General features: G+C 39.9%; 2 protein-coding genes across 2 annotated transcripts; one reads left to right on the forward strand and one right to left on the reverse strand.

Annotated features, from left to right (window-relative positions):
- The first annotated feature begins 2,256 nt into the window (after window positions 1–2,256).
- Window positions 2,257–13,048, forward strand: LOC149300713 (single-strand DNA endonuclease ASTE1-like). Its single transcript, XM_089484766.1, has 5 exons — window positions 2,257–3,567; window positions 4,577–4,787; window positions 7,406–7,435; window positions 11,282–11,453; window positions 12,751–13,048. Exons 1-5 carry the CDS (start codon window positions 2,257–2,259, stop codon window positions 13,046–13,048), a joined length of 2,022 nt encoding a protein of 673 aa, XP_089340892.1.
- A 1,962-nt stretch (window positions 13,049–15,010) lies between these two features.
- LOC149300714 (calcium-transporting ATPase type 2C member 1-like) lies at window positions 15,011–46,200 on the reverse strand. The gene is made up of 26 exons (XM_089484930.1): window positions 46,090–46,200; window positions 44,371–44,487; window positions 43,474–43,563; window positions 42,199–42,234; window positions 41,489–41,550; window positions 40,918–41,026; window positions 36,009–36,164; window positions 33,448–33,516; window positions 33,071–33,146; window positions 32,636–32,702; window positions 29,724–29,848; window positions 27,028–27,125; window positions 26,260–26,355; window positions 23,816–23,905; window positions 22,321–22,425; window positions 21,243–21,399; window positions 20,429–20,599; window positions 19,575–19,672; window positions 19,024–19,074; window positions 18,571–18,737; window positions 17,393–17,461; window positions 17,176–17,292; window positions 16,942–17,089; window positions 16,215–16,310; window positions 15,761–15,902; window positions 15,011–15,138 (listed from the first exon to the last, which is right to left on the reverse strand). Exons 1-26 carry the CDS (start codon window positions 46,156–46,158, stop codon window positions 15,011–15,013), a joined length of 2,709 nt encoding a protein of 902 aa, XP_089341056.1. The 5' UTR covers window positions 46,159–46,200.
- Between the last annotated feature and the right edge of the window lie 25,889 nt (window positions 46,201–72,089).

Consider the following 72,089-nt stretch of genomic DNA (forward strand, 5'->3'; position numbering starts at 1 on the left):
AATTGATTGTAACACCAAGTGCCGGTTACCCGTCACATAAGGAATGCTGATCGCCCGATCAGACATTCTCTTTCAGGAGACATAACTGCTGACATCAACTAGAAGGTTAGCAGAGGACAGGATACCCCTGCAGGGCCTGAAGGAGTTAAAAGGCCAGGTCCTCGTACTACATCCTCCGGCGTCAACTGTATTTGACGTAAAACTACGTCCTTTGATGTGAAGGGGTAATATAAAGTAACAGGTTTATTTGCTTACCATACTACAGATGGCAATTAACATACCTCCCAAGTGTCTGTCTTTAAGAGGGACAGTTGTTCTTTTTTGGCCTCAAATCCCCCCAAATCCTGTTTTTTGTAAAATGCTTGGCAGGAATGAGAGTATCCCAGTGCTCTACTGGCCTAAAAGTTAAGGTACTGTGCATAGAAACAACAGAAAATGTGTGAATAGAATACACTATTCTTCATCTAACTGTCTCACTTGGTTTTATAACTAACTATAGCTACAGATCACAAAGATAAATAAATAGTCTGGTATAGCCCCGCCCTTAGCCACGCCTCCAAAACAAAGATGTCCTCCCTCTTCGGCTATTTAAAATGGTGTGAGGAATCAATTCATATCTTGTCTAAATTCAGCAGCACCTGTAATACCTGAGGTTAATGTCGGCTACTGCGGATCTAACGCTTCAGCTTCTGATGCTGGTGTCTGACCAAAATCCTCAACGTAGGCGCATGTCTCGGCTTTCACAGCTCATTGTTTACAGATCCGTTACCATAGCAACGGGACGTCACCACCAGGCTCCACCACCCCCCTGGCGCCCGGCCGAGCTTCGCTAAAGGCGATACGCCTCTTTGCCGGTGACGTCACTGTGCTTCCGCTTAGACCCTTTGTCCTGCAGCATCCGGATTACGGGTTTGTTTGTTTACGCATGTTTGGAAAACACGTGAGGCCGCTTCAATAATAATAATAATGAAGAAAATACTTGTGGCTCGCAAAATAAAACCTTTATCAAACCGGTTTAATTCTAGAGGGTTTCTCTTTCAACTGCTTGGAATTGTGGGCAGCATGTGTTGTGCAGTTCCTGTGTTGTCACAGCACAATAGTAATGGCAGGTGTTAACACTGGGACTTTCCTTTTGTATATTACGTCATGTCCCTTGGTTACTGCGTCATAGCCAGTTACCCGGAGACGAGTTTATCTGCCCTAGTCCGGAATTAAACTACTATTGCTTATGTATTAGCTGACTGGAGGAAGACATATGTGGACGACTGGCCGGTTCTAATGATGTCATGAATGCAAATATTATTAATAATCTGTCTTCCCATTCTCTACTATATAGAGATTTACAGATCAGCTGCAATATATTTTACTGTGAATTTTCTTTTAATTTATCATTTGCTGCCAAGAGGTTGAAATAGATTTGCATAGAAAAGCCACGTAAAATCTTACTCTTAGGTAAATGGTTTTAGTGACAGTTTTTGCATTCTATTGTAATTATGCAGTACCATGAAAGTTCTGGTTTTATTACCACTGTTTTTCTAGTTTCATACATTAATCTAATATATATATATATATATATATATATATATATATATATATATATATGAAAACACAGATTTATTTTCTGTCTTTTAATCACAGATTGTCAGTGCTTGCTTGTTTACTTTTTGCTGCCTTACTACAATGATGGTGTCTTTAATGTTGGCTACTGCTTAGACGACTGTTGATGTGAGATTGATTATCAGATCTAATCAGAAGTGTTCTGTCTGGTAAGTAATTCTTGTGATACCTGTAAGGGATATTCATGTTTTCATTTATCCTGAGAAATCTTAAGTTTTGGCTTCAGACAGCTACAGGAGGAGGTGATATCGTTGCAGGAAAGTGATACATTATGCAACCGTTTCAACCAAACCACAAACCTTACGCTGTACATAACTTCTAAAATGTATCTAAGGATGCTTCTCTGTTTTAACTTATTTTTTTTTCATAATGGAGCAGGGAGTTGAATGTAATAATGCAATGCCCCGTGTGCCACATCTACTTCTCAGTTGTCTATGTACCTTTTTATTAACATAGTTCGCATCTATTTTAGTGATATATACATTCACTCTAGCTACCCCCAGCTTCCATGCCATTGGCAAGGCTACCTCCTGAACTGTAGGTTATGTTATTGTCTTCTGCAGTAGTGTTTTTTTTTTTTTTTTTTACAACTGTATTTTGTCCATTTCTTTTGTAGATATTTTGACACTAATCCACAGTATGGGAATCCAGGGGTTAATGAGCTACGTGGGATCCAATCACTGTTTCTTGAACGATTTGCAGCTGAGAAACACAAAAATAATCATAGATGGCAACAACCTTTACCACAAATTGTATTTAGATTCAGGCTTGGAACAAGTACACGGCGGGAGTTATGATACATTCGCAGAACTCGTACATAAATTCTTTGAAAGTCTGACGCTGTGTAACATCCATGCTTACGTCGTCTTAGATGGTGGATGTGACATCTCCGATAAAAAGCTTGCGACCCAAAAGCAACGTGCCAGGGACAAAATCAAAATGGCTCAGAGTCTTTCTATAGGAGAAGGGGGCAGTTTACTTCCTCTCATGGTGAGAGATGTATTTTTGCAGGTCTTGAAAAAGTTGCAGATACCCTTCGTTCAATGCTTTGCTGAAGCTGACCAGGAAATCGTAGAGTTGGCCAATGTGTGGAATTGCCCCATTCTGACTTTCGACAGTGACTTCTGCATCTTTGACATTAAAGCTGGATACTGTCCCCTCAGTTATTTTCAGTGGAAAAATATTGTCCCTTCAAAGGATAACAAAGAATGTTATGTTCCAGCAAGATGTTTCTCGGCCCGACAGTTTTGCAGCTACTTTAACAACATGAACATTTCCTTACTCCCATTTTTTGCCGTACTTACTGGGAATGACTACATCAATCTCCCTGCTTTAGAGACCTTTTTTAGCAGAGTTACTTTGCCTATAGGCTGTTCGTTCCATGGTGGGAGAAAACACACGCGAATCCATGGTCTGTTAAACTGGTTGTCTACTTTTGCAACAGTAGAAGAGGCCATGGAGAATGTAGTGAAATACCTCCGAGCGCAGGATAGGCATAGTATCAGAGAGCTTCTTTGTTCTGCCATGGAAGAATACAACTTATCTGGTGTCTCCAACCTTGAGTATTTTTTTCGGGACAGTTCTTACATCTCTTTAACAGCAGTCCAACTAAATTTGCCAGATTGGGTGCGAAGTGCCTTAGCAAGAGGTCAAATAGCACCTCTGCTTAGTGATGCCCTGGTACTGAAGAGGACATTTCTTCATGTCCAAGTTGAGGATGTAAAGAGGCCTTCTGCTCACTTGATCTCACAGCCAATCCGCCAAGTTCTTTATGGACTGCTTTTGAACATGTACCATAATTCCCAACACAAAAATCAAACTGAGCGTACCAACAAAATGTTTGTGGTTGAATTTGATCGTCTGGAAACGTCTCTTCGAAAAAATTATGTTGAAGCAGTTATTAGTTCAAGTAACTTTAGTGAAGATCTTTCTCTGCAGAGCCTACCAGAGGTAGGTTTACAATATTAATGTTAAAATGGAGCAAGGTACGTATAGACACATCTTAAAGGTAGACAAAATGGAGAGCTCCTCTAGCCAAGTATTATACAGGCGCCCACAGCTGCCGTCTCTTTTTATTTCTGCTTTACCACAGGTACTTAAGCCAGGTTCATGGTAATGCTAAGATGGACATGGTCCCGTGCTCTTGCACCAAGAACATGCTGAACATTTACCTATAATATATAATACATTTGAGAGAAGCAACACCTTTAGGTACATTGGGGAATTGTATCAAAGTATAGAGAAGAAGAAAAGAGAGATTTTAATGAATGTTCTTGTGATTTACTTGGGGCACCCAAGCAATGGCTTGCTCAGGGATTCTTTGGTCCAGTATGTAAGATTGAATGGTAAGATGCATTCGTATACTTGCACTTCTTTAGGATATTGCAGGGTATAGTCCGTAATAGTAATTTTATAATAATAGTGTTGCTGGGGTGGTCTACTATGGTATAAGCAGGATAAAGGAGAATAATTGAAGTTGAAATATTTTATCTGTCTTCTTACTTAATGATGATGTGGAGGTATAGAAAAAAGGGTTTTGTCTACACTAATTTACTGTATTTTTCCATGTATGTTTTATTTTTATCTTCCTGCAGCACATTACACATTTTTCTGATCTGTAACTCCATGGTGAACTTCCACAGTAGTGCAGGCAAAAAAATAGCATCACGTGCAACATAACATCCAATAGTTCATTTCCACTTTTAGAAGAGGTGAGCTATAACACATTTAATCTAATTTAAAACAATTGAAGTTAAACAAGTGTAGGCTATACCTATCTTAACATAAGGCAGAAATTGACACACAATGAGAGCCTTACCTCCTAATAAAGGTTGGCTTCTAAAGGTGTACAATTCATGTGTTCTCAGTATTTCATTAGTGATGATAAATGCACCACCATGTTTGGATTTATGCAGAACAACAACAACAACAATCAAAATGAAAAACCATTTGTTTCTAGGTCTCTTTAGGAACACGTGTGAAACTGCTCTTAGACACGTTAGGAGGGAGGTTAAGCTTTCTGGAATCTGTGCCTCCAGCCCATCGTCTCACGGTTGCTGTGACCTGTTTCTGGGTGAGAAATGCTAACCCAAAAGTGAGGCTGCATCACTTGAGAGCACTTGTGATGGGAATCATTTGTGGGGAAGCAGGCAAAATGCTGAATACACCAGGTAGGTATCCACACATGAAAATAGTATGTGATGTCATAGAGTCCAAAGAAAAAAGGGAAGCGTAGAGGATGACACTCCTAGTTTGGGCCAAGTTTAAAGGGGCAATGATATTTTTATGGTAACAGTGAAGCAAACCTTTTCCTAGAGGCTGTGTCATCCAGCAGGTACAACCATCTGCTCTACTAGGAATCTGGATCAGTGTTGACTAGTGATGTGACTTAATTATGATGTCTTCTTACATAGGAATGGACCAAGGGAAAAAAAGCAGTTGGGTCAAAAAAACTTCTTGTATTGACACGACTCTGCTGCATGTGTGCAAGCTACAAGAAGATTTTGATTCTGACTATATTACAATTTTTCCTCATCTAACAAGATTTCTTTTAATCGCCATAATTAGCAAGGCAATGTTTATAATGGTCAGAACTGTTAACTGGCCAGTTAACAGCTGTCCCTGACAGCTCCTTCAAAATATCCTAGTCTCACACACCTAACGGAATCCTGAAAATCCTGACATGTTACACAGGCTCTTTCTAAGTGGCCTGGTGGTACGTTAGAACTAGTAACCTTTGGGGGGCGGGGTTTGGATGTCGACCGACTAGGACGCATGTAGCGGGAGCTCCTCCACCTCTTGGCCTACATTTACCAATATAACTATTTATTTTTTGTTGTTTTCGGTCCTTTTTTTAACTATTTTGTCGCCGGGATGTCGGCACACAAACCGAAACAAATTACCTCCGCTGCACCTACCTTCTTTGAGCCGAAGTCTCGGAGGAAAGCGCCTTCCCGCGCTTTACAGGCCGTCAGTGATGAGGGGGAATGCCCGGATGCCCTACTAGGCCTTGCACCACTCTCTCCCTCTCCTCCACTTCCGAGCCCTGGGGATGACAACATCACTGTTGCCTCCATGAAGCGACTATTGGAGGAGATGCGGCAACACTTCAAATCTGATATGTCGGACGCACTTTCTAAAATTCATACGGATCTCCAGGAGCTGGGCACCCGTACATCCCATCTGGAAGATAAGATGGATGAATTTACTTCGGCTCACAACTCGGTGGCGGATGCCTGCTCGTCTTTGCAAGCAGAAGTGGAGAGTCTTCGTTTTAAACTTAGCGACTTGGAGGATCGCTCACGAAGAAATAACCTCCGTATTCGGGGCATTAGCGAAGATGTCACTCCGGACAAGCTTCGTACTTACGTTTCCGACATGATACGGTCCCTCCTGGATATGCTGCCATCGGACGATGTCCACATTGATAGGATCCATCGACTGCCTCGCCCGTCAACATTGCAAGGTTCTCCTCCACGCGATGTCATTCTCCGAATTCACTTCTATGACCTGAAAGAAAAATTGTTGCAAAAGGTGCGTCGCAAACGGGATCTTCCTGACCAATTTGCCCATCTACAATTTTTTCAAGACCTCTCGCAATTTACACTTCGCCAACGCAGATCCTTCCTGCCGGTCACCTCCGCTCTACGCTCGCACAACATTCTCTACAGATGGGGCTTTCCCACGCGCTTATTGCTGACCAAAGATGGCGCAGCCTACACCATCAAGTCTCCGTCGGAAGGCCTGCGGCTCTTAGCGGAATGGGGCTTCTCTGTCACAACAGATGCGTCCGCGACGCCACACCTCGCTCCGGTCAGCTCCCCATCACGACGCTCCCCACCAAAACACCTGCAGCGCGAGTGGGCCACCGTTCCCCCCAGCCGATCGGCTTCCCGACCATGAATCCGGTAGCTGCTATACTTACGTACTTCCTTCTATGCTTTAGGTCCGTTTACCTATTTTTGGTTCACCTTGTAATTGTATTGACCCCCCCTTTTTTTTTTATTGTTCTGATGGCCATTGAGAGTTGGAGCCCTCCCTGCTTTTGTGTGGGTATTCTCCCCTACCTCCCTGTGTCCACGGTTCGTTGGTGTACACAGTCGGGGTCCCCCCCCAAGAAGCGTCCCTTCGCAACATGGGTCGCATTTTGTTTCCCCACTACATTCACCGTTGTTGGTTCTCGGTTTCTGTGTATTTTTTTGTTAATATTATTTTTTTCCGGCATATCTCTCTCTGGGGTATTCCTTTTTGGAGTGACTTCCCTCTGGGGCAACATCGACACCTGTATTTCTTGCCTTATTCCTTGTTTTGTGTCATGGTTCTGCCGCAGCGTGCAGCTTATCTACACATTTTTTATTTACTTTTTTCCGCAAAGATTCTATATATTTTTGTTTTGGACGCGGTTCTCCTTCACATTATCTATTGTGTTTCCTCTTCTGGGGGTCTGCTTTGTTTTTGCACCACACGACATTTGCCTGTTTTCGTTAGCATGGCCCTACTCCTCCGCACTTACCTTTCCCTGATGTGATGTCGTCTCTTAACATGCTATCGGTCAATGTCAATGGCCTTAATACTCCACACAAACGGAGAATGTTGTACTCTGAGGCCAAGAAAGCTCATGCCCAAATTTTGTGCGTACAAGAGACTCATTTTAAACGTTCCAAACCGAATACTTTTTTTGCGTGGGATTTCCCTTGGCATTTCCACTCCATGGCTAACACATGCAAGGCAGGGGTCTCCATTTTTATTTCAAGCCGCCTTTCTTTCCAATTACTTAACATGTTTGCAGACCCCCAGGGGAGGTATCTGATTTTGAATTGTGTTATTAATTCTGTTACTTACACGCTGGTCTCGTTCTATGCCCCTAACACCTCGCAACTTCGTTTTGCTAAGAAATTGCTAGCTAAGGTTGATTCCTTTAAAAAGGGCTATCTTGTCCTCTGTGGCGACCTTAACGCTGTTCTTGACCCTATTCTTGACACGTCCGCTGTTCCCTCGGGTAGATATGGTTCTCAAGTGCGGTCTTTAGCCACGTCCCTTACTTCAGTTTTTCATTCTTACCAGCTTTATGACCTTTGGCGCCTCCGCCACCCCTCTGAGAGGGATTATTCCTTTTTTTCTGCAGTTCATAAGTCATATACAAGAATTGATTTTATTTTTGTTGATAAGTTTTTACTACAATCGATTAGAGACTGCTCCATCGACGTTATTAATTGGTCCGACCATGCACCTATCCATGTCTCATTCAATTCTCCGTACCCTTTTACGGGCAAAGGCTCCTGGCGCCTTAACAACTCCTTACTTACCAATTCCTCCATCACTGCCGACATTCAATCGCATTTAGACATGTACTTCCAAGAAAACATAGACTCAGTCACGGCCATCGCCACACTCTGGAATGCCCATAAGGCGGTGGTGCGCGGTAAATTTATTAGTATCGCCTCTCATTTAAAACGTGAACGTGAAAAGGAAGGCAATACAGAGGCTCTCCTTCTTCGTTTATACGACCTGGAAAGGCTTAATAAACAAGCCCCTTCCCCCTCCCTTATCTCTGATATTCAGGTTGTTAAGACTAAATTAGCTACTATACAGGCACACCGCACCGCGCACATGCTCTTACGCCTCCGCCAGCGTTTCTATTCCAAAGGCAATAAGGCCGACACTATGTTGGCGAACAAACTCCGCCATATGTCAGCCCGGTCGCGTCCCCAATTTATCCACTCTGCTGGGGGCTCGCCTCTTCGGAATCCTTCCCAGATAGCGGATGAGTTCGCTTCCTACTACACCTCTCTATACAACCTCTCTAGTGACAAGGACACTCCGCAACCTTCTGTTGATGCTATCAACACTTACCTTGACTCGGTTGCTCTCCCTAAACTCACTGACGACATGTTACGTAGTTTAGATGCCCCTTTGGAACTAGACGAACTGCGGGTCACTGTATCCCAACTGAAGAAGAACTCTGCCCCTGGGCCGGATGGTCTACCCTCTTATTATTACAAGACCTTTTTTGCAACTTTAGGTCCGCACCTGTTGACTCTTTTCCGATCTTTTATGTCTGTTGGTCGTATCCCTCAAGAGAATCTCCATGCTCATATCGTAACGATCCCTAAACAGGGCAAAACCCCTGACCGCTGCGCCCACTTTAGACCCATTTCACTTCTTAACACTGACGTTAAATTGTATGCGAAGATTCTTGCCAATAGACTCTCTCTCTTTCTCCCCTCTCTTCTGCACTTAGACCAGGTGGGCTTTGTTCGCCATAGGCAATCCGTCGACAACACTCGTCGGTTTATTTCTCTGTCTTGGGAGGCCTCTTGTAATCGGACCCCTGGCCTCCTAATTTCCTTCGATGCAGAAAAAGCCTTTGACGGCTACACTGGCATTTTCTCTCGGCGGTGCTTCGGAAATTTGCTTTCTCTCCTTCTTTGATTTGCGCCGTTATGGCACTCTACTCTTCTCCTTCAGCTTCTGTCAGTTTCTCCGGGTTTCTTTCTTCTCCCTTCCTTATTTCAAATGGGACGCGACAGGGCTGCCCCCTCTCTCCATTGCTTTATACGCTGGCTCTGGAGCCCTTAGCCCAAAGCATACGCTCCGACCCGCTTATTACCGGCTTCCCCTCTCGCACTAAAGAGGCTTCGATTCTTGGTTTGTTTGCGGACGATGTCTTAGCAGCAATCACGAATCCAGCCGTTTCCCTGCCGGCCTTGCTGACGCAATTTGATTTATATGCCCAGATCTCTTATCATAAACTGAATCTCAGTAAAACCCAGGCGCTACCACTACACTTACCCTCTGCCCTTCTTGCCGATCTCAGGTCTACTTTTCTCTTTGACTGGAGGAGAGACTATATCTCCTACTTGGGGATTAAACTGCCCAAAAATTTGGCTAAATTAAATGACTACAACATTATATCCCTCTGGAAACAGATTCTACCTAAATTGCATACTTGGCGCTCCTTTGACCTTTCGTGGTTGGGGAGAATTGCTTCGATTAAAATGATGGTTGTCCCAAAACTACTATATGTTTTTAGGGCAGTCCCTATCACCATTCCCCGCCGTTTTTTAAGCCAAATTCAATCTGCTCTCTCCGATTACATTAATGTCGGAGGTAGGTCCAGGATCTCTAGACAGGCGTTTGTCTCTCCTCGCTTTCGGGGGGGCTTGGGGGCGCCTGATATTGAGTCTTATTATCGTGCAACTATTTTGTCCCACGCTGCTTATTTTCATTTTCAGGAGGAACTTCCTCGCTGGGTTCCCTTGGAAAATTCTTTTGTTCACCCATATTCTGTGGCTCAGTTGTTGTGGTTACCCCCACGCCTCCGCCCTCCCCTGCCCCCCTTGCCTCCCACTACGATGTGCACCTTTCAGGTTTGGTCCCAGGTAGCGAAGGCCGCACCTGCGCTGTCTCGAGTCACGAAAGCCACCCCACTCAGTTCACTCGAACTTCTGATCCCAGACCTCAAGATTCCAACATGGGTCTTCCCTCATCCTCTCCGAGTGGGCGATCTATTTCATAGAACTACTGTACGCCCTTTTATTGATTTACAAGCCCAATTTTCGCTCCCCCTCGAGGGACTTCTATAAATTCCTTCAAATTCGCCATCTGTTACAGTCTCACCCTTCACCGCCTTTGGTTGACATGGGCTCTCCCCACCCCTTGGTGGCCCTATGTTGTAGATCTACACCTTCCAGAGGTATGATCTCGCTATGCTACAACGCTCTCCTGTTGCGCCTCTGGGAGAATAAGCATCCCCATATGCTTGCTTGGGAGAGGGGTCACACATTGCGCGAACCACATTGAACTACAGAAAAAGCTGACCTGTAGGTGGTATCTCACCCCCCTCCGGTTATCACACATGTTTCCATCCAGCTCGCCCGACTGCTGGAAAGGCTGCCGGGCCATCGGCTCGCTGTTACATGTCTGGTGGTCGTGTCCTCATATTTCCACGTCTTGGACGGCTGTCTATGTTTTCATTTCTTCCGCTCTAGGAGTTCACCTCCCTTTTACACCAGAGGTTGCCCTTCTTCATATGTTTCCTGATTCTGTGATCCCCCCCACCAGGAAACTTATCATACATCTCTTCCTTGCATTGAAGTTGTTGATAGCTCGCCATTGGAAGTCTCCTTCTGTGCCTAGCCTGTCGGAGGTGTTCCAAACGGTAGACCGTGTTCACATCCTTGAGAAGCTATCATTTCAAAATGACCAACAGCTGCTTCAATATGAGAAAATCTGGTCGCCTTGGCTCCGTCACCGTTTGGATCCTGGTTGGTCTGCTCCTACATAATCGCTCACTCCTGTCTTGTTTTCATATGCGCGGGCTGTGTCCCGCTCTGTGTGTCCCACTTGCTGTACCCCCTCTTCGGCTCAGCCGATTGTTACTTGCTGCTTCCTTTTGCCGAGATTTGCTCTGGATTGTTTAGTTCATGCTTTTCAGTTGTTTGTTTTTTTTTTTTTTTTGTTTGTTTGTTTTTTTTTATGTTATATATGTATAGTACTCTTGGCACCACTTTTCGTGATTGTCTTCTTAATGTCCTGTATTGATCTATGTGTGTGCGCTATTGTTCCTGTTACAACTGATGTTTCAAAATAAAAAAATTTGAATTTAAAAAAAAAGAACTAGTAACCTTTCACTGTCTTCTTCACTCAGAGTTGGTTGAGGAAGGGATTGGATTGGTGTATGAGCAAGTGAGAAAGCTCAAGCAAGAACATGTGTATGGAAGAAAGCCCAATAAAGACGATCTGCACATATTCTGTCAGTGGCAGTGCTGCTTCCAGAGTGGCCTCTACTTCAATCAGCTTCTGAATTCACCTCTGCAAGAACCGGATGTAACCAGGTGTGGGGGCTGCAGAAGCTCTTAATGATCCGATTGCATTTGTCAGTCCTGTTGTATACATTAGTGGCTGCCAAGGAAGTGTGTAACGAGCAAAAAGCGATCAATATCCATAAATAAGCAGATACTCTAAAATCAAATCCGTACACTTCCATTTAGTTGTTTTAAAATATAATCAGAAACTTAAGTGACATCTTAGATGAATTCCCTGTTAACTTAAATATCTGAGAGGTCCAGGATTTATGGGCACACTACCTGTGCCTTGGCAAGACGCAACAATGAGAAGTGGAAAATTTCTTTTTTTCCAACCTTGAGGTCGCTCTTTTCTAGGAGCTGGTGTTTGCTAAGTTACAATGCATAAACGGCAAAAATGCTTTATAAATTAAATTGCATAAATATACTGTTTCTAAATGCCTTGGCTTCATAAATGACTATCCGTAGACAACATGAAAAGATTCATCGTAGCAAATACCGCCTTTAGCTACAGTCCCTAAAACAAATGCGCCCCTCTCTTGCCAATTGCAAGTTTAGGAGGTATGATGGCTACCTAGGTACTCATCAAGTACTCATGATTGAGACATGAATGACACATAAATAATGCCCAGAGAATCCTCCGGGGTTTCCCGCTGTGATAGAACCCAAAAGAAATGTCACCCAGCTTACTATGTGTCATATTTTGTGGAAACAAATACGGTGCACCAAAAACAGTTTACTAAGTGAACAAGCAGCTCAGATGTATGTCCTGTAAAAAAAAAAAGGCATTCAGATCGCAGGATTGCTGCTAGAACAATAAGCAACACGGCGATGTAAAATTAGATAGGCCTTGCTAAACTTTGACAGTGTTGGCTTAAGCAATAAATGGCCATATAGCGTGACAGAATCTCCTTGTGCCTTGTGTGTGGTTTTAATAGTATGTGGTGGGTATGTGCTGAATTCTTGCATTGTTAAGAGAAACCGTCACCTATATAGATTTAGCTCTATTATATTAGTTTGATAAAACTGGCTACGGTTTGCACTTTTCTATGGTTATATATTTAGATATGTTTGGGTAAAAAAACCTTGATCCTGTTGCAAGAGACGTGACACAAGTCAGTCCATCATGATTTCTGGTAACGTCTAGTTCTCGGATTTTGTTGCCCTTCTGCACATCAGATATTTCTCAAAATGATCGCTGTCTTACTTTGTTCTGTTAAACATGTTTCAGTGTGATACATGTAAAAGCCATCAAAGTGTGATTCTGTTGACTCAGAAATGATTAAATACTAACTACTGGATTTCCCCCCTCCCCCTTCCTGGACAGGATATATAATGGACCTCTTGTTCATCAGCTGACTCAGAATCTAAAGTCATCATCTTCTACAGAAGACCTCTTTAAGCCATCCCTTATACTGGAAACGTTGTATCAAGACTTCATACAAGCTGTGATATCTTCCTTACCACCGGACTGTTTCCAGAGTAGAACCAAGTCTGCATCTTCTAAATCTAAAAATGCAAAAAGACAAGCACAGAACACGAAGCAAAACTCCACCACGCGTGGTCAGTCCATGCATGATGCTTGCAACAGGTTTGCAAGCCTGTTTCTAGAAGAGGAACCTTAGTACACTTTGCTGGAAAATAATCAGTCGCTATATCTTGTATATAGACTGTATATAGAGGTAGGACTCAAGCTGTTATAAAACCACATAGATTTCGTTAAGCTTTTTGAGGATCATGGGAGCTGTAGCTCTTCAGCAATCAAATATTTTAAAGTATCTGTCATTTAACATAGTCTTGATACTATTTAAGAGTACAGAAACTGCCAATACGTTGCGTGAATTGTTTTTCACACACCATGTGGCGGTTTTAAGGAGACTTCACTAACTGATTTGCCCTAAGGTTTTCTGTCACTTCTACTTGGAAGATGAGATATCTCAACAGGCAGCAGGCCTCCCGCCCTTTTATAAGTAAGAGGTGCTGATGCAGAAAAAGGAAGCAGGAACATGTTTAGCTACCATGTCGACAGTACCCAAACCTACACATATATTAAAAATAGTAAGATAAAATCATAACACATTATATTGGCGGTTTTTAAACTGTAATGATTAATATCAAATATATACCTTGGTAAAACCTACTTATTATGAAAGCAGTGTTCTCTGTTAATGATGGCTCACAAAAAAATAGAAACTTTGAAAAATGAATTGGAGCTTTAACTTGAGATCATTTTAGCATATTTTTTTTTACATTGTACACTGTCATTCTGCACAGATGAAAATATTAAGATGTATCTTCACAGATTTTAATATCAATAAATGTATTTATCACATTTACCGATGGCTTGTGTTTTTTATAACTTAAATCAGCGTAACAGGGTTTTGGGAGCATTTAGACTGTTTTGTCCCAGCCGAGGTATGAATTCGGGAGCATGGTGGCATCTGGACATCTTCTTAAAAATATTTCCAGTTCAATAAAAAACACCTGTAGAAACAGTGTTTTTTGGGTTTGTATCGGAAACGTACTTGAGTTGGACCAATATTTCAAACTTGCGTATTCAGTAATGTTAACTAAACAAGAGGCTTGAGTCGTGTTGTAATGGAAAACTTGGCAACTCACAGATGAAGCCATTAGGACTACCCAATTGTTGAATTGCAGTGACTCAGCTAGCCTCCTGGAGTATCCACTTGCTGCCACCCCAAAATCACTAACTATTTGAAGGATCAAAAGATCACAAAAGTGATAGGTTTATTATATAATTTTTTTAAGAATATTACAAATTTTAAGAACATTAAGTCACATGAGGAGTAAACGAAGGAACCAAAGCTTTGCTATTGTCCTAGCACATTGAGAAGGTTGGCGCGCTTTACCATGTTGCAGTAGAAGGGAAAACTCGTCTGGTTTTAAAAACAAAAATGACAGTGCTGAACAAAGCCTACCATCTGAACAGCTTGATTCCTACAGTAGTTGTGTGATGCTAAAAGTACAGAGCTTCTTATTTTGTTTGCAATGCACCAAAATGGACATGCAACGACACGGCACTGATCAGGAAGCATACATTAAATTAGAAGAAACTTAAAAATGTAACGTATCCAGTCCAGTATGAGCGATAAAATAAATATGATCAAAAAATATTGCACGTGCCATATTAGCCATGCTTCCTGAAACTGAAGAGCAAATAAACCCTCTCTTGTCAGTAACAAAACCCCACCAATCAAACAGAAGATAATTATATATATATTTATATACATATAAAAAATTTAAGTGGTTTGGCTGTAAAAAGGAGTCAAACCTACATTGTGGTGGAAAGAAAAAAAGGCATGTTACCAACAAGAATAATTCTTGTTCCTTTAGAAGTCATCACAACCAAGAGATTTTTGGAGTTCAAAGTCCACATGTCCCTAAAATAGAATATTTCCATCCACTTTAGAGATGCCCTTTTGGAAGCCGCTTGCAGATCTTCTCAGAGACATAATTCTTGGAGAAAAAACCCTTGGCAGTCTCCCTGTCTCTTGGGTTTTCACGGTGCTTCGTAGTTTTATGCAAATTCCACTCTCAGCTTTTGCAGTTAAAGAACGCAATAAGCATCATACATCGAGAAACAAAGAGGACGAAGAGTCGTTTTTCTGGAACCCCTCCTGCCTCCTTTCCACCTTCTTTATGATTTCAGACACTATCCACACAGATGATGTAAGTCCTATCAAGAACAGCAGATCTAAATGAGGAAAAACAAATCATTAGTATAAAGCACACCCTTCACATAGAGACAATCTGCAATTACTCTAATTACACTTATGTGAACAGATCATAGGGTTGTTAGGCTAATGTTGTTGCCATATCAACAAAAAAGTAGGTTGTTATGTATATCTACTATTTTGGTCCAACTTGTCTACTTAACATGGAAGGATCAATAAAAGTGTATTCACAGATTCTCATTACTAAAACTATAGTACAATTTTAATTTAACAGAGCAGAGATAATTTAAAGGGACAGTCTGATGTCCCTGCATCGTTGCTATTGAAGCATTCATTTTAAAGTATTTTTTGCATTCTATCAAAACTATAAAAAGTGAAAAATAAAACACCCTACTGAATGTCCAGTCATGCTTCTTTATTCCTCCATTACCTGAAATCTTACCACTGAATGGCTACTTGAAGCTGTCAATCAGCGGCAGGAAAACACTTTATCTACTGACAAGCCTGTTGACTGAAATACCTAAAAAGGGACTAGAATATGCAAATCTATAGATGCAGAAAGCACATTACCAGATAATGTACATTTGAGCATCTTAGTAAATTGAGTCCAACTTTCTTTTATCATAAATCATGGATCAATACCTTGAATGCTCAGACTCTCCGTCTGAAAAACCTTCTGCAGAGGTGGGAAGTAAATGACTAGTAACTGTCCCATTATGGAGCCGAGCACGGCGTAACAGAACATCTTGTTACTGCACAGTCCTATCTCAAAGACAGACTTCGTCTGCAACACAAAAAGAAGAAGACGGTCAATGTTTTCACAACGTGGTTTTGCAAAGGGAACCGGTACCTCTTCATTAGAAAGAACAGGAGCAAGTCTTACGGTAATTAGATTAATAAAATTAGAAACCTTTAACATTTCTTTCTTTTTTTATAAACCTGTTGCTCGACTGTAGAGAATGCGGACATCACAATTTCACAATATTGTAAATTGGTAGCCATTTGCAAATGTTAACTAAACAGTGTGTCTATGATCGCATATAAATCTCGGCCACTATTTATATGTTGAGAATAGCATTTAACATGCGTTCCTCACCTGTGATCTTGAACTTAGTGCATTGAACATGTCGAAAAACACAAAGCAGGTAAATGTCATTGTCGTATCTCTGGGAGTTATAAGATTATCTCGCAGCTGGAAAGAAAAAATGATTATTACATTTTTCACGCAATTAACAGACACAATGTAGACCCGCTCATTAAAATAATGCAAGCTCATCAATATCAACAGAACATAAAAAAAATACTTGAATGATTTGTAACAATGATTAGAACGCGTCAATTCCCTTTAGCACAATGGGTAACGGTCTTGGCTCCCTCCTACTTCCTGTTTCTGGACCAATTATAAAACTGTTTACAAATATTCAAATCCGCTACATGCTTAGCCAATCAGGAAAGGCTCAGCTGCATGGTCTTAGGGAAAGGAGATTTGAAATGTCAGAGCTAATCGTCCATTGAAAATATCTTCCATCATACCGTGTTTTTAAAAAAAGAAATACATTGGGGACTAGACTATTTGTGTTAAAATAAATACAAAAAAAGAGGGAAAAAAAACTCATCCAGCAAAGTTAAGAAGTTCACGGTTTCAAATTTTGTAACTGGCAAGTCTCAAAATGATTAGGGTTTGTTAATCGGCCGGTAGCAAAAATAGCGCCCTGTCTTTTTAAAACAAATCATTTTAGCGTTTTATTTATATTGGCTAGGACAGTCTTGGTCTACATCCAGACAACAGGTTCTACCAGAGTAAATGGCCGACTGCAACCTACCTCTCTCCAGAAGACAAACAAGGTCCCACAAACGATGATAATCGAAGAGATGAGGATTTTGATTATCAAGTTTTTAGTCAGAATACTGTCCTTCAGGTTTCTTGGAGGTTTCCTAATCACATCATTGTCAACTGGTTCTACACCAAGGCTGATAATGAAATAAGATAATAATTAATAATAATACACTGAAAAATCAGGAGGTTTTCTCAGCCGATGTCTTAAGGACATCTTTACCTTTGAGCTGGAGGGCCATCCATGATGATATTAATCCACAAAATCTGCATGGCATTGAGTGGGTTGGGGAAGTTCATTAAAGTTGCAAGGGATATTAGAGTCAGAGCCGCTATACTCCTGTCAAGGGACACATTTACAGATAAAAAGTTTCATGGTGAGTAATAAGCTATTGCAAGTACAACTACAGATGATTATATGGACATTGCATGGTACTCACGTGCTTAGCTGAAAGCGAACAAAATTTTTTATGTTGTTGTAGATTCCTTTTCCTTCTTCAATGGCTGACCTGAAATCAAAGTCATTCAGCACATGATTACCTACTGGCAAGAAAATGATTAATTCCTAATAGAACAGAATAAATCATAACCAGAGGCAGAAATAAGCAAAGTGTTTATTCTCGAATGAGTCCAAGGTGTTCTGGTATACATTTTGTAATTTTTTTTGTTTGTTTTTTTAGGACATGTGCATAACACACCATACCAAGTCACACCCGTCAATGACCCCTGTGAGCATTACATAGACATTTTAAGTTCTGATCAAATAATGATGCCTGGGGGTTGGAATTACTCGTATATCTCCTTAAGACTTGGGAGACTACCAGCCAAAGATGTGAAGGGTATCTGTCACCTTGTAACATGAATATGATAAATCTATTTTGGTTGTAATTGATGTAGCTCTTCTTGAGATAGGTAGGCGTCTAAAAACGTTTAGCTTTGAACATAATAAATTATTTGCACGTGTATACGTATCCATTCATTTTGCTGACCTTAGGTCCATCTACAGAGTAAAAAGGTATATGATAATCTCCAGAGAATTACAGACAGTTATAAGACAATTATAGAGACATGTTCTCATCCAGTAGCATTATGGTATTAAAGCCATGTTAGACCACAAACAATACCTGTGCTGCTGAAAATAGTATTAGTGTTCCTAACCAGCAGGACAGTTGTTTGGAGTATATCTTGAACTTGCACATAAGGATGTTGTCATACTACATTGGAGAAACCAGCTCCTTCCGGATGTCAGACATTCATTCGCTAGATAATTAGTTACGTGTGCCAAGAACCTGCACATCATCCCGGACGTTTGTATGGCAGTTTAGTGCCACCACATCTAAGAAGTGGCATTTAGTTCCACTTACTCCCCAACTAGCTCCATTCGCTTCCTGTGCAGTTCGGCCCCTTTGTCGGCCGTCTCCCACCTGCCTGAGGTAGGAGCGGGGGACCTCCAGGTCATCATACCTGGGAGGTTCCCGGATATAGCGTCACATGTACATTAAATGGAAAAAGATGGGTCTGCAATTCCTTGTTTGCAATACAAAGAGTGATCAGATGGCACAGTTCATCATCGCGTTGTAACAGTAAATTGAACAAACTCATATCACATCAGACTCACATGATCGTTTGAAAGTCATCCTCCACAAGAATCATGTCAGCTGCTTCTTTACAAACATCAGTGCCGGTTTTCCCCATTGCAACTCCAATGTCAGCAGCCTTGAGAGCCACAGCATCATTCACTCCGTCACCGGTCATGGCAACAACAGCACCAGTGTTCTGTAGACTCTAAGGGCAACACAGAGACATAACACAAGTTTACACAAACTTTATGTTTCACAAACAAATACTAAATATACTTTTGGTATGAGATATTATGATGCATTCTAGCAATGTGTTTTTTGAGCATATAATACATTTATATTATATATATATTATATATATATATATATATATATATATATATATATATATATATATATATGATGTGTTATACCACTAAAAGTGGCACAGTCTAGAAATCCCTCCACTACTGATTCCCATTACTGTCAATAGACACTACAAACACACTTACCTTCACAATTTTTAATTTATGCCTGGGACTTGCTCTGTAAAATACAGACACCTGTAGGACAAAACAAAATGAAAACGTAAGATGAATCATTTTGGACTCAATATGCCATAATTCTAAAGAGAAAATGTTGGGCAAGCAGAGGGAAGATAACACTGGTTTACATGGTGACGGTAACATCATAATGTTATTATAGAATGCCTCTTTATGAATATGTGAATGTTGATATTATTATTATTTATTGTTTTATATAGCGCCATCAAATTCCGTAGCGCTGATATCAGCTCTAGGAAGAACTCCCAAAATATATACGTGATCAGATAAGTAATCACTTTCATTTTGGGGGTTCTTTTTTTCTTCATGTAGTAATGGTTCATTTTTAACTCATATTCCCAAAAATGTGAAACCTCTGTGTATTCTTCCAGACAAAAAGTAAGTAGACGTTTCATATGAAGCGACAGTCTTTCATATATGGTATAGGACAAAAGGCTATTATAGCCAGATATAATAGTGGTTTTCTAGGACAAAAGGCTATTATAGCCAGATCTACCAACCTTCGGCACTATTTGGGAGAGCTGCTGAATGTCCAGTGTATCTACTTCTTCTCCAGACAGAGGCTGAAATCCTTTGGAATAGAAGCCTAATCGGCTAGCTGCGGAGGAAACAAAATATATAAGGTATCAGAATAAGTCAATTTCCTTTTATGTATGTGCGCTTTTCTTTTAGGAAAGGCTACAGGTACAGAATAGAACATATTCACCACTCAGTACAGCAAATCTCAGTCTTATGTTATATATTTAATAACATAAAGCTGGCAAGTTTGTCCATGACTATCCATAGCACTTGTTTTAACCATAGACTCTCAAGGTTGTGTTCGGTCCAAGGTGACTGAAATATGGTCTGCTAGGTGATAAGTTGATGGGCGAAGGTAAGAGAAAGAAGGTACAGAGGAACTGAGCATGGCAGAAAGTTTACTGGGCATATTATATATTTTAACACATCTAAAAGTGATTACATAAATGAAACGTGGACTGTTAAATATCCAGCTTTTTAGATGCTAATGAAACACTGGGGTGTGAGTTGAGAACAAGTAAGCCCTCGATGCATTAAGCACTTCCAGTAAATGCTTCAACACAATGTATCCTCCCAGCAACCTTATTATGTGAAGTGCTGATTCACGCTGAGAGGATTCGACGTGAAAATGGCCGATTCCTTCTTAGCATTGTTAGTGCTAAGACGGCATCTGTGAATTTCATTAGACTATTAGTAATGTCTGATCTGAATGGATCATCATATTTTATCCACAAACAGCTCTTTTACAGTCTACACAACACAGAGGTGGGGCAAGCATTTTTATTCAGACACAAGAACTGCTAATAAATAAAGTAATGATGGGAGTCCTCCATACCGATGGCAATCGCAGTCTCCTGTGAGTCGCCTGTGATCATTTTAATGGCTACTCCAGAGCGGATGAGTGCAGTGACTGCCTCCTTTACACCTGTCCTCGGAGGATCGATCATTCCCACCAGGCCCAGAAACGTTAGCTGCCCCAGTTCTGAACCAGAAGCCAGAGCAATAACTGTGATAAAAAAAGAGTAGAAAGTTATACACAATCTTCGGTCAGGCACAGCTAAGGATGCAATGATTCTAGATCCCCGTTTTACACAGCAATTCAAGTCTCAATTTTTGGTTCATTTTTGGTTGTGGACATGTCTCCAATGAATGACACAATAGGACAACACAAACACGGCTTTTGTATGTCCAGTAGGTAATCTGCCCACAGTATCTCAATAGCTGATCCGGTTCAGAGAACTCCTGCCGTAATATGTGTACACCCGTTGCACGTCTTATTACAATCATACCTGGGAACTCTACAGGTGAAGCAACGCTTCTCCGGTTTAACACTTGAATCCCCCAGGTTGCGGAAGCGGGGGTCGGGACACACCTCGCTCCCCACCCATTTCCCATTTAAGTGGGGGTATTTCCTGCGACCGCAGCAGGAACACCCACCGACGGCAGCGGGCAGACCTGGCCACAAGGGAAGGCTCCAGGTAGCCGGAGCTTAGAGGTTCCCAGGTATGATTATAATATCGTCATAATTACTACACCAACTGAACCTTCGTTATGCTGCAATATAAAATTTAAAGAGCTAGGCACAACAATTCCAGGTCTCGTACGGCCTCAGATCTCTGGCAGTGAAGAGTGGCATCAGCATTTATTACCTCTAAGGCCTGCTGTCCCCATATATGCAGTCTCCTGATGATAGAGCTCCCTCTGCTGTTGAGTGAGCGCCAGCGTCTGCCCCTTGCTATTGTACGTGGTGCAATATCGAATAACTTGCTCGTAGGCGCCTTTCATAAAGCAGATCTCTGGTTTATCCTAACCAAAATCACAAGAATATCATTAGACAGACAGTTCACATTCTTCAAACACTTTTCTAGAGATCAAAAAAAGATATATAAAGATATAAGATATATTAAAGCTGAAATGCTTTAAGATGAGAAAGCAAAAAATAAGTTTTTAAAAAGGATTTCATCATTCATATAAAAAGGACTTTAAGTTTTTTTAAAGGCACTTTGTTCATGATGTAATACCCAACTGCCCCACTCAGGAGTGTTGTATATACGATCACACAGTTAAGACTGAGAGCTTTGGGGCCGAGAAGCTTTGAATTAACTTATGAAGCGGCAAAATCAAGTGTTGAAGGTAAGGTCGCTTAAAGGTACCCTAGGGAGCCTACCATTATTTGCGAAGATTTATTTGAAATGGTCACCTGCTTTGATTAGTCTGTTTTATTCTTGCAATGTGTAAAAAAAAAATGCCAGCATAATAGGTAGGTGAATGTTTAATCTCTACAGGGTCCTGAATCATGGTACAGTAATGTTCTGCTATCGCCAACACACAGCTGGTTAGTAGAGAACGTACAATAAGGTTAAGCATATCTCAAATAAAGACCCAGCATCTGCCTGTGGGTGGATGACAATGATCAGTTGCAGAATATAGAAAAGCAAAAAGAGCAATATGTACAATTCATCCTGTGGCACAAAAATGAAAAGTCTGCTTAAAATAGACCTAGCAAATAGGTTCCTCTTCAAATTACGGCAATAAACTAAAGAAACAGTCATGCCTTGTTTTCTTATTTGTGTCGGCGCACCTTGTCTTACCGCTCAACGATCAGCATTTCACTGTGCTGCAATGTTTCAAAATCTTTACATCTTTGGTACCTTCCCAGTATCACTAACTTAATTATTTTAGGAGAACTCACTGGACATGCCATTCAGTTTTAGCTAAGTCACATACCTGCTGCGTCCTGTGTACACATCTGACGGCCATCCATTTTTGTTCCGAGCTGAAAGGGTACTCTGCCTTACGGATATAATCACGTCGTAGGGCCTCCAGTCCCATCTATATGGAGAATGACATGAAACAGACATGATGTCTACCGCAAGCAAAACTGACACAGGCTAGGATTTTATTTCTTAACCTTCGTATGTTTATTCTGATCAAAACCAATAAATATCATATATATTTTACCAAGCTCTGAAATCTAGCCTGGCTGAGAACAGACTAAACATCTACTGCAATGTCTACAATATATTAGAATAGAATTCTATGTTGCTTGTGCTATTTCAATAGCAATGAAGTCCTTAACACTTAGTGTGTGCTCCCAGCATGACGTGTTTATTATGCTTTGGCCACTAGATGGCAGCCTTCTCTCGACTGCAATATAACATTCCCACCTTCTAATTATTATAGTTTTCTTTGCCCACGATTGACATTAGCTAATTCGACACTTAGCAGTAATAAAGTCAGATGCATTTTTAGGGTATATATAAAAGATACACAGTCTCTTCTTGTGTAATGTTAGCAAACATAACAGTTTTAAAAATGCACTTAATTATAGTGATAATAGCATAAATAGTCATCTATGACATACCTCGCTTGGGGTCAAACGTAACATGGGCCTGAAGTAAAATGCAATGAAGTATATATTGAACCTATATGTTTGTAGGTAACCCTCTGTTAACAGTTTAGGTAAGTAACAATACATCTTGCTTATTATACATTGATATTATTACATATCAAAAGTGGCATCTGCTTGCTTATAGTAACAATGGCAATTTGAGTTGGCAGTTGGGAAGTTTTACGAGGACTTGTCACAGGTTTTAATATACCGGTAATCAAATGATTTTTTTGCTGAAACTAGTGCAAGCTTGTAGCAGAACCAGCATTATCTGGCTAATTTCCTATTCTGAACTTCTCTCCCTTCTTCTCCCCCAAAACTTGTGAAGGCTTCCTGAACCAATCTACAACAATCAGCAACTTAATAATAAGGCAGATATGGTATCTCGGAGAAGATAAGGAGGGTGTGAAATAAAATAATGTTTGGACAGTGGTTAATACATATATCACCATCAAGCTCACAGTAGCAGTGAATAACGCATGATATAACACTGCCCTTATAGAGCCCTCGAAGAACATAACTGTTTTATTTGGTATGTTACTTTTGAGGATACCATAATTATGGTGGTTAATATAGCAATATATAAAATTCCTTGAATGGGATTTCTGATTTCTCCATTCAATTTTTGTATGAGAACATGTACAATCTACATTGATCAAATAATGCCTAGATGAGGATGTAAGCACCTACACCGAACAGATCGCGATCATGGAACGAACTGAATAGAGATTTGTGTGGTTTCACTAAACATGAATTGATTCGGATGGGTACTGGAACAAACAGCCAAGGAATGGACAACTACTTGAAATAAATAGACAGTTTATACGTTACCTTCATGGCAAGAGCAATTAGGGCTCCCTCGGTGGGCTTCCCCATTAACGTGGTGTTCCTTATTTCAGCGTCGTTGCACACACAGCCCGCCTAAGAGAAATCCACAATAAAAACAATAATGAATGGCACCTCTAGGTCTAAAGAAGTACTTTTAATAAAACACAACCTAGGACTATAAATGTAAAAAGTGTATCTAATCTGCAAGCTATTTAAACGTACCTGCATACAAACGTACCTAGCATACATACACACCCATTTCCAGCTAAATGTATATTTTAATAAAGCATTAGATAACCTAATTAGCTATTCTGGTGAAAAGTGTAAAAAGCAGTCTTTTTAGCTTAGCAACCGATGGGATGTTCCTGCCAATGGGACAACTCTTGGTTGCAATGGCGATAAGACTACTTGGCACTAGAATTGCACATCGGGATGACAGGGTAGTAAAAGGCTAAACATTAGTCAGTCTTCAAGAAGATCCACGATATAGGTGGAAGCTGGAGAAGGTTGCTTCGTGTGAAAGGCTATGAGGCGTTTTCCCAATTCCCTGAATACCTTTTAAAGGAGCAATCAAACCAAGTATTTCCTGTAAAAAGATTAAGCTGGCCGTACATAACATGGGGGAGACTCCTTGACAGTCACATAACAGGTGTTGACCCTTCATAATGCGTATCGTTTCAGAGGATGTGGATTTTGTGTCTTCTTGTCTTTAAAAGGTTCAGGCATTTACGGGGTAAATTTTAGAAATGCATTTGAAAATGCATGCCAGATAAAATGATATAGCTCTACAGGCAGAGACTGAAACCAAGTGTCATATAAAACAGGTTACAACTATTTATAAAGAATAAGCTGGCAACGGTAGAGAAAACCACCTACGTGATGGGGGAAAAAAACTGTGTTCTATGCAAATGGGTTAAAAATGATCTCAAAAACGCATAAGCGTGTAATCATCTATTAAAATCTCAATGCTATTTTTCCAAGATGAAGCCAATGCTGTTAAGCCACGGAAACAAAGCCCTTTGTGGTTCTAACTCAGAGGAGGTATACGGCAGGCACTGAATGAAGGTTTTGTATGTTGAGTTATTACAGAACATTGTGAAATTTGGCCTCTGAAACGAAGGATTGTTCTCCCTTTTATTAGTTTTCTGGGTCACTGCTGAGAAACGCTTTTAAAAGCACAGTCCAGATATCAAACTCAGGTATCGGCCCCTTAGATGTACCCGTTATTAGGGTTTATTGTCCCTTTAAATACCGTTCTAACCATTGTATGACCTATTTTCCATCCCAGGGCTGCCCAGCTGGAATTCTTATGCATTCTTAATCCTCAAAATAATACTAAATGATATGATAATCAGAGAAATTGTCAAGACTGTAGTAATCTGTCCTGAAGGAACAATGAGGACCGTGCTATTTTATGTTATTTTGAATACTGCGGGCACAGCGAGAGATTGCGGGGAGGTTTCGATTGTTTGTTTGATGTCAGAATATGGCTCTTACAATCTGACAAAGCTTACAAGACAAAACTAAAATATAATACTATCATAAAGTGGAAGATAAGTTACTCCCGTTCAATGGGGGATAGGATTAGCTTGCAAGCTACATTACGAAAAATATGGCCTTTGGGTATATTTCACACTTAAGAATATCAGAGGTTTGCAAAATGCCAAAGACAATATATCGAAAGCGATTAGTGAAAATAAGGACACATAAAGATGACTTTATTAAAACGGAGAACATTGCTCCGGTGCAGATGATCTCTTATAAACCCTCTGAACAACAATGAAAAACGTAACAAATTGATTTACACACATTCCCGACCTTATAGAGTAGGCGTGTGGGTAATTTCACATTACCCCGGTGGCTGGGTCACAATGACTGGCGCTCACTTTGGGACATCCAGAAAATTGGGGGTAAGGAGTGAGAATTTATTAAAATTCAAAACGGATTGATCTGTATAGCATCTATAGCGCCCGTGACTGCCCGTGACTGCCAATATCACAGCCAGGATCCTAAGATCCTTACAGAAAACCAGACTGCCATGGGCCTAAGTGCCATTTCTGGTGACTTCTCGTGCCAAAATGTGTATTTAATGGGGATATAGTGGGGTGAAAGGTGGTTGTTTTTAGTTCTGGTGCCACTGGGAGCGGGATCTGGCCGTTCCATGTCAAGCTGACCTGAGCAGATGGTTCCGGTAGACGCTAAACATTCTGATATTAGATGCTCAGCGAGACATAACTAAGAGGCATAACCGAACCATTTATATTACAGAATAGATCAACAGAGCGTAAGGTTATTGTGTGAAATGTATTACAAGATGTAGCTACAAGTCGTGAATTCAGTATATTTAACTCCAGCGCGCTCTGTAAATCGAACTTCTGACCTGACATTTATCAGCCTGCCAACAAAAAGAGAGGCCGGAGAAAATTAATAATTAGTGGAGAACTTACTTCAACCACCTTACTTATTGATGGATTGCAAAACCCATGAATAACATCGCCATCATGGATTACTTCCCCAAAGCGATTGTAGCCGACTCCAGTCACCTGGAAAACACAAAGCCATGGTTAACGACGTATAAAAGCACAAATGACTGCCGCTTCCACATGGCATTCTCTCTATCATAGATAACTTTTTGTAAAAAAAAAAAAAAAAGGTAATTGTGCTGTACTTGCTCTCATGGGCTCTATTAAAACAGAAAACTGTCTGAAGCCTGCAAATCTGTCTCGCTAATATAAGTGCCATCACAATTTTAAAGCAGATGCATTTTTTCTTATATCTTTCTAACCGATATATTTTTCTTATATGGGGCTTCTGAATTATAAGCATGAAATAATTCTGTGCACTTTGTTACCTGTCGTCCCCCATCCCAGGAGATCAATTTAAAAAGACTTTCTACACTTTCATTGACACTTCCTGTGCCAAAAGTTAAACACTATCCTACACAGCAATGCTGAGCAAAAAGTAGATTTGTGTGAGAGCCATGTTGATCCTAACTCAGGAGAGCTTCAAGCAACTCGGAGTACACTTTATCTGGTAGTTTCTTCAACACTCAGGTTTTAGCAAATACAGCCAAATCAACAATCCCAGAGAAACACGTCTTAGTGTGGCAAATTCAGATGCAAATATGATTTCGGAACCCATCTTTGACATACCCGCTACCCATTAGTATTAACCACCGGGGACCGAAAGCATCACAAAAACCCAAAATTCAATACCTCTGCATGGAGTCCGTCTGACGTGAAAATGTGGGTGACGGTCATTTCATTCTTGGTCAGCGTTCCAGTTTTGTCAGAACAGATAACATTACAGCAGCCTGAAAGAGCAAGAAGAGGTGTTCCCCCTTAGTACGTGTCAGCTTCATGGAAGAGCGATTATAGTCCCTTCTTACCATTTATAATAGCGTTCCCCAGGAAGGAAGGCTTCAAATAGTGATCTCTTTAGTGCTAATACACGAGGTCTTTGGGAAAAACCTCATCTCCGTTCATAATATTGCGGATCTAGTGTGTGGTGGGTTCTATCGTTCACAAGCCAACACTAGACCGGAATCAATATTTTATTGGTATGACTAATGGCTTGGGTAATCTCCAAATCCTGATCTAAAAGCCTCAAGGACAACAAGAACATTTTCTCACTCAAGCAGTAGTGTGATCCCAATTTGCACGACACCTTCTCTTGAACACACAGAGAAAGGGTTCAATTAAGGAGAGTAGAAACAGATATGCAAAAAAAACATGCATTGACTAAATTTCGCCGACATATTTGAGTGATGAACGATAAGGCAATCCAACGAGAAGTCAACAGGTGGTTAAATAACCTATGGCAACTGAATATCGTGTGTTTTTGAAAGGAACAGGTGAATCCACTAAACCATCCCCCCAGAAGCCCAACAGAATAATTAAAGGGCTTCAGCAGACATAAAATTGTCTGAGCTATGTTACAAGGGCTATTGCACCTAAATGAGTTTGCATGAAATCGCCGGCTTGTTCTCTAATATGCCATCAAGGCTCCTCTGGGAGTCTGAGCAAATGCCTTGTTCTTGACAATAAGCCAAATAAGCGACTTACATTTTCACTGCTCATAAACAAGCAATCGCAGGGAGAGGAGTGTTCTTCAACAGAATGAAGCAGGGCAGACCTTAGCAGTCTCTAAAAGAACGTGCACACGATGGTACGAGTGCCTTAAATGTATTTACCAGAAGAACCAGTCTGCCATTACTGAAATCCATCAAATGAGTGTTTCCTACGGTCTTAACGCATCAAAGCCTTTGTGCTGCGGGAGCTGTTACCGTTTCAAAGCCAACTTTTAATTATTGGCATTTTATCATTAGAAAAGTGCAATCCTGCCCTCAAATTAAGAGTCCTACTTAAAATGATTAAGGCTCGGTGCCTTCAGAGGGAAAGAACCCTACAGCTTTATTACTTAGCTCGGTAAACTAGCATGACCGAACCCTGCCGGCAATGGTAAGCAGAGCGTGAAACATTCTGGGCAATGTGTGTCTCACTAATTACTTATAGATACCTATCTGGGATATTTAAGCCACTATTAAATATTGAAGTAACATAATATTACTTTTTGTTTTAATGTTGCTTAAGTGTATATTACATTTATTATTTTTTCATGATTTCAATATAAAACTGACAGAATCTTTTTGTCATGGAATTTTAAAAAAATTGTTATTCTGAGTCATTCTTCACATTTTTCATTCCCGGATTGTCTGAAGCTGCTGGTTTCTGTAACATAATAATATGCAAAATGCTAAATAAGGATTTCAAAAAAAGAAAAGAATAACCAACGCAATCACCCACACAGAGTATTTCCATGGCAAACAATCCGCAGGCCATTTAGCTAGCACACTGGCCTATCATTCCGGTTACTGACCACCACTTCGTTCAGGTATCTATCCATGATAGAGGGAGCAATACAAGGGGGGTGGACTAACAAGATAAAAAGAAGCAGCTGCTGGGTGAGAAATTAAGCAGCATTTAAAGGGACCATTTTCTGTACTCGACAGCCCCACTAATACAGAATGAATATTAATGTGAGTATTCTTCAAAAACAAGAAAAAAAAAATGAGGTAGAAGCTGCAGCCCTCCTCCTCCATGGTCCAAGCAGCCAATCGGTGGCAGGAATGCTCTCCTACAAAAAGGACCATACATGCTTTAAAGGACACATCTAACCTTTACATGTTTGGGTTTTTTTTTTCTGACCACCATGGAAAAAGTAGTTCCTTGAATTCCGTGGGATATATAAAAGTAATTTAATTCCTTCTCGAATTAATACATCCTATATACTTTAGGGTACAAATTAGATATGTCCCAGAAAATATGGCCAATATGGTGATTACAGGTTACAACTTTCCAAAATGTCCTTCTTACGCAGATCCAGATAAAGACAAAAAGTATTGTAGAGCGTGAGAGAGATGTGACCTTAAAGATACAGGAAATTCCTTATTTTATAGCAGCTAATGATCCTACTTCTCACCTCTAGGAAAGCTAGTCTGGAGATGGCACATGCCCAAACCGTCACTGATATCATTGCCTCTTCATGGAGGAGAGTTTGACGCTCTTCAGCAGGGTTAATAAGACAATGTGGAAATATGGAATATGCAAACAGCCTCATTGATTGTTGGTAAATGCTACGGATATTTAACTTAAAAGTTTACCTAGTAGAAGCTGAGATCTGTGTGAAACGGTAAGCAGTATCTAATCATTTTCCTCTGCTGAAGCTTCCTCCCCAACACATACACAATCGCAAAGACTACCTGAACCAATCAATAACAATCAGGGAAAGATGCTATTAATTTAGGGGGATTCTGTAGAATTAAACATATCAAACATTAAAACCGAAGAGATTGCCATAATACAGATGGAGTTTAAGATCAAGCTTGTAATTTACATATTTGGCGCCATACCAAGAGTTTCCACAATAGGTAATTTCTTTACGATCGCCCGTTTTTTCACCATTCTCATCACTCCTAGGGCCAGGGTTACCGTAACCACAATAGGAAGCCCTTCGGGGATAGCTGCTACAGCCAGGCTGCAAAAGAAGAAGAAGAAAATAATAATAAGAGCCATTTAGCCATAAACCAGAGTTTGCTGGCCAAGTTGATTCTGATGGCAGCTGTTATGCAAGGTACAAGCGATTGTTTGCCCGTTAACTCTTGTCATACTCAATTCCAAGCAATCTGGTTTTACACAAATAACAGTTCCAGAAAGCTGGTATGGAATTGTGGACAAAATAGTAGAAGGGAAACAATGCTCCGTCTTATTAACTGATGCTTGTATGATGCATTAAGGCAGCAAAAGCAAGAGACACCCCTGACCTTGCCACCATAAGACAGCAACGTTCAACCATTAATGCACAAGTTGATGACCTGTGTAGTAAACACGGCAGCTATGTTTGTACCAGCCGTTGTCTGGCACAGTGGAGGTCTTATGACCATTTTTTTATGTCACTGACATACATGACATTCTGAAAGGATCAGATCTCCTTAAAACTACACAGCTAATTTTAGCTTTGCGTTCAGTCACCAAGCAAATACATGAAATATACCGCAAGCTTCTTTGTTCAAAAACGTAAGGTAAGTGCCAATTGGATGGAAAAGGTGCATCATAATGTGTTTTTTTTCTTCATGTATTTATGCTGTGGTTCCAGAGAATCATTTGCTTGGTTCAGCAAGCTGTGTGCCCTACTTCAGGCAGCAGGGGCATACATGTTGTTAATATACAACAGCAAGATCACAATGGTGTGAAATTTGTGGCCCTAGCTTGACTACTAAGAATACCGTGTACTATAGACTCGGATTCTTTTATCAGATTGGCATTTATGTAATTTAAATTATATAGGGTCCGCAGTTGACGACTTTCAATTTTACAGTAAGGGATAAGTCTTGGACCTTGGTTGTATTTGGCCTCCAGAAATTCTGAAAAAGCTTTACACCACTCCAGCCAACACCTGGCATTGATCACAGTGATTTTTAGCTTGCGTGTAGCTGCTTGGCCATAGAAATGCATTTGATGAACCTCCTGACGCACAGTGCTTGCACTGATGTTACTTCCAGAGGCACTTTGTAACGCTGTAGTGCATAATGCTACAGAGAACATGTGATTTTTATGCATTTCAGCAACCCCATTGTTGAAAATGTCACAAACTGACTAGCAAAGGTGGCCACATTTAATGCCACTGGGCTCTTGAGTACAACTCATTCTATTTTCAATGTTTATCTATGGAGATTTAGCCATATGTGCTTGAGTGTATACACCTGTTGTCAATGGAGAGTGTCCAAATACTTTTGGCCATATACAAATAGTATACAAAAAAATATAGAAATACATGAAAAGGGAGACTGTCACTCAACAATTGTGACAAAAAAAATAAAAAAATAAATACTAATGGTTCTTAAGCTCCCTGTTTAATGTCGCAATAAAAGCTGGCTATGATAGACATGCATATACTGTATGCAAACTACTCTCAAGCACTAGCTCTATTTTAGTTGCATTGTTTTCCTTCAAGGATCAACCCTCAATATGATATCCCTTTCAGAGCTCATATTAAACTGACAATAAAAAAGAAAAAGAAAAGATAACTTTACCATTACACAATATTCCTACTGTTTCCACGGGAACAATAATTTCAGATTTGTGTAATTGAGCGAGAGAAAGCTATTGTTTAGTCTTTATAGACATATGTGAAATTATTCTCTACACAAGATGGAATTACAAAACTAAAAAAAGGGAAGAATTTCAGAACAAAGGGAATTTTGTAAACAACCCAATTATGATGATCAAATTACAAATGTTCAAAAACTGGCCAGTGGTTTCCTAACCCTAGTGATTCGCCCCCCCCAGACAGTTCTACAACCCTTCACATTTCTGTTTGTGATTATTATATTTCTCATATATGTTAACACTTCAGGACTAGGGCTTTTCATGGTATAGGACCAGAGCTTTTTCATGTTTTTGCTATGCTATCTTCAAACGTTATTTCCCTTTTTCTTACTCTCTGTACCTACACAAGAATTTATATATTTTTTTTGTCCGGGACAAGTAGGGCATATTTATATATGTAAGACATTACATTTTACAAAAAAAAAAATTAAAAAAATTAAAAATACAAAAACACATTTAGTCACACATTTATGAATTATCCACGGCCAGTATAAATGGGAAAAATACCAGAAATATGAAAATTTCATTTGAAAATCACCCTATATAATTTTTCATTTAAGATTTCTATTTTTTATTTTACTTTTTATCTAAACTAATACTATTTTCTGTCTCTCTCCAGTTCACTTTCAGAGACAAGGGCAGTGCCTTTAGGGACATCATGAAACTGGTACGTCATTTGTGAAAAAGGGGTTAATTAATTGCTTAAAGGGACCGTTGACCGGAAAAAAAAAAAACCCTAAAAAAACAAAAATAACTTAATTATAAGCTGTAGCTACCCTCCTTTGTGGTACGACTATTGTCCACACTGATTGGCTGTCTGAAGCAGCCAATCAGTAGCAGGAAAGTGCTCCCATCTGCAAACATGCACATTACTCTCAATAGACCCTCACAGCATTTACTGAGCCAGCACTGCAGCTGACTGGTGGTAGGTATACCTGGGGGTGGCCAAAGGGGCAAGTGCATACGGCAAATCTGATAAGGTTTACTTGTGTAATATACTTAAGAGCGATAAAGTAAAAAAAGAACATTCAAATTTATTAAAATGGATGGACAGAGGTGGTTTTACATTACCCATTGTTTGCATACACTTGACAATAAAAGTTGTAACTGTTGACCAGAAAAAAAGAACATTCATCACACAGGGAGAGATGCGTACCTTACACCGATTGTGAACATATCAAGTATATGCTTGCCTTGCAGCCAGCCAACCAACATGATTACACCTGGGACAAGATAAATGCATCATTAGGGAAGTACATTGTTCTAATAGCAAGACAAATATTAAAAGTGAAGCGTGGCTTACCACACATATTTATGCTATTTCACAGAAGAGAGAAATACATCATTTACCCTATAATTTAGTATATAAAAGAGGAGAGAACATAATGGGCCATCTTTCCATGACATAAATCAAGCAGTTTTAATTCATAATAGTTGCTGATGCTGGCTTGCTATGCTGAAAAATGGACGGCAGCCAAGGATACAGAGCCAGATATTTTCCGTTGCAATAACGGACCGACATGCAGTTAGCCATAGCTCTGCAGCACGGTGGGTCAGACGCCAGTTAGACCCTGCACGGAATACTCCTTACCTATAATGCCAAATGAATACAAGGACAGCTGTTTTCCAAGAATATCCATGCTCTTCTGCAGGGGTGTCTTTGGTGCCTGTAAAAAGACATGCATATAAATTGCTGCTTAAACTTGACCTAGGTGTAGGTAGACCATATAATCCTATACAACATACGATGGCAGGAAGTATACCGATTGCCGATACGGAACTGGACAACAGAAAACACAAAAAGGTCAAATACTTAATGAAAGACATCTACACTCCAGAGACCATGCCTGGCTAAAGTACAGCTTGGGAGGTTACAGCCCTATACCTCATGCAGACGTAAGCATGGCTAGGAGTGCTGGTTCTCATAAAGCTTTAGAAGTTTCCCAATAATCTGGTTTTATCACTCACCTCCTCAGCTTGCATCATTTTGAAAACCTCTCCGAATTCTGAATTTTCTCCTGTTCCAGTAACAATTCCCTAAAAACAATGAAAAGTCACAGAGTAACTAAGCAAATAAATATTACAAATTTAATGGGATAGGCCAGGGGTCGACAAATTTGGTTTAGATCTAGAAGCAAGCCAAGAAAGTTGGCACCAGCTTTATTTTTTTCTTCTATAATCATATTTTTATTTTCATAGCATCCAGGGTTTGTCGATCCTTGCCATACACTTACATACATTTACACACTGTAACTTCGTACAGAAACAGACACAGGCTAACATCTTATGCTCACAAACACTAACTGTCACACACACGCTAAAATTCTTTGTTCATGTACACACATTCTAGACACTAATACACACTCTAACACTAAATGCTGACATACACATCGTGCTAATGCCATACTGTAACATAAAAAAGTCCATACATGCTAACACCACACATGCACACACTGGCTAACACTATACATATATATAAAATTACACCCTCTAATACGATGGACACATACACACTGAATCTGGCATTAGAATATAGTAGACATACTGACTCCAGCACTATACATATACACACTGACTCTGACACTATAGTATACACATACATACACTGACTCCAGCGCTATACATATACACACTGACACTACAGTATACATACACTGACTCTGATACTATATTATATATCAAGCCCTGGTATATGGCTACCCTGAAGACCAAGGACTGATTAAGACTTGAGTCTTTACATCAGGAAAAATGGGCAGACTGGATGGGCTGAATTGGTACTTATTGGCCATCAAATTCTGTCAAATATTATGTTTTCTGAAACTACCTATAGTTTGTGCTTTTTGTCAAACAGTGCAGCTGGTTTGGAGGCATAGCTTAATAGTTCACAACATGGAAGCCTGTGGTAGGACCAGTGATAACCAATCCCTTTCCTTCTTACACCTTTGTTACAAAGGCTCCTTGAACCAATCAAAGATTGAGAAACACAGACATAATATATTCCCTCCACGGTGTTCAGAGAATGTGTTTATTGTCACCTTATGTTTTTCTGATAGAGGACTTTAGTAGCCTTAATGAGACCTTATGAGTAAGCTTTAATATGCCCAAACCCCCCCCCATAAACTATGCATTCCTCCTCATCAATCATCCAGATTTGATTAGTTTTGTTATTCTTTGCCTAAGACTATCAGAGAGGTCACAAAGCACTGAAATTTACTGCTAATCTCTTTGGCTTTTATTCTGGCACCTGCTGATTTTGATTCGAGAGCTCAGAGGGATTAAACATTAATTTCATTGAATTTCTGCAATGCCAGTGCTTTTAATGTCAAGAACGAACCCAATCAGGAGCTGCTATTCTTTTAACAAACTGCCTAGCAAGAGCTCGAGTGCTGGGGGGGGGGGGGGAGTAAAGTCAGATGCCATAAAATTCAATTGAGACAGACAATTTACTTGTTTTGAAAGTTATATTCCAAGGACAATTAAATTTAAGATCCTGGTACTGACATATAAGGCCATCCATAATACTGCTCCTCCGTACATTTCTGACCTCATTAGCAAATACTCTCCTACTCGATCCCTACGTTCCTCCCATGGGCTAAGGCTCTCCTCCTCACTCATCACCTCTTCCTTTTCCCGTCTACAAGATTTCACTCGAGCTGCCCCATATCTCTGGAATCTACTCCCAAAGAACCTTCAGCATTCTCCCTCCCTCCCAACTTTCAAGAAACATCTAAAAACCCACTTCTTCAGAGAAGCCGCACCATCTTAGCTGCTAGAACTTCCTTGTCATCGATACAACCCCCACACTACCTCTCACCCTTTCTCTATGCCTTATGTTTGTCACCCCATTTCCCTCTAGATTGTAAGCTTGCGAGCAGGGCTCTCTCCACCAAATGTATCGGTTTGTCTTAGTCTGTCAATTCTTGTCTTGTCATATCCCTTGAATTTATGTATTGTATTAAGCGCTGCGTAAACTGTTGGCGCTATATAAATAAAGGATAATAATAATAATAATAATAATAAAGGACAATTAAAACGCTAAACATTTTAAACAAACCTTTTCAAAACACAGCACATATATTTTGTCTTCTGGTTGCTACATTTTTGAACGGACAAATCACTGATTTTCCATCTTAAAATAAGTAGGGCTATGACGCTAAGTAGAATAAGAAATATCACTGCAATATCTTAGTGTAGGCTATTTTAATATTTCAATTCACTGACACCAACTTCTCCGCGCCATTACAAATGATTACCGACGTAAAAATAAAACCCCTTCCAGTCTAAAAGGTTGAAGGCAAGTGCAGAATCCAGACATCTGTAGGATATGGACTGGGGCCACGTGCATATCAACAAGATAAACCCATGACATCAAAAGCCTTCGGAGAAGCAAGCAAGCAAGCAGTATTTATCACGGAAGCTCACGACTGACCCCAACAGATGGATTACAAAAACATTCACCCTCCGTAAGCCAGCAGCCCATTTAGTGGTCCTTCCTGACAGTAACACAGTACAGTTGTCAGAGTGTTTACCTTTGCTTTGCCACATCTGACCAGCGTCCCCATGAAGGCAATATTACTTCTTGACGTTAGGTCTCCATTAGTACCAGCTGGTTGAGGGGCTGTCGATTTGGCACAAGGAGCAGTCTCGCCTGTTAAACTGGATTCATCAACAGACAGGTCCATGGCCTGGAAAAAAAAAAAGAAAGGCCAATCTGTAAATCTGTATTCTTTTTACAAATTGTAAAACATCAGTATTGAAGGATATTATGGATCTGTTGAAAAAACATTTGCTTTATTGATTACAGTGGTAAACATGAACACAGACCATGCGCATTTTATGGAAAATTGATCATTTATTTAAGCTATTATTTAGACTCAGCGTGGTTGGAAGAGACTTTTTATTTAACTTATCCTATATCCTATATACTTCCATATATACTGGTCAGAAACATGGGAAATTCATGTGTGCGCAGAAGAATGGCTGCTGGTCACTCTTGGTTAGGCAACTAAAGTAGGTTAGGCAACTACTTTTAGCAGTAGTGTGATACTATAGTTGCTTGAAATTATATGTTATGTTAAACATAAATTTTACTGTACAATGACTTGGTTTTTCCAGAATATTATTCCTCCAGCTTCTACTGACATTAACGATGGGTGAAAAAGAGTCACAAAGTCACCAAAAATACATTCCTAGTTGCTTTCATTTCACATGAGAACTTTTATACCAGTTATACCATCGACAATACTAAACAAATATTAACCAATCACACTGTGTTTGTTGGATTATTGCCCAGAGCAGTGTGGACACGATCAGATCCAATTTAAAGAAACCAATTTCCTATAAAGTAAGACAACAACTTGACCAACAGAATTTCCAGACCAAAAAAAATGCTTATTATACCTGGTGCTTAAACGTTATACTAAAGCCCTAAAATTCACCATAACGTGCAAAAACACGTAGAAAATATAGATCTAAATTAATTAGTGTAATAATATTTTATACGCCGTACTCTGTTATATACAAATCAAGGGATAGGTCATAAATTCATGTTGATTGGTACCCAATTTTCCTCTAATACTCCTTGTTTAGTCTTTCTATTCCCCCAATTCCAGTTCCCTTTTCTCTCATTCCTTTCCCCTTACACCCTTTTATATTTCTCATTCCCTTCCCCTTACACCCTTTTATATAGAAACACTGTGGTATAATCATTACCTACGACAATCTCAATATTTTGACATTTTGTCAGTTAACATATTATATCGTTATAATAATAATAATAATAAAAATAATATATATATATATATAAAAAAACAGTTAACATATTATTATTCTTTAAATGTAGCCGCTACTTCTGGAATATATGTCCCATTGTGCTTTAGCAGTGCAGTAGTTAATAAAAACCAATTTTGCTTTAGAGGACAGGCAAATTTATTTTCCTCCAGCCTCCCCTGGGCTTCTCCTGCTTGACAATTTGATATATCACATAGCGCAGAGCTAGACTCCAATACTCCCCGTGCATTCTGATCACACACCGCCATGCGGGGACAGAGCTAAAAAGGGTGTTAAACATACGGAACAATTTCAATTACTGCCCGAGACCTTCCAGCTCAAATCGCCAACTCACAGAACACAGCAGAAGTAATTACTTCATAGCAGGAGGTTTTATTTCCAATTATTATTAAAAATTATTTAACTGTGATACAGAATAAACAGACATATAGTGATTTGTCTTACCCCCTATCACTTTAACCCTCTAAGCGGCCGAACAACAAGTACTTTACATGTCTTAATTATTTACACATTAGCACAGTTTCTACTAAAACACATTTAATTCTATATTTACAATTTACTAGAACTGTTGATTATGTAGTTTAATAATGTTTTCAAGTGATAAATATTCTAATAATAGGTATTTATCCAAATAATAATTGCATCATCATATTTATCTATTAGTGGTCAAAATGAACTACTTCATTAATATATTCCATTAGATTTTGCCAATATCTGGGCATTAAAGAATTTGTATAGGTCTCAAAACCTTCTCACCTAAGATTGTAAAGATAAAAAAGAATGTAAAAGTCTATTTAGGGCTTTACATATCATCTAACCCTTGACAGGACCAGACTGAACACGTTATGATTGTAGGTTTTTAACTTGTTGCCCAATTCTTCAATTACCAGGGCCGTAGATCATCAGGAATCAAGGGCTGGCAAGCCAAGTACAAAATTAAGCAGAAGCTAGGGTTTTTTTTGTTTACTGGCTGCTTCTGGCATGTGGGTTAACGGCTAAGCAACCTTGCTATGAAACAGCAGAGAAACGAAAGATCACAAGAAACGGGGCTCTCTCTTGAACAAACGACATCGTGACTTGTCATCGCCTTGTCAATTTCTGTATGCAACAGGCCCTGGGCAGTGAATGGCTAGTGTGAGTGAGGTCTGTATAGTGAGCGTGTATTAAAGCATACTGAATCTGTAGTGTTTTAGTGGCCTGTGTAGTGCGCAGTAAGTGCTTGTGGGTTTCAAAGCAGTGTTTTGTTTATTATATATATATATATATATACACAGCTCTGTATGTTAGTAGCCAAGCCCTGTCCAGTCATCAAATCTTAATATTCCTCCTTACAGCAAGCCCCATCCAGAACCTTAATGTATCTGAGAAACCCCCAGTTTAGAAAGCAATAACACAAACGGATTGCGGGCAATTCATCGGGTTTTTAAAACGAGCTTTTAGGCGATAACAGCGCTGAGACTGTGTAAAATCACAGCAAAAGTGTGAGCAGGAAAATAGAGTGATTTCAGCGTTGCACAAGTTCATCTAGTCATATTTAAAATAATTAAAAGCTTATCTAATTATACAGTGTATGTGTGTGTGTGTGTGTATATATATATATATATATATATATATATATATATATATACACACACACACATATATATACATACATACACACATGCATACACACGCACAAGACAAATAATGCAAGGATCGGTGCAAGGTAATCCTTGGCACAAATAGGTGGCTATAGGTTCAATACGTTTTTAACTATTTCTATATCTATGGATCATATGGATGCATCAATAGTTGGCATTAAAAGCAAAAAAAATAAAGATAATTAATAAAGCTGACAAGGACACTTATAATAATCTGTACAAAACTTTTTCAAACTGTAATGTTTTATATTTGCTATGGTGGGCAATATTTATAGCAGTGGATGAAGAATGAATCTAGTCTCAAATTTAACTGTAAAACCTTTTTTATTGTTCCTTTTTTCTACTTAGAATGCCACTGTGAAGTCACCTGACTTCCTTTGAAGACCAAGTCATACTATAATTCAGCTTTGTGAGATCACATGGCACCACATGGTGATGTCACCAAGAATCAGCAGCAAGAAAATGAAAACCCGTTAAGCCCTAACAACCATGTTGTTAAGATAACAATAACTAGTAAAACACAAAAAAAGGTGAGTATAAACACCCAGACTATTAGAGTTGAGTACCATTGTTTCAGGTGCAAGAATCCCATTAGAACTTAAATATTGTTCTATAATGAGTCTGAAGACGAGATGCCAAGCAGTGTACATGCTTCTAGGTTACACAGTAATATATATATATTATAATTATAGCAAAGATTAGCATACAGGAATCTGAGCTTATTTTCATCACAAAGCCATATGCAATACTAAACGTTGCATTTTTATCTTTTTAGCTGTTGTCATAGAGACTAGCGAAAAGGGTGTTAAAACAGTTTGAATCACTGCAACAGGTTTTGGATCACAGAGACAAGCTTCGAACACAATTATTGTAGAGCCATTATTATAAGCCAAGCCACATCAAGGAACACGGACGCTAAGAGATTATATATATATATATATATATATATATATATATATATATATATATATATATATAAATAAAATATCTAACTGATATATAACACCTGGGAGTACTGGTCTATAACGGACGTTGCAGCTGCAATCTCAGACAGTGGTAGCAAAAAAGTGAGGAATGAGTTTGCAGGATGAGTAATACTGCCTTTTTAACCCTTTCAGTCCCCTATGGACGTACCGGTACGTCCAAAAAACACATCCCAAGAATCCCCTATGGACGTACTGGTACGTCCTGCCCTTCTTGCAGGGGCAGGGACACATCAAACAACAGCCTGGACTCCCCCCTGACAGAAAATGCTCCTAGTGATTTTAATAGCAGCCCTTACTTGCTTCAAAGTGATAATTTTATTTATTAACAGGTTGAACGCAGTACTTTAATATGAAGTTTCTTTGTTAGCGAGGCTGCGTAGGACATTGGTAAGGCTGCGTATTGAATGTGCAGTAAATGTTGGGTTAGAAAAAGACATCACAGAACTTGAAAGCGTTCAGACACAACTAATTAAAAGACTGGGAGATCTAAGCCATGGAAACAGACTCTCCAACACACAGCTCAAGGGCAAAAGAGAAAAATATGTTAACCAAGGAAATTGGTGTTTTCCCCTTTTTCACAGTCACGGCAGTTAAAATGTGGAATCCAGGTGTGAGGCCAAGTAGTTTTGGTGGATTCAGCTAATTAAATAAATTTCTACATTTTAAGCAAACACAGACATTTAGAGTTATAACAGTTTAGCTTTGATTGAAATAATATGATTAATGCCTCATTGGGTTCTTTGTCACCAGAATCAGGAATCTGCAAACACCACAGGAACTCAGGTGCTTAGCTGTACCAGGAAGGGCCAGCTCCCCAGTAAATCAAAATAGAAAAAGGCTCCAGGCACTCAAGGGTTCCACTCAGGCAGGTTTATTGAAGGAGAAGGACAACAACGTTTCAACCTCACAATGAGGTCTTTATCAAGATTGGGTTCTTTGTTTGTTTTTGGATCAACAGATAAAATTTGGAAGTGTTCAGCCTGATGGACATAAGATCTTTTTTCAACCTATGTAACACCTACCTCAAACAGACGTAAATCAGCTGGGACTCTGTCTCCTACACTCAAGCAGACAGTGTCCCCAGGAACCAACTCCCTTGCAAGAGTGTGTTCCATTCTCCCCTCTCGAATACTGTGTTTAAAAAAGACAAAAACAGACTTTAAATCAGTTAAACAAGGTCAAATCCACACATAACAGGTTCTTTTTTTTATTCTACTGTACATTCACTTTACACTGAATCAGATTGATGTGGCTTGGGGTCAATGGAATGTTGGAATTTAGTTGATTGGCTCCTGGTCATGTTTTTGGCAAGAGCAGAGGGGGAAGTGTATGGCAGAGAGGGGAACGTAGTACATGAAATACAGAGAACAGGAATTTATAAAAATAAGAAGAAGAACCTACTAAGTATGATATGCTGAGAAAACCATAGATGGCATAGCACAATTTTAAAAAGGAAACTGCTAATAAGCCACAGTGGTTATGCAATGACAAGGTATATTGTACGTGCACACACATGTACACTCACACACACACGTACACACATGCACATACACACACACATACATACATGTATACACATAGTAGAGAACATACCAGTGACATTCTGGTGGTACTAGCTTGCTGAGTTCCTCCAGAGACTTTTCGGAACGATATTCCTAAGGTTGGAGAAGACAAACTAATCAATATGAATGGGCTTCCAAAATGACATTGATACACTGCCTGTTACACCGAAACTGCCGAAGCTTAAAATTATACAATGACTGGTATGTCATGTCAAGGCAAGGAGAGGAAGGACATTAATGGTTTCACAGATGTCCCAGGGCCGAGTGTGATGCCATAATTACTTTTGTCAGTCTACATTCAATTGCAAGAAGAACAGTTGCTACAAACAGATGAAACCAATAAAGCCTCAGTCAGCAAAACTATGAAACTTGAGGGAAAAAAATTTCATTGCAAAAGCCTGAATAGGGCACTAAATAACTAAATATTTCTCTCCCACGTAAAAAAAAGCTTCAGTAATTTGCAGCAATAACATTACTATGTAGGTAAAATTCTCTAATGAATTTGGGGAAATTAATCACATCATGTTTGAGAGATACTAAATTGAAAAAAGAATATAGGTCAAATGTAGCCATGGGATGGGAGTGACATTCTAGATTACATACAAGGATTAAGAGGAGGTTTTTCTTTAGTTTTGAGAAATAAGCACTAGGCGTAAAAGCATGATGACCACAGGCAAACATTGTATAAGGTATTTGTTGTGAGGTTGTGTGCTATGCATGGAAAAAGTGAAAAGTACTTACCTGAACAAAGGCTACAGTGACAACAATAAGTATCGCCTGACAAAAAAAAGACAAAAAAAAACCTGTTTTGCCATAAGGTAATAAGATGGCTCTTATACAGCATGATAAATAGGTTGCAAATAGGGGTAAGAACAACAAACGGTGATGCGATGGGAGTCCTTTCTAAAACACCTCCTTTAACATGGAAGTATATGAATAACTCTAGCTTTAAAATAAAAGATGCCCTAAATGTGTCTCTTCAATAACCGCTTGTTTCCTAAACGCACAGAGGAACTGCATGGTGCTCTCATTAATTAGCTGTAATTATGCCATTAACATTGTACGGCACTCATCATCCCGCATGTACAGGCTTTTCCTGCTGCGCGGGGAATCTTCTGCAGACCCATAATGTCAGTGCGGTGTGCAGGTGGTTGTCAACGGGGCAGTTTAAGATGCCTTCCCAACTACTGCCAGAAGAAATTAAAAAAAGATAATCTTTGGAGAAATAGTTTTCTCACGCTAAAGGATATAAAGCAATGTACATAATATATTCCCAGAAAATGCTTGCTACAGCTCTTTTGCTTCTGCGGTGATAATGCCTCCAGCTTCTGGTTAACTCAGTAAGTTACAAGCAGACTGCTTGGGATACTTTACATTTGATACAGTACATTACATTACTTAGCAGCCAGTAAAGGAAGAAAATTAGATTCAATTATGGTAAGGACAGTGGGGCTGAACATATCTCAACGAACAAGGTGGCCATTACTGGTGACCCCTAACTTTTGGGATACTTAATAAAAGAAAGATAACTCTACTACAATATTAGAGATACAATATATCTAAAATATGTTAGGCTATATGTTATAACTGTCTTAAAATATTTTGACTAGATCAGGTGACAGTTTATATATGAATAAATGTAAATAGCTCATCTATGGATCAAAAGTGAATAGCAAGGACACTAACACAGTAATGTAAGGGCAGCGGAGGTTGTCTACGCGCATTGCGCAAACGTCCACGGCTGCCCGAGAGGAGGATACAGGTCCCCTGCAGCGCTGCTGGGGATCTGAATCCTAACCCTGCTGATTGCCCGCAGCAGGGCTAAATGAAAAAGAAAAAAACACCCACCCAGCGTCCAGAACTGCATGTCCTGGGGCGATACGAATTGTGCTAAACCCTGATTATAGCGGGGGGGGGGTGCGGCCTATATTCGGTCAAATACCGTATATATATATCTTTATATAATAAAGTAGTACATGCAATTTAAAAAACCCACTTCAAGAAAAACACACTTACCACGGTGATACTGACAGCATCATCAAACTGATGCATTAAAATGCTGATTACGGCTGAGGCCAGAAGGAGCATAAGGAGTGGATTCTTAAACTGAAACAAAGAATTAAACACTCTAAATCACACAGATGCTTCAAAAAGTCGATTGTAAAAAGAAAACAGTGTTGCATATTGCAGCAAATCTTGGTTTGGAATTTTAACATGAAAAAATGTGTCTCTCAATTACTTCATACAATCTATTAAAGCGATCTGTCGCAACATTGCCACCAGACAGTTGTGGAGAGATGGGCTGGAGACATGTCCATAAGATCGATGACCTGGGAGATGTATTTAGACTTCTAGATAGCACTGAACTAAGGTAGTGCTGAAAAGTAGATGCGCTGACCTTAATATTGAAGATGTGCGGCATTATTATGAGGGATGAAAATGTTGTTGCCATGTTATTCTACAGGACCCACAATTTAGTGTATATAGCAGCAAAAAGTTCAACTCCAGAGCTCTTCAGTTTGCCACCATTGTCCCTCAATGGATCTTTATGCTCATACAGGTACCTTACATGATTATTGGAGAAAGATTAGGGGGACATACGGGAGTTACTCAACCTAGTAGTTAGGATGGGTCGATAGGATTGGTTTTACTCTAGTGTTGGTGATCCATCTTCTATACAAGCTTAATAGATATAATGATTTGTGAAACCCATCCATTACACTGACACAACCAGTTTATCATTGGGAATTCATTTTTTACTGTAGAATCTTAGGATTTATTTGTAAAGGGAAATACCTCCCACCTTAACGTCTTGACCCTCTGTGTGGAGGTGTTTGTAGCAAATGATTAATCTGTGTCACAGCGAGGGTTTCTTCCAGAAATGTATTTGAGACACTAGTATCAGTTTCTCACCTGTGCAATATACTTTTTCCACAGTGGCTCATCTTCACTGATATCAAATTCGTTCCAGCCATGGGATGCTCGTCTGTGACAAACCTCTGCATTGTTTAAGCCGCTCTGAAGATCAGCCTGTTGGATGGGCACACACAAAATTGAGAATAATCAGCCTTATTATAAATCCACCATAACATTTGTTGTTTTTGCAGGCTAGAAATAATACATACTACTGGCATAAATGGAATAAAGGGGCGGCTATTTTACTGAAGAACAACTGAACTGATTAATGTTTTGTTTTTATTGGAATAAAAACCCATGTTATTCAGTTCACACTTAATTTTTCCAATGATTATCATTGAAGTTTGCAGATAAAAGATCTCTATAAAAGAAGTCTATGCTTCTGCCTCCTGCATTACGTAGGGCTGTTGGTTTTGCTGTCCCGACCAAAAAGACCATCGGAAACCCAGATTTGTACCGTAAGCCTCAAATAAGACATCATGAAAGTCCACAATAGAATAGTTTCAGTGAATAATTATCTCAGCCCACAGCAGGACCTACAGCTCTCTATGGTGTAGGAATTAGATCAATAGAAACAGTTGTATGTCCTTAGCCAATAACATCCCCATAAGTGAAACAGCAAACAAATACTCTGTCGATAAATAGAAGCATGAATTACTACAGCATTCGACAGAGCAGCATAATGAGTGGTACCAGAAATACCTCCTCTAGAAAGAAGAAGAGTTAACTCTCTGCCATGTAGAAGTATATTAATAAACAGATGCTGATATTACCGATTGTGATTTGCTTCTAATCGCATGTAATGACCAGTACACCGTCATTCATGCGATTGGGCATTCCCTTCCGGTAGGCATCATTGCCGACACTTGAGGACAAGAGTGAAATCAGCAATGCAGGGATATAGCTCTCTGCATTGCTGATAACATGGTGATCAGCACAAAAAGAGAGTGGGGAAAAATGAAATAAAATAATAAAAAATAACATTGATTGGGAGCCCAGTGATGTTACCATGTCATCAGTGGCATAAAACATGCGTCCCCAAAGGAAACTCGAGCCATACAGCACTGGGCAAAAACAAAGAGTACAGTAGCAGGTAATACTGGCTGGGAATAAATAGTTGTCTAAAACAACTCTAGTCATCATGTGTTTTTTACCCTTACAGTATCTATTATATAATTTGCTGTTGGAAGATGTTCTGTGTCTATGACATAAGTTTGATTATTACCATAACGTAGGTATTGCTTTTGTGCTTATTCATGAACACTGATTAAAGAACAACACTCAATTAGAAAATGACCAGAAGAATAATTTGTCCTTATTATCAGTAGTGAAAGAATCTCTACGCCAGTTCCTCAAAATATTGCTGACTGCCTGCTTGCACATTTGTCAACCTTAGCAAACTTGTCATTTTACAAGCAAACATCTTCAAAATGAATATGTATGGTGTCTTAATGAACACAATGGCAAATGGCACCATAACAAGAATTATACATGCAGCCGTAATAGCAGAAGCACAGCGCTGTCTCGGGAAGTTTGGGGCAATTCACAGCAGAAACAGACTAGCAATGTACTTAAATTGGCAATAGGATAGAAAGCAAGCGTTTAACCGCAAAATTGAATATTGAATAATACGACATCTCACAGCAGAAAATTATACAGAAACCTTTACAAAGATATACATGATTTGAATCCATTGTAACTACATACACTTCTCACCTTAAGAATCCAAGCAACTTCGCTCACTGGTAATTCACTCGCTTTTTTCGAAGACAATACAGGAATCATTGTATCATTTTCAGTGCCAGACGTTTGGTCAAATCGGGAATCCTGTAAGTAATAAATCAAAAAGCAGTGTTGGTAAAAAAGACATTGCCATAACTTATGCATAGCATGTATGAAGGTGATGGGACTCGGGGGACTTTGCTTCAATACATATATTGCATTTTTGCCAGTGTTTCAGTCAATAAGGTTTAAGCTTTTGAAGGATACTAAAATACAGATCATATCGATATAATCCTTATATCACACTACTGAGCCTTGTGAACACCGTTGTTTGCCACATAAATATGAAAGTAATGATTCTGAATGGTTACAAGCATACCTGGGAACCACCAGTTCTCCAGATCTATGGGTCACCACGTACAAACTCTGGGTCGCAGGAATGGTGTTGCGGCACACCCCACCGCCCATCAACACTTTTGAGACTGTCTACCCGCATTCCAAAAAGGGAAGGCTCCGGGTAGCCAGAGCCTGGATGTTCCAATGTATGGTTACGGGGCACTAGAAGTTATCAAACATCTCTTTCTTAAGACTAGGTCTCTATGTTAAACTACAATAGTAGAAAAAACAATATAGGCAAAGTGCTGTTATATTATTTAAAACAGCTCACGCACTAGTCCTAAATCCTACATTGTTTTTGTGTTCGATAAACCCTGATTATGTTGTTTATGTGTAAATCACAGATGAAGGTACTTTTCTCAAGATCTGCATGATTATAGGTCTTCTCTCTGTTGTTTATTTGCAGAATGTTGATTGCTTCAGGCAGCCTTTGTATGGGTGGACTGAGGAGAAGGGAGAGAACTTCAGGATAATGAATTGGTTAGAAAATTCTACTTTGGTCGCAAGCCTTGGCCTCCATGATTACGGAATATCTCAAAAATGTACTGTGATTGATAAAGAAATAAAAATTAAAAAGCTGCAGGTGGTGACCGTTCCATTTTACCTAAGACCTATAAACAGAGCACCTACATATTTAAATGGAAGCATTCACAAAAACACAATCAACCAAATGACAAAACTTCAACATGCTCTTTCATTTATAGGTGAACACAGCTGGAGCCATTATCGTCTCCCTCACTTCAACAACCCACACAATACAGATAATTATTCTGCAACAAGTACCGTAAAATGCATGATCACCCTGTGTCTTTTGCCAAAAAATGTGCGTGACTACAAAAAACCTTAATCGTAAATAATTCAGCAGAACCCAAAATATTGGTACCAAACTACCTAATATCTCAGACACACTTAGCAAGATATTTATAGCTTTTAATTATAACAGGAGTGCAATCCAATATTGATTTCTTGATGTTTTCCTTTTATGTTTCATATTTCAAATTACTTTAGTCTAAAGAATTGAAGAACTTTCCATGTTGCACTATATCTGGCCATTTTGGTTATGAATGATGCTCTTTAATCCTGAAAACAGAAAAGTGTGCATGTTGGCATCTTCTATCCCACATAGGTGGCTTATTACAAAGTGTACAGCTTTACAGAAACTGTTAGGCACGGCAATTCAGTATATTAAGCACAACAATGTACCGGTAATAATGCAGGGAGCTGAAAAAATACATGTGCGGAATTCTCTTCAGTGGCCAAAAACAAATGTGAAGAATGAAGTATGACGTTAAGTCACATTCCATCACAATTTGACTGAAGGTCATGTTGACAGGCACAATGTAGGTGCAAATTGCTGAAGGCCAACTTGAGTGCCTATGGTGGTAACAACAAGGTTGTAACAAGGGCATTAGAAGGCTTCACCTCGACATGGAGAGCTAACAAGTACAACCACGTTAATTATAAGCAAAGAGCTAAAAATTTCCTCTAGTCTTTCCAGAAGAAAAAAAAAAAAAAAAAGAAAAGAGATGTCAACCAGGCAGACTGCAGAAGCTCTAATGTATAGTATCTGCCCTTTAACCAATAAGCATGCATACATACACAGTGGTACACAGTAGAGCCCTGCGCGGGACTGCTTTTTTAATCCCGCTCCCGCCCGCTCCCGCAATGTGGGTGTTCCGCTCCCGCCACATTTGTGGCCAATCCCGCCCGCTCCCGCCACATTTGTGGCCAATCACGCCCGCCTCCTTACCTGATTTCCCGCGCAGTCCCGCAAGTTGTTCCCTCACAGCGTCTCTTCTCTTGCTCCGCCCTGGAACAAGGCGGAGTCACTGGAAGTGACGTCACATCACGTGACTCCGCCTTGTTCCTGGGCGGAGCAAGATAGGAGACACTGTTATGGAGCAGGGAGAAGACAGCCTTGCGGGACTGCGCGGGATTACCGGGACCCGCAGGTACAGTGCCTGACCGCCCGCTCCCGCCCGCAGCCCCAGCAAGACCGCCAGCGCCCGCCTCCCAATGCAGTCCTCTAGTACACAGACTATTTTTACAGAATAAATGGACTCAGCATGTTATATTTGCATTCATTTTTTTCTTTCGCACCATATAAAATGCTGACAGTGGAATTTATATGCATACTGAATATAGGAACTCATTTGGTAGTATCCATCATCGTGGTTAGAGTAATACTGTGCTAGAATCAATGCACGGAAAGAGTCATCAATCCCCATACGGTACAGCAAAATAAATAATCAATATAAAGGAGGACCATTTCTATGAGAAATATCACCCAATATTATGTATTGGCTCTTCCTTTCATATTTATTTTTCTGAGGACAGAAAGAGCCTTCAAACAGACACCATGTTTATATATTTGATCTATCATTCAGCGTGAAAAATATACCGTATTGGCTCGAATATAGGCCGCACTTTTTTGCGGCCTATATTCGGGGTCTAGCGCCCGATGCCCGGGACATGCAGTCCCGGGCGCCGGGCAGGCAGCAGGGTTAGGATACAGATCCCCCACAGCGGTGCAGGGGACCTGCATCCTACTCTCCGATACGCTCAGAGAGCCTCCCCTGCCAGAACTTTCCACGGGGGGCCCGGGTGGATGCCGGCACGGGAGGTTGTCTAAGCGCATCGTGCGGACGGTCACCGGCTGCGGAGGTTGTTTACCCGCATCGCCGCAGACGGTGACCATCCGCACGATGCGGCTGAGTGCCGGCACCGGAAGTTGTATACGCGTATTGCGTAGATGTCCCCCGCCGGCCCCGCAAGACACCCCCGGGAGTCTGGTCTGGTAAATTGGGGGGGGGGGCAGAGTGGCAGCAAATCTCGGGGGGGGGGGGAGGAGGAGGAGGACAGTGGCAGCATATCTCGGGGGGGGGGGGGGAGGAGGACAGTGGCAGCATATCTCGGGGGGGGGGGACAGTGGCAGCATATCTCGGGGGGGGAGGACAGTGGCAGCATATCTCGGGGGGGGGGAGACAGAGTGGCAGCATGTTTTTTTGGTGCTTAGAAAAAAACTTTTTCTATAAAAAAGCACCAAACTTTTAGGGTGCGGCCTATATACGGGGGCGGCCTATATCCGAGCCAATACGGTATATATTTTTTACAAAATTGCGTAGTGGTGTAACTGAAGGAAAAAAAAAAAATAAATAAATAAAAATAAAAAAAAAATATATATATATATATATATATTTCACTAAACATTCTGCCAAAGGTCAGTTCTGGATTAACGGAATTGAACGTTCAGTGAATGTAGTACAATAGTGAGTAGGATCAGACCTTAAATGCTCATAATGGCACCTTTATCAAGCAATGAGCATAAAGTAAAGTGTTTACTCACCTTTTTCTCCATGTGCATAAACTGATGTTTGGAACCAAGTGATGTAACAATCTTGTACAAATGAATCAGTGAAGAAAGATTCCCAGTCTAAGACGTGAACTAAGAATAAAAACGAAAGGGAACTTTCAAAACTCTACATGCCCACAAAGAGGATTTTTAATAACGATACGCGGTGTATTTGGATCTCTTCGCTATACGGAAGATGAACAAGGTTAACGGCAAAATTAGATCTGCAACAGAGCGGAGTAAAAAAAAATTAAAAGGGTTTAATCGTAACTATTTCCTAGCTCCTGAATAATCATACGTATTAGGATAGAACTTCATAGTAGAAAGTAAACCATGCATGCAGCATGCAAACAAATAACGTCGTTGTTCAAAAAAGAAAACAATACATATAAAAAAATATATCTATGGGCTGTTTTTTTAAACAATGTCATTGTCATTCCAACTCCCAAGAATTATTTTGAAACTGCTGGATAAGCGAATTTACGACCAGCTTAAACTGCTGTGACCTACACCTTATCAGCCTTTATCATTCTCATTAACAATGTGCTGCTGCCCATGTCTTACTTAGATGTTATGTGGCTAGTATGGCTTTCGATATGATAAAGGAAATCTACATCACTATGACAGTTGTCTATAACTTCTCTAAACCATAATTTATGTTGTTAGTAGTTACAAAACGAATGGTTTAGTAGTCAACTACCGTTGCATTCTAGTCTACGATCAGAAAAAAAACCTACATTGAATCAATTGTACAACTTCTGCTAAGCGAATCAATGGGATGTACACAGTGCTAGTGTGATAATTGGGTACATTTTACATGTACATGCCAGACCTTGAAAACTTTGTTTAGAGCCCAGAAGGCACATCCAAACAACGTGTATGCACAAAGGAATGCTGAAATAAACATCCCATGCAGAGAAGCAAAAACAATGTATAACAGACAAAATTTAACCATTTTGATGACCACACGACTGTAGCATAAAAAGCACCCACTATAATACTCCAAATAACATACATCAAGTCCCAAGAGTGGTACCTTCTACTTTACTAGAAACACCCAAGCCAGAGACACCCCATAAACTGTGAGCTCCACTTTCATGTAGAATAAAATCTTACTGATGTGCTATACCTTTTTGGCATACATCTGTTACTTACCTGCCCCCGGCTCCCACGTTGCCTCCACAGCTGCCACGCAGGAGAGGGAGACCCCCCTCCAACGCACGGCCACCGGAGCCGCCTCGCAGGAGAGGGAGACCCCCCTCCAACGCACGGCCACCGGAGCCGCCATGCAGGAGAGGGAGACCCCCCTCCAACGCACGGCTACCACCACAGCAGCCGCCTCGCAGGAGAGGGAGGCCGCCCTCCAACGCGGTGCCGCTTCCGCCGTCATCGTCTGAACTGCCACGCAGGAGAGGCAGACCTCCTGGAACACGCGTCTAGTGGCGAACTCCCAAACTGCAGGCATATATGAGGGGAGATTACACCACAACCATGATGGTGGCGATTCCCGGACATTGGAAGTGACGTCATGAGGTTTGGCGGGAGATTTGAACTTCCTCTGCGGTTCCTATTTAAACCTTCTCAGTTCTGTCTGACATTGCCTTCTGTTGATTGTCTATGCCTTGTGCTAGTACCCAGATAGCGTTTGATTCTGTATTCTCGTGTATGATCCCGGCTTGTCTGACTTCGTTGATTTCCTGATTCTTGACCTCGGCTACGTTATATGACTATCCTGCTCTCCGGAAACCTAACCTCGCTTGTTTGACCTGTTCTGTCCTGGAGTCCTACCTGACCACGGTGTCTCTTAACTACTTGTACGTGACAACATCATGTTTTTATTATCATCAGCATATATGAGCAGTAAACCAATACAGTAAAACTATCATGGATTTATTCTATAATGAAGGTGCTGTTCCACAAAAATGCTTCTTGAAGGTTTATGTGTTATTATTATTATTATCTTTTATTTATATAGCGCCAACAATTTACGGAGCGCTTAATACAATATGTTGTTTGCGACTAACTTTTCAGAGAAAGAATAAAATAACAGAAGCGCTAACGGTTGGCTTGCCAACATGCTACTGAACTTGATTAATGCTGGCATCTATTCAATGAAGCGAGGATTGTCAGGAGAGTTTGCAGGAAAGTTGTGGTTATGACTCCCTCACTTCACTATTCATTATAAAGTGCCCACACATTTCTCCAGCAAGAAAGACTGAGGTGGCCCCATATAATGCATGATTCAATGGACGAGGAGACAAACAACTCAGATTTAAATATGCTTCATACAGGGTCAGCCAAGCTCTTCCTGCAGGAGAAGCTCTTTTTGGTTGGGCCTTCATAATGTATAAGGATTAAAACAACAATTAACAACATTAAACATGCTCTATGGCACATTAGGCAAGTCAATGCCATTACAGTCATTTTCTTCTTTCCTCTAAAGGATTAATCATATAAAAACAATGCAGAAACTTTTAAGAAGTTTTATATGACAACAGCATACTGCCTGCTTTAGTGTTGGATGACATTGAAACATTTCCTCAAAAAAATTAAGCAAAGCTTTGGAATTTCACAGGATTGGCAATTATATATTTGGTTATAAAAAATGTTATAAAGTGTTGAGCAGAATATATGTGGCTTAATCTTTATGTTAGAACAGAATTTGAATATCTTAAAATGGAGTCACAAAACTTGGCTGCCTCCTCTGTTGGTCTTGGTGGACCAAAACAACGTGTGAACATGTTGCTGCACGACACAATGACCCCACCAGATATTTTCTCCAACTTGCCATCCAGGCCTATTTTACACCCACCTTCCTCACTGCTCAACTAGTAATCTCAGGTAATTTGCCCCACTTCACTGACCAACTACTTGACTTTATGCCTTCACAATGTATTTGTTTGATCATGATCTTTACATATTCAAAGAGTAACTAAGTTTGCCCCAGACACAGCGTTCATCTGAAAAAAACCTTATTAAGCTAGAGGTAGAGAGCAGGTCATGGAGCAGCATTAACCAAGACTGGACCTTGTTGACAGCCACACACAAGGGGGACCAGACCCCAGGCAAAAAACTCTGATCTAGCTCATAGTCCTCCTCTACTGATGAGCAGGGCCATGCCAGAACCCAGGATAAATTCCACATAATTTCATCCAGAGCTAGATTAAAGTACTACCCCATCGACTCTTTACACCATTAACAGTGCTTTATTCCTTAGTTACTGAGCACACACATCTGAACACTGGTTTTTCTTGCAACCAAAAGGTCACTGCTCTCAACTAATCCTATCTGCTGCCGTCAACTCAATGAACCTGATCCTTATTCAGTCACACGGCACAGCTTTATCACTTCACCACAAAAAGCTTACAGATTCAACGTTTTGCATGAAAAGCTTGCTACAGTGTTTTTTCACTAAATGAAGAATTTGTGGTTCCTTACGCAGAAGAAGCTCAATGGGGAAAAAGTTCACCTTCATATCATTTAGTATCCTAACGCACCATGCATTTTCCTGACAAGTAGGGTTTTTTCTGAAACCAAATGCATACATAATATAACTCAATACTTACTTGGTCTTAAATAACTATTCATTATATATAGGGCCAGCCACGTTCTTCCTGCAACTGAAGCTCACAGAGGTGGACCTTTATAACGTATAGTGAAGTCAAGACGTTGGAACCACACATCTCTCTTTAGTTAAAGGGACAGTACAATGTCCCCGACATCCGCATTAAAGAAGAATGCATATTAAACTACTCTAAGCTGTATAAAATAAACCACAATAAAATCTTAAATTTTATAAAAAAAAATTCATTTTTTATTCTTTTTTTAAAACAAAATACTTTTAACTAACAGTATTAATTTTATGCTTTTGCGTCTGCCCAGTTGTGCCCTTTAAGACTAATCTCAGCAAGTGATTTGTATCGCAAACTATTTTGTCTTTGCAGAATGTTAGCAAGGACAGCACAGAAAAATTGGCACTGTTCCTTTTAAATATCCGTACAGATAACATGTAGACGCTCAGGCTAAATACAGCAATATGTAGGGCAGCCCTTCGGTTATAAGCATTTACCGATAAGATCATGACAAACCACAGCAGTCATGTGAAGGATTGCAGAACATCAGTTCCTTGTATTAACCCTTTTATTACCAGAGACAGTGAGTAGTGTTAAGAAACCAACATTCATAACCAGATGTCAACACTTGTTTTATAACTTAAACCAGTCTCTCCAATTAATGCAGTTATTTAAAAAAAAAAAAAAAATACTTTTTGTAAATTTAATATCAGCTTTTATTTATCCAGCACCAACAATTTACGCAGGGCTTCTTACAATACATAGATTCAATAAATGTTTACAAATCTCTCAAATTGAAGAAGACATTTACTCTCTAATCAGTGCTACTCTCACAGTATCTTTAGTGTAGCAATCCTTTTTCTTGGGGGGGGGGGGTTATCAAAATAGGAACTAGTTCACTGTTCCTAATATAGGTGGCTCTAATGGGACAGCTAAGACAAAATCTGAAAGTGTACAATTTATGTACTAAATGCCGCATCAGAAACATCACAGTAAGTATACGTAATACAGTAGTTTGGGCCCAAAGACCCAGGCTAAGGAGCGAACACTAGGTATGGTTTTTTTTCTGTGATTAAATCAGCAAAATAAAATTACATATTTGCTAAGGTTCATTTGTTAAACATGTTAGGATGTGCAAACAATGTTTGGGCAAGTGGAACAGCAACTTAAACATGACATTTTATTAAGGGGCATTTGTCATAAACACGGTATATGTCAAAGTTGTTAAAGGTGATCTACACATCTACAATATATGACTAAAAGTATGTGGACAAATGACCATCACATCCATATGAGCTTGTTGGACATCCCATTCCCAAACTATAGGCATTAATATGGAGTTGCACACCCTCCCCTTGTGGCTGTAACACACTACTCTTCTGGGAAGACTATCCACAAGATTTTGGAGTGCGTTCGCAGGAATTCCTGCCCATTCGGCCAAAAGAGCAATATTGAGCAATGTTCAACGCGAAGGCCTTGGCTTCAAATTGGCGTTCCAATCCATGATCTTATACACCTGTTAGCAATTGGTGTGGCTAAAACACCTAAACAATAATTAGGAGGGGTATTACCTTTGGTCAATATGGTGTATATCATAGGAAGGTGAATTTCAAACTTTCCATCTGCTGTGATGTTAAATTCCCATGGGATTAAGGCTCTATGGGCTCTGAGGACCACAGTGTCCGGCTGACAGATAGAGAGAAGAGATGATCTTCCCAAGTCTGCCCATGTACGTGATGAAAGAGGTCTGTGCCTCCTTTAGCACACCAGAAAGTATGTACCTAGGCAGCATTTACAAAATCTAGAGCAAATTTACTGCAATCTAGAGCGTAAGGAGCTGGTTTAGTTAGAATATTCTGTTAAAAATATGCTACATATGCTCATGTTCTTACATTTTTTGTGCAACATTTTTATCAAGGCTAAGTACCATACATTTCATATATTCCCCAGATCAGAAAACATGTGTTTCAAATATTGGACATAGATACAACCCCCAGTGTCATGGTTAGATCTCCCTCATAGTTGACCCCCACCCCATCAATAGAAATGTTCCGTAATATGAAAAGTTTACATGAACAGGTTCAGAGCCTCATTTTTTGCTAACTCCTAATAACATATTCACGCAAATCAGAAATAAAATGTCATATTTTGGAGCCACTTATAGTTCTCATCACAGAATGTTATCATAAGATGTTACAGCTAATTCTCAAAACATTGAAAATATGCAACTTCAGCCAATAAAATTACATTAACCAGTCTTATGTTCTATGGCCCATTTTTCGGTCACTCTGTCATCCGTCCCAAAAGTCTCCCTGCAGTCTACAGTCTTCCAGGTGGCACAATTGTGTTATGTCTCCTAACATGAACATTTTAAACAGGTAATTTACTTCACACAAAAAGAGAGTTCTCCTTAGACCCAGTCCTACCATTAAGGCAAACTATGTCTTGAGTAGGTGGCACCACCATGAGGTTCCTTCTTATGTTGTCCATCAAATGTACATGGAAGGGGTACCTGTGACATAATAAAAACCTAGGGCCGTTCCTGGCTCCCCTTTAATGGTAGGGATAAACATTTGTAAATTATTCAGGAAGTGATAAATACTCTATGATGTCATCTGTATGAAAAGAAGCAAAATGCCCTTTGCACAATGGAGGTTCCCATGTCAAAACTTCAAGAATTGCTCTAAGCCTCCACATAAACCTTTCCATGGCAGATCTTGGTCCTTTAAGTAGATTATTAAAGCCATTTAACCCAGTAGATTTTAAGATACACACAGCTTGACAGCTGAATTTAAGAGCTTTGTGAGCTGGTTACAGAGCACAAAAACTGTAAAATGGTTGCCATGGATCAGCAGTCTTAACATTATGGACGCTTTTATCAGCTCTCTTTTGTGCTAAGAATGTGATATTTTCCGGAGCGTGCCTAGCCTCCTTGTTCCAGTTGGCTGCTCATTTTGAATCTTTTAAAGACTGTATAACATGTTTAATAACTGGCAAAAAGAAACCATAAACACGAGGCTGTCTCTAGGGGAATGGCCATAACGGCCACAGCGTGAGAGGGCCTCGCTCACGTCAGTGGAGAGCCTCTTATATTGTGTGCAAGGCTAGCCTCACATGCAGCAATGCTGCTCCCACTTCACAGAGTTTCCCTGTGGTGACCCGGACATGCAAGGTATGCATTTGTTTTTTGATTGTGTGTTTTTAATATTTTAAACTTTTTTTGCTCACCCTTGTATCAATCTGCCCCCACTGATTGCAATGTGCATGTATAGGATGTCACTTGTCATTAAAGATCTATACATCTTTTGAAACTTCAAAGGGTGCATTCTACCATGTAGTTTGTTTAAATAAGGCTTTCTAGTGGGCAGCTACTGGTAGTACAAGCTACTGGTAAGCTCTATGGCTACCTATAAATAACTCATGAGTGACCGGCCTCTGCACCATACATATCTATTCTACCCATAACACAAAACTTTAATAAATGTTAAAATATACCAAATTATAATTTATTATAATTTTTTCCCCATCGTGGCCTAAAATTCATTAATTCTAAATAAATAACATAAGGTTGTATGTAAGGTTGAACATTCTTGGCGTAGAAAAATAAAGCCCAGGATTCAGGAATGGAATCATATTGCAGCTGGCAAACAGGGTGTAGCAAACAGGGTACACTCCTGAAACAGCCAGAGGTGTCCATGGTTACTAAGAGGTTAAGGAAACAGCCAGAGTTATAAATAACTCATGAGTGACCGGCCTCTGCACCATACATATCTATTCTACCCATAACACAAAACTTTAATAAATGTTAAAATATACCAAATTATAATTTATTATAATTTTTTCCCCATCGTGGCCTAAAATTCATTAATTCTAAATAAATAACATAAGGTTGTATGTAAGGTTGAACATTCTTGGCGTAGAAAAATAAAGCCCAGGATTCAGGAATGGAATCATATTGCAGCTGGCAAACAGGGTGTAGCAAACAGGGTACACTCCTGAAACAGCCAGAGGTGTCCATGGTTACTAAGAGGTTAAGGAAACAGCCAGAGGTGTCCATGGTTACCAAGAGGTTGATGAAACAGGTGGAGGTGCCCATGGTTACAGAGAGGTTGATAAAACAGGTGCCCATGGTTACTAAGAGGTTGATGAAACAGGTGAAGGTGCCCATGGTTACTGAGAGGTTGATGAAACAGGTGAAGGGGCCCATGGTTACTGAGAGGTTGATGAAACAGGTGAAGGGGCCCATGGTTACCGAGAGGTTGATTAAACAGCCCTTTTTTTTTTTTTTTTTTTAATTTCATTAACCCTACTGCGTGTGTACTAAACTATAAAGAATATTGGTAAAACAAGCTGTATGACTTCAGCCATTAAGAATAATGGACTCACTATACACGTTTGATTGCTACTGGATTATTACCACATTGAAACTATGAATAAGGGTGTAATCCATTTCCTTCTTCATTGTCAACTTAATGTAACATAACAATCCAAAGCCAACAATAGACAAACATGCATTACAATGATGACTCAAACCGTAACAGCTACAAGCAACTACGTTAGCGTGGCTGTCCCTACTGAAGACATGGCAGGAGTTACGTTTTAGTCTAGTTTATTGACCGGTTCATACAAGACTTCTAACTCAAACACCTAATTTATTATTTTGATATTTTCTTTTTACATATTCCTGAAGCCAGTCTATAACAAACGGACCGAAATACAAAACTTTTAGATCAGAACAACATTTAAAAATACCTTAAGAATAAATAAAGCAAGGATTGTTGGTGCTCCCAACACTACCGCGTAAGGTACAGAACCTCTGACATTATAAGAACCTAAACAATCTTCTTAATGGGAAAACATCATGTTCCAGATGATCGCAACTTCTAATTCCAATACTTCCATCCGACATATTGATCAGTTTGCTGCAGCATCGCATTTGAAATTACTGCTAATTTGTGATAATAGCTTGACATAGAAACATTATTGATGTCAATCTCTAGTAGGAGAGGTAGGTGTGTAATCTGCTAAACCAACACAGGTTAAAACTTCCTGATTGGGCTGACAACAGAATTTCAATACACTTGTCTAAGGGATCATGAGATGTAAAGGACATTAAGGATATAAAGATAAAAAGGATGCCAATGAAATGCAAGAGCAAAAAAACAGGTTTCTCGGTGCTGCATTCAATTATGATTTAATCTCTGATATCAATTCATCTTCAATATCAATGTTGCTGATGGACATGATGTAGGCCATCAAAATAATGCAAGATAACCAGACAATAAAATATATAAAGGCTCTGTTTTGCTTGATGTAAAAATATGATGTAAAATATCTGTGTTCAATCTACGAGCTACGAATACATCATTATGTTTGCAGCCGATCTCTGAAATTTCAGTAATTTAGCAGGTTCCTATACCATTGACTCACTTCCTCCTCGAGACAATGCAGATTATAACGTGCGGCTGCTACCGTTGTTCTTGGCTCAATGCTCAGAGATCAGGTGCTCACAAAGTTAACACAAGTTTCTAAAATGTAACTCCATAGTCTGGCTATTCTCTCAAAGAACATCACACATCGTGGTTATCTCAAATCTTCTAATTGAATCAGCAGGTGTCACATTTTGATGTATCAAGGACTTAAAGGGGGTTTCTATAGTACAACCCATACTATATATCAATCGTATCTCCATTAAGTATACTGCAATCGACTATTTTAATATACAGTATTGGCTCGAATATATATTCGGGGTCTAGCGGGGCAGGGTTAGGATACAGATCTCCCGCAGCGGTGCAGGGGACCTGCATCCTACTCCCCGATACGCTTAGACAGCCTCCCCTGCCAGCACTTTCCACGGGGGGGTGCCGGCACGGGAGGTTGTCTAAGCGCATCGTGCGGATGGTCACCGGCTGCGGAGGTTGTTTACCCGCATCGCCGCAGCCAGTGACCGTCCGCACGATGCGTTTTACCTCTGCCCCCAAGACTTACCAGAGGAGACTCCCGGGTGTCTTGCGGGGCCGGCGGGGGACATCTACGCAATACGCGTATACAACTTCCGGTGCTGGCACATCAGCGTATTGCGTAGATGTCCCCTGCCGGCCCCGCAAGACACCCGGGAGTCTCCTCTGGTAAGTCGGGGGGGGGGGGGCAGAGTGGCAGCATATCTCGGGGGGGGGAGGAGGAGGACAGTGGCAGCATATCTCGAGGGGGGAGGAGGACAGTGGCAGCATATCTCGGGGGGGGAGAGACAGAGTGGCAGCATATCTCGGGGGGGGGGAAAGTGGCAGCATATCTCGGGGGGGGAGAGACAGAGTGGCAGCATATCTCGGGGGGGGAGACAGAGTGGCAGCATGTTTTTTTGGTGCTTTTTTAAAGAAAAAAACGTTTTCTTTAAAAAAGCACCAAACTTTTAGGGTACGGCCTATATACGGGGGCGGCCTATATCCGAGCCAATACGGTATATATATTGCATTTGGGGGGGCTATTAAATCCCATTTTTAATCCCAAATTAATGCTGTTCCAAAAAGTCTATGTAAAAAGTCACGACTTTAGGAAAGATATTGTGCATGGGAGAAAAAAAAAATTATATATATAAATATATACACACCCATACACAAAAACACACAATTTTATTTTGTGATTTTATCATGCATCAGCAGGATGAAGCTCATTTCTTCTGTTAGCCCTGGGCAAACACTGTCAAGTCAAACACTAAACCCCTGTAAGGGCATTTATCCAAAAGGAAAACAAATCTAAATCTATAAATCTCAATGACTACAAGACTGGAGTTCCGGAAAGCAAGCTTTTGTCTGGGGTGTTTCCCTGACACCCAACTGAGCCATGTAATTAAAGCCGATAAGCTGGGTGTCCGGTTCCGTGACATTCAGCCATAATATTATCTCTTACACCAGGAAAACTGATCAACGTCTATGCATTAAAATGTCTAAATAAGAGGCTTACGGAGGGAGCTGGTGGTACCGTGACCTATACTTTCAAAAAGATGGCTACAAAATAAGGCCATGATCGCTATTCTAAATAAGCTGTATAACACAATAATTTAAGGTTGATAAATTTTGGTATGTTGAATGTTTAGCACTTTCTTTTCATCATATGCTTTCATATACTCATACATCAATGCAAAGTACTATAACTGAAATTATTATTATTATTTTAAAGTGCAGTTTTTAGGAGAGGGCTGCCAAGCGGTGCAGGGAGGAAGTTGCCCCCTTAGCTGCTCTGATTTTGTACCATATCATTGTGTTTTATTTGTAATTCCACATAAAGCCACTAGGGCTAATAGCATAATAAGTACTTTATCAAGAACATATGTTCAGGATCCTTGCTGGCTAATGTATGTTTTTTAATGAGTTTCTAGTGAGATGTGTGCTGGAAAGTCATGGTAAATTCATAGTGGTCTCTCAGATGTGTTTTGTGGCCTTTTGGTACCGGGGACACTCTTTCCTTCTTTTGTCCCCGGCTGTCCCTCTTTTCTAACAATGAATATTTGCTGAGCATAAGTCCAGGCCCAGAATGTCACATCGGGCAGATGACTATAAAGACATCAAAAGGCCATGCGTATCCAGCAGGCGGCCACATGTATGGTCACTTGGTGGCCACGGACTTTAAAGGGCCTAGTCACCCCTAGTCCGGTCCTGTTATGAATGTATCACAGCGTACTATAGCGCTAAAAGTCACAATTATATGTTTAGAAATATGTTAAAGACCAGAGGCTACACTTAATCCGAGTATGTGTATTTTTATCTAATGCTAGCAGTCATGTTTAGTGCTACACAGTTTATGGAACAAAAAGGTGACAAAAGTGTTGTCATACAGTAGTCATATAGAAATTATGATCCACTGTGTGGGTCCCTTGCCCCATAGACCTTACATTCTAGGTTGTAATACGGAGTGGGTTTATATACAGATACAAACAGTACCATTTATTAGCGTTCTCTTTTTTAGGGGTTTGTATGCAAGTGTTCCTTGGCACCTGCAGTACATAGTTTTTATTAGGTTTTTTTTTTTTTTTTATTATTTCTGATTATTTTTGGTGCTGGTTAAATCACATGGGGAAGCTGAAAAAAAAGTGGCAGCTACTAGCAACTAAGTCCAAATTAATTTTTAACCCTAATGGCATAAAAGTAAAAATCAATATAAGGTTTCTGCTAAGCAATGGGGCCAAAAAAGAAAAAAAATGGGAAAATGGTCAAATCTACACAACTGCAGTCATAGGCGCTAAGCTAAATGATAACATCCTAAATTACGTGGACAGAACACATCGTAAGATCCCCAAGCAATAGAGCTTGTCCTGCAGGTTATGCATCAACATGCCAAGAAACATGACCCAGATTAGTATAGATATGTATAATTATATAATTATAATATCACATGATTACAATACTAAAAAATAGTCCTTAAGTGAGATTGTAAGCATGACTCAGGTATGCAATAAAAATGGGATGAAAACGCAAATTTGACATGCATTTAGGTATTTAACTATACATATTAACAATCATCAAGCTCATAAATAGAGCAGCCTCCCTTCAGAAGTGGTAAGGCTATCGCAGTCAGGGAATTTAAACATGCATGGGATACGCATAAAGCCTAGATCCAGGACTGATCAAGACCTGAGCCTTTACATCAGGAAATTGGGCAGACTGGATGGGCCAAATGGTTCTTATCTGCCGTCAAATTCTGTTTCATTTGGATGTATCGTAGTAGCTAAAATACTTTATTAACATACACGGTTTCTGTACATTTCCAGAAGAAAAAGGCTTCTCTGAAGCGTGTGCAGCAACATTGCTTGTGTAACGTCAGAGTATCAGCCATAATAAACATGGTTGGCTGTTATTAGAGTAAGCTTTTCTGTATTTTCCACGTCTTTATACAAGCAAAGGACTGTTTACCATAGAGCTTTGGCAACAAAGTTCTACTTTAATCACAAAGTGAAGGGAGGAGGGTGGAGTAGGGTCATGTTAATCTATGACCAGAGCCACGCATTCCATTCAAAGCAGAGAACGGCCACATCAGTCCAACCACATCAAGTACTGACTGATCACGGCTAAATGCCACCAGTCACAAAGCCAGGAAGCCATTTTGCAAATTCTAGCAAGGTCATTAGTCTTCTGGACCTTCAGAGAGCTACTAAGTAGGACATTCCGCGGGTCATCTGAAACGCGAGCCCTTTTTCATATGAAATTCATGATGCACGAAAAAAAAATGTAAACTAAAAAAAGGAAATAAATTAAAATATGACCATCTGCTTGCGCGTCAGATGGTATAACGGGGAAAAATAAATAGAAAAATGGAAACACGTCCCACCGACGCATCATAAAAATCCATACTGCGTACATTTACAGAAAAATAGACATTCTAACAAGTCATAGGTGAATCATTATTTTACCAAAAGATAATTTTTTTTAGTCCACGTTTATGCATTAGATGCAAGCATCTCTTTAACCCTTATAACACAAGGTAGAAAATACATGTTCACAATTACGTCAACCTTTTCAATCCTCTGGTTCACCCGCTTCTCACGGTACAACTCCCAATATACTCACATAATCATTCTGGCTCAGGGAGATGATGCTCTACAAGAGCCCATTTTTTTTTTTCTTAAAAAAAATAAAATAAACATTTACATTTTTGTACCTTTTGGGTGAATTTTATGGGGGAGTGCTGTGTAAATACATAAACACCGACCCCTACATGTTGGCAGGGATCAGTTTTTAGTCCTGCATGATGACCAGCTGGTCTCACAATAGATAGGTTCCCATCATTGAGCGATCAGAAGGACTCTCTTCTCCTTAGAGGAAAAGCACTGTAAGTGCTACTGTTAACATGAGGCTTTCCTCCTTAAGGTTTCACGTGTATGGTAAAACACGCAAGATTTCTGCCGGAAAGGGGGGAGATGGCTGCGAAACGGGAGAAATTGGCACCTTGAAGTGCCCCAGCGTGTACGATACATGGTTAACGGTTCATTGTGTTGTTCCACTTTAATTGCAGGCTCTAGTAACCAAAGCCAATACAGCTTTACAGATTGTATGCAGTACCTGCTTTTGTGTCACATGACAATTAGGTGTTACCAGCAAAAATATAATTAAGGGGGGAAAAAAGTGATTTGATTAAATAGTTACTTCCGGAATTTTTCCCCCCGCATTCAACAGTACAAGGAACAACGTTTCTAATACTAGAAAAGTGTTAAATACAGCCGAGTGGCCCGCGACATGTTTAATTCATAGGAAGTTTTCAGTAGCTGGTTCATTACATGACTTTTTGCACATAGATATGTGAATATTTCACAGCCATCAGTGCAATTAACTATTCCTGAGTCATAACATACATTTTTTAAATGTCTTCACCAAATTATCAACGTTAGATAATTATGAGCACATAAAAGGCCCGGGAGCTGAAAATGCTTAATTATATCAGTACTGTTTTGGCCTCTTTCTTTTATAACAGTGGTGGGGTTTTAGATATATTTTATTTCAGCTTATTGCGTTGTGACATTGCACCCTTCACGAGTTTTGCTTTTCCAGCCATTGAGGTCATATTCAAAAAAGCAGAATTCCATAGTATACCATCTACAACAAACTAGTCTTTTAACATGCTTCGTAGAAAATAAAACAGTCCAACATTTTATAACTGCTTGTGAACAAACTTTTTGTGCAATAGTGACGAGGAACCGCTGGCCAATTTCCTACTTCCGCATTTTACTTCCTGATGATGTAATATTCTGATGATGTAATATTCTGAGTCATAATGAGGCTGGGACTCCTGATCTGTAATGCATTTATACAGCCGTCTGGCTCGGGTCACATTTTATAGCGAGCCCCGACGTCCTACTAGCCAGTCTGCTTGTCTGTTTGCAGGGTATCCACAGTCTTATGAAGAATGAGGCATTGCGCATGAAGAATTGGGACAGTTGTGACATCACAATGTGACTACAGAATAAAGTGGAACCCATGACATCATTCAACTATGCACAACAAATTAATTATTTTGTAAAACGTGTTTTACTGTTATACCGGTAAAACCAGAGAAACCACGCAGATCCATTGTCAGCCTTTATGGGGCATTACTGTGGGGTAATTCTACTGTTGGGCAGGAATTACCTGTCACTCTATATTATAGAACCTCTTCTTAAATGCAGCCAAAAACTGTTTATAATATATTCGCCATTAATTTAGAAAGAATGAGATTTTGTTAATTTTAGGCCAGCATTTCACTTCCAATTTTTCTTTGATTACTAAACCGCATAGAGCTCAGTGTCACTCATGAAAAAAATAACACTAGCGGGACAGGAGCCCAATAGATATTCTATGACTCAGGGTTGGCTTCCAAGACTAATGGAGATCTGCTACAGGGAAAGTGACACGACATTTGAGACCCCCAAAACCTTGCGTCCATCAATAAAATAATATTTGGGTGCAGATATGCAAAGAAAGCTCTCCTGCCATCAGATTAAAAAATATTAAGCAATATTTGAAAATGTGGCATCCTTCCAGCTATTCCTGTATCCTTAAAGCCATCATCTGTAGACGCAGCATATAACAGAAGATGATGGCCACGTCTATCGGGCTTGAATTAAAAAAAAAAAAATCTAACACTACAGGTTAGGAAACTTTTCTTTTTATGAGATAATGACAGATAAGATATATAATCCTTATATATACACATACACACAACTATTGGACTTTGTGTGTGTATAACTATATATATATATATATATATATATATATATATATAAACCCTTAAACAGGTGCGAGCCACAGAAACAAACAGAGCAAATTTAGTAATAATTCTGCATGAAGAAGGGATGTATATAGTCTCAGAAGCTTGCAATCTATTATACTTCAGTTAGACAATAAAGGCAGCATCCTTACCAAACTGTTCATATAAGATTGTCAGTGTGTGTGGAGTTTGCTGATAGAAAAAGAAATCAAGGCTGCAAGACTGAGTGAAAATAGATGTACACTGTGTGCGAACAGATGGGTGTTTAAGCGGATGGGCGTTATTCCAGTGGCACCGGCAGACAGCCGGTAGTTTGCTGCTTGGTACCGGGAATGTTTGGCAACAGCCAGATGAACGATCGCGGACAACAAAGCAAAGCAACCATCCAGTATAGAGCGGACCCGTAGTTCTTCAAACAGGTTGCACATCCCCAGCCTTAATCCACATTGTGAACCCAGATCCTTTAAACTGCTTAGACAGACTACGCTCCCCCGTCCACAGCTCACTCCAAATACACCATACGCTTTTATATACTACGTGATGTTTATGTAACCCACACAGCTACAAAAAAAACGCACACTATCAGTAACAAATCTTCAATCAGGCACATGCTCCCCAACACAGGCAATTTAAACCCCGTGATACTCACTCCACGGCTTTCGAGCCGCATCTGGCTCTTTAATCTGTCTCCCCTTCCTGTTCAGAAAGCGTTCCCGTGAATCAATCGCGCATGCGCGAACAGGAGGCCGGCTTGATAAATGACTGCGCGTGTGCAGAAACAGGGCTGTTGAGCGAGTTCAGCGCGCATGCGCAGGAGTAGTGATGGGAAGTTCGGATCATTAAAGTGAATCGGATCATTTCGATTCGTTCACTGAAATGATCCGATTCATGATCCGGATCTTCGGATCACTCAGTGTGTCTGCACGGAGTTACTGTTTTCCAGTAACTCCGTGCAGGCACACTAACGATTGGCCCCGCCCCTTTCATTATGAATCCTCCCCCCTGCCTCCAGTGATGTCAATGAAGGCAGAGAGTCGTTCAAAGATTCGGATCTTACAGGGATCCGAATCTTACAGTGATCCGGATCACTGTAAGATCCGGATCACTGTAAGATCCGGATCACTGTAAGATCCGGATCATTGTAAGATCCGGATCTTTGAACGACTCTCTGCCTTCATTGGCATTCTAATCATTCAGAGAATGTCACCATACTGTTATAAATAATACATTAATAATCACTGCCCCCAGGATTTACATTCCCCTTTACCTGCAACTGCACCTTAAGTTAACTTTATTAAATTAATTAAATTAACCCTCACCATTAAATTAACCCTAAACACCCCATCAACCATGTCTGCCCCTAAAATTAACCCTTAACACCCCATCAACCATGACTGCCCCTAAAATTAACCCTTAACACCCCATTAACCATAACTGCCCCCAAATTAACCCTAAACACCTCATTAAGCATAAATGCCCCTAAATTAACACTAAAGACCCCATTAAGCATAACTGCCCCCAAATTAACCCTAAACACCTCATTAAGCATAACTGCCCCTAAATTAACACTAAAGACCCCATTAAGCATAACTACCCCCAAATTAACCCTAAACACCTCATTAAGCATAACTGCCCCTAAATTAACACTAAAGACCCCATTAAGCATAACTGCCCCTAAATTATCCCTAAACACCCCATTAAGCATAACTGCCCCCAAATTAACACTAAAGACCCCATCAACCATACCAATTTATTAGGTAATTTATCTGGAGTACATGCAATTAATTTAGGGGCAGTTATGGTTAATGGAGTATTTAGGGTTAATTTCTGGGGCCGTTATGGTTAATGGGGTCTTTAGGGTTAATTTCAGGGGCCGTTATGGTTAATGGGATCTTTACGGTTAATTTCAGGGGCAGTTATGGTTGATGGGGTATAAGGGTTAATTTTATGCTGATGACTGAGGGTTAATTTAATTAATTTAATAAAGTTAACTGTAGGTGCAGTTATAGGTAAAGGGGGGGCAAACTCAGGGGAATCTAAATCCTGGGGGCAGTGTGAACATTATTAATGTATTTATTTATAAAAGTATGGTATCAGTGATATTCTCTGAATGATTCGAATCTCTGTAAGATTCGGATCCTTGTAAGATCCGGATCCCTGTAAGATTCGAATCATTCGACTCTTCGGATCATTCGACTCTTCGGATCATTCGACTCTTCGGATCATTCGACTCTTCGGATCATTCGACTCTTCGGATCATTCGACTCTTTGAACGACTCTCTGACTCTAAGAGTCATCGTTCCTGTGTGAATTAATGAGCTGTAACCTGACCCCAGAGTCTGTGTCTGAGTGCTCTGCAGATGACTCACAGCTCTAGGATCAGGTTACAGCTGCATGATTCACAGACTGAACCGTTACAAACGAATCGTTCAGTCTAGTGAACCGACTCATCCGGATCACTAAAAAGAACCGGATCAAATGAACGATTCGTTCATGATCCGGACATCACTACGCAGGAGTTGTCGCCGCTAAATTAGTAGCGGATAACGTCTGATTCTTGTAAATTGCCGTTTGTGGAGAAGCAGACGCTGGTTTGCCCTGGGAAAGGACCGCAACCTTTATGCTCGTTATTATGATGCCGACAATGTGCCTGTTACACAAGCGCAGCTGGATAGTTCTCTGCGGGCTGAGCATTTCTAACTGATAGAAGATGAGAGGGAAAAAAATAATATAATACCAACGAGATGTGGGAATAAATGGATAGAAAAGCCTTATGAAATCCGGGGCTAGTTAGTATCTATGGTCTAATCTCTGAAATCATTATAGAGATTACTGAGTAACTATGGGATTTAAAGGGGCATGTCCTTTTTTTAGGCTTAAAAGATGTCAATATGGCTTCTTTTGTTTGAATACAGTATAAATGAGCGTTGTTAGCTTTTGTGATTCATGCGTTTACCACCATTCCTTAGGGCAAAGGGGCCAAATGACTACCCAAACACCGATGGTGGCCTACAGCTGTTTCTTGTACATGTTCAAGGGATGGAAGGACATGGAGAAAAAAATTTAAGTTGTTTAAGGTTACCAATAACAGATTGCATTATTTGTTTGAGGTCAACATGGGGCCCTACTGTTATTGGTCTCTGAACTCGTCATTGGTCCTGTAGGTATCCCTTTGCTTCCTGCTTAGCCCAACTGTGGTTTTGTGTTTCTGTAGCTTTCATGAGCACAGATTGTATGTCACCTTCTAAGAGCCAGCTGTTGATTATTACTAAAAATATGGGCTTCTCTCCCTGGAAGTACCTTTGCACAAGATCTCTTATTTGATCTAGCTGTAGGCATACACAGATACTTAGCCGCCATCTGTCCAACTGAAATAGATGTAGTAAACGCGGCTTAATTTAAAAAGTACATTGTATATTCTCCAAACTATAATAAGCGATCATGATCCAAATGTTAACGGTTTGAAATGCAGAAAACAAAAATAAATACCTTTTGTATCCTATTCCCAAATAATGAGGGACTACCCCTCCCATAAATCAAACACCAAAAATGAATATGGATCCTAAGTGGTTAAGACTCAACCTTTAATAAACATTTCTAAAATAAAACCATAACAGGTGAAATATATACTAAGTATTCCGCATTTACACTAGTTAAAAAGAGGAAACCTAATTTGGAAAGCTGTCAGCCAGCTAGTGTAACCCGCTCCTTGTCCTGCATCTAATCATCCACCTAGTTGACCTAGTGATTCAAGGATCGTATTCTAATGAGCTGTAGTGGCGGAAAGCTGAGCCGGCTTCCTCAGGGGAATCAACCACATGATCTCTTGTCATACTTATAAAGGAAGCAGTGGTCGACAGTACCTCCCAATCCAACCTCCGCGATGTAAATAGTACAGAGGGACAAGCACTCTGCCCTTGTCCAACATATGGGGCAAACTTCAACAGACACAAAAACAATATATCTATTGTCCATATCAGACAGCAATCAATATTAAAAACATTAAAATGTATATTTATGTATAATAGTCTTTTGATTTGACTGTTTAATTGCTCTAAAAGAATGGCTATAAAATTAATACATGTGCAGGGATATAGTGGCTCCACCTTTTACTTTCAATTACCAGGTCGATTCATATAAGATATAAATCAACTGCTGGAGGATAACCTGTATCCTCTGCTCATGAACAATCAATTAGGTGTATAACGATTCACCGATATGGACACTGGATACATTGTTTTTGTGCCTGTTGAAGTTTGCCCCACACATCGAGTTGGGGACTTGTTGGCCCGTGAGCCAGTAAGATTCAGGAGGGCTGGACACCTAACCATCACACCTACATGAGCTTGTTGAACATCCCATTCCATAAAATGTCTGAACTTCCAGACAAACTGATTATCTGTGATAAAAAGGAGGTAAGAAACAATGTGTTAGCTAATATAAAACAGACACACTTTCAGTGTTAATAGGACAAAGGGCAGGCTTTTTATGTCTCAGCCTTTTGATCCTTAATACAGAACTCAACCCAAGTGTCATTTCACTTTTCTTCAAAGAAAATTATTTTGTGTGTGTGTCCAAGTCCTTGAGATGCCCTCATCCAATCTTTCTTCAGGTTTATTGTCATGGGTCCTGCTCCCACTCTGAGGGTAAAGTGTGGGCTGAAAACAGTATTTTTTTTTTAACTAAAGATCTACATTTTGGACAAAAGGTCTATACCGTATTAGTGTTAATAGAGGGATGAAGTATACAGTGGCCATAGTTGTGGGTTTTGGTATGATTGTTTGAACTAATGGACCACAGAGTAGACATTCACTTGAAAGGCAACCTTCTTTTTCAGTCAGTAAGTATGTTAATTATGATGTCTGCTTCACATATTTTGTAATAATCTCACATTAGGTTACATATTCTCTCACATAGCCAAATATATGGGGTTTAACTGCTAGTTAGATAATACAATAATACATGACTTGGACGCGTCGTCAAGTCGATAATATTGTGGGCTAGTAATTTCTAACTGTTTATGTGTATCTCTGCTTACCCTTGTGTTAGGACAACTGGAAATGAGCTTGAAACAGTAATAGATTAAATCTACAGGAGATCAATTAAAATTTCACACAATCCTAATGTAACACACCAGCCTTGAAGGAGATTCTTTAATCTGTAATGTGCAGTAAGTATTGCATACACTATGGAAACCACTCATAGAATTTAAAAGATATTGAGAAACATTATTATTATCCATGCCATGCATGTTTAAATTTCATCACTGCATTAACGTTACCTCCTCTGCTATTAGGCTGTTCCATTTATCTACCACAATCTCAGTAATGGAAAAAATCCTCACATTACATCTAAGCATCTGATTTCAGACTATGGCCTTGTGTCCTAATATTTTTGAACTGCTTTACAAATAATGGGCAGCCACTTCATAGCCCATCCTACAGTGCAACCCCACTAAGCTCTCCGTTCTGGACTGCCCTTGAGAAGCTCAAAACCGGAGATGCAATTCAGCCTGTGAAGCAATTCTTGGTGAGCATTTCAAACTTGTTTTGTCTAATAGTTTCCTCTAAATATACTTTCCCCTATACTTTGTCAAGACAACTTGCTGAAGTTCAAACCGAGCATCAGAATGGGGAAGAAAAGGCATATTTAAGTGACTTTGAACATGGCATGCAAACGGGCTGGTCAGAGTGTTTCAGAAACTGGTGGGATTTTCACACACAACCATTTCTAGGATTTACAGAGAATGGTCCGAAAAAGAGATAATATCCAGTGAGCAGCAGTTGTGTGAATGAAAATGTCTTGATGTCAGAGGAGAATGGGCAGGCTGGTTTGAGATGACAGAAAGGCAACAGTAACTCAAGTAACCACTCGTTACAACCAAGGTATGCAGAATACCATCTCTGAATGCGCAACACATCGAACCAAAGACATTTTCTTGGCACACTTCGGGTCCCTTAGTACCGATTGAGCATCGTTTAAATGCGATAGCCTACCTGAGTATTGTTGCAGACCGTGTCTATCCCTTTATGACCACAGTACACCCATCTTCCGATGGCTACTTCCGGCAGGATAATGCACCATGTCACAAAGCTCACATCATCTCAAACTGGTTTCTTGAACATGACAATGAGTTCACTGTACTCCAATGGCCTCCACAGTCACCAGATCTCAATCCAATAGAGCACCTTTGTGATGTGGTGGAACATGAGATATGCATCACAGATGTCGAGCAACTGTGAGATGTCATCACGTCCGTATGGAGCAAAATCTCTGAGGAATGTTTCCAGCACCTTGTAGAAAGTATGCCACGAAGAATGAAGGCAGTTCTGAAGGCAAAAGGGGGTCCAACCCAGTACTAGCAAGATGTACCTAATAAATTGGCCAGTTAGTGTGTGTGTATATGTGTATATATATATATATATATATATATATATATATACATATATATATATATATATATCGCTTCCTCCAGGTTATACCGATCACCTTCATATACTTTAATAGAGGATGGATACAGTTATATATTTACCTATGTGGTTGCTCAAGCCACGACCTAGGGTGACACCCCCAGCTTCCCCCACCGCAGTCGGCAATGGCATTACAAATACACTAAAAGGCGCCGCAGAATATGACGTCTTATTACATGTAAAAAGGATGGTTGGGGATAAACAATCTCACTTTAACCAGTCCATTATGCAGCAGTACTCCTGATCGTTGACCCCCTGGACTTGCCACCATAGTTGGCTAGGTCAGGAGAGATCACTGGCTGTATTTGCTTCCTGTTGATACTCTAAGGTACTTAAGATTTTGACTATGTCTTTGAACTAGAGATAAGATGCTTGCCTACAAATGTAATTCTTGTTTCTTTTGCAGAATCTTCCAAATCCACTTATGCTATTTCTATAGTGGCAGCAGATCCCGCAGCACTGGACAAAGGG

The sequence above is a fragment of the Sceloporus occidentalis genome, unplaced genomic scaffold, assembly GCF_023333645.1.
Source record: "Sceloporus occidentalis isolate IW3139 unplaced genomic scaffold, rSceOcc1.0.p SCAF_23, whole genome shotgun sequence".
NCBI lineage: Eukaryota > Metazoa > Chordata > Lepidosauria > Squamata > Phrynosomatidae > Sceloporus > Sceloporus occidentalis.

Excerpts from the sequence above, each read along its gene's own strand:
- LOC149300713 (XM_089484766.1), top strand. The coding sequence starts at position 2,257 with ATGGGAATCCAGGGGTTAATGAGCTACGTGGGATCCAATCACTGTTTC. Across the intron at positions 3,568-4,576 it reads CTCTGCAGAGCCTACCAGAG|GTCTCTTTAGGAACACGTGT; the intron begins GTAGGTTTACAA and ends ATTTGTTTCTAG. Across the intron at positions 7,436-11,281 it reads GAGGTATCTGATTTTGAATT|GGATTGGATTGGTGTATGAG; the intron begins GTGTTATTAATT and ends TGGTTGAGGAAG.
- LOC149300714 (XM_089484930.1), bottom strand. The coding sequence starts at position 46,158 with ATGATTCCTGTATTGTCTTCGAAAAAAGCGAGTGAATTACCAGTGAGC. Across the intron at positions 18,738-19,023 it reads ATAAATTAAAAATTGTGAAG|AGTCTACAGAACACTGGTGC; the intron begins GTAAGTGTGTTT and ends TGTTGCCCTTAG. Across the intron at positions 17,462-18,570 it reads GATGACTTTCAAACGATCAT|GTCAGCCATTGAAGAAGGAA; the intron begins GTGAGTCTGATG and ends CTTTGATTTCAG.